Source organism: Ziziphus jujuba, chromosome 12, assembly GCF_031755915.1.
Source record: "Ziziphus jujuba cultivar Dongzao chromosome 12, ASM3175591v1".
NCBI classification, from domain to species: Eukaryota; Viridiplantae; Streptophyta; class Magnoliopsida; order Rosales; family Rhamnaceae; genus Ziziphus; species Ziziphus jujuba.
In genome coordinates, this window is record NC_083390.1 from 8,548,487 (window position 1) to 8,620,575 (window position 72,089).

Here is a 72,089-nt window from a genome sequence, read left to right on the forward strand (position 1 = left end):
ATAATAAATAACACTTTGCCCCTCAAATTTTCACGTATTTGACTTTTTTTTTTTCCCCATACAAACAAATAAAATGCTTACATTTGTCTTCAACTTCTCCTACTTTTTTTAAATGTTTATTATTGACTGGACCAAAATGATACAGAAACGATATTTGATGCGGTAATTTTTGAAAGGGCAAAATAGAAAAGTACCTAATGATTTAAAGCAACAAAATATATTTTACCTTATTTTTATATTTAGTGCTGTAACTCTGCTAAATGAAATTGAAGGTAGGTTATTTACATTGGAAGTCCAAAGTCAAAAAGGCACACAAGAAGAAGCTTCTTGCAAATGGTAAAACTTATTTATTTATTTATTTATTTAAAAATGGAAAAACACCAAATGAAGCAGAGGACGCCACGGTAAAGAGAAAAAGAGAAGGGCAAGGAAGCAAATATGGCTTCTGATTCACTTCGTATGCTCCTTCTCTTGCTCTTCATCGTCATCTTAGGCTCAGGGCCTTCCCTTTACGCCCTAGCTCAAGAAACGTAAGCCCCCAATCTCCAATCTCTCTTTTTCTCTGTTTATATCTACATGTGTATATATATATATATATATATGTATATATGTATATGCAAATTATGGAGATGTATTGATTGATGTTGATTAATAATCTGATTCATGGAGATTAAAGTTATTAAGAACTGGGTAATTGGATTTAGCAGGAATGATGAAGGAGAAGGGATTAGACAAAGAGTTCTGCTGAGTTTCAAAGAAACTCCTCGTGGAACTAACGCTACATATGAATGCTCTCCTTCTGGTCCATGCGTTCCCTGCATATACTCCGAAAAGGTATTTTCTTCAACTTGGAATTCTACTTTTCTGTTACTGAAGCATTATGCCTTGTGATTCTGAGCTTGGCAATTATTTCAAATTGGATCTAGGAGCTAGATATGTAACACTGTATTAGGATGTGGGGTTATTTGTTGCTCATGAGTTTTGGATCCTAGTTAATTCTTTAGATTTATGCTCGATTAGAATAAATGCTTGTTTTTTCTTTAGTTAAGATTGCGCATTTTACTAATGAATAATACCCATGAAAAGAATTCCATTTAATTTCGTTAATTGTTCATTAATTTTTATTTTTGAGGAAATTTCATTGCATAATTGAGAAGAGGGTTCTGGCTGGGGTAGGTATTGCTGATTGTTCTATGGGGTTCTAACATATGGAGGGTGTCTGTAAAAGGCTTCATCTTTCTGGTTGGTCTAGTGGGTTTGGCTACACAGCAAGTGTTAGTCGTACCCATCATCTTGTATTTAGATTTAAATCTAGGACTAGTGCCTTTATGCATCTGGCAAGGTGTCTGGCACATAGGCTTTTTGTAAACGAAATTGGGAGGAGATCTAAAATAGTTTGGAATATCTGCTAATGTGTTCGATTTTAGAATTGAAGTCAGATTTGTTACTTAAAATATTTGACCTCTTTTTCCAGAAATTCCATCTTGAATTTGGCTCAAATGAGCTCGGGGAGAGCTCTAAACATAAGATCACAAACTACTGCACAAGTTAGATAGTAGTTCATTTGCGTCAGTAGCCTTTCTATCAATTTGTCATTTACTATGATTCTTCATGATGTAACACTTTTTATTTCAGTAGTAAAATGTTGTATAATTCATGCTTCTGTTCTGTTTTGCTTACTAAGTACCATGCTTGGCCTCATAATTTGGATGCCATTCCTTTTTGGGTAGAATGATGAAAAGTACCGCTGCAGTGAGACTGGGTATCGTATCCCTCTGAAATGCATAGAAATCAAAAATGGTTTGAAAGGTGGCCATGAGAAAACTTCTCAAAAGGGACGGTCCACTCTGGAGATCTCTGCCAATAATATGAAACTGCATCCAGTCTTGCACAACTTAGAAGAATTATATACTTTCATCAAACATAGAAGATTGTTAACTGAACCATCCGATCAAGATAATGAAGGACAGGCTTACACTACTTATCGAAGCTGTATACCAGCAGTTAATGAAGAGAAGTTGTCAGTACTTGGATTTGAGGTACGCGCGTGTAATTTATGATTATTTGAAGCCTGATTGGCTTTTATGCATAAGTTTTTCATAAAACCACATCGTATTAGAATTGCTATATGTTCTCTTGATATTAGAAATAGAGGTAAATTTATTTCTTGCTAGGATCTTAGGAATAGATTCTTGTGCAAATGCTGAACTCTCTTGTCGTAGCCTTGGACTTATGTGGCAATAACTTGGCTTGAATGACCAATGCATGTCAAACACTTAAACATATATAGAGGGCATGAAGGACAAATCTCTCTTATGATCTCTTGATTTGTTAGTTGAGATCGTACATTTATTTCTTCCAAGATAATTAACATAACCTTTTTGAATACTACAACATCCATATAAAAAGAAGTGTAAATAACTTATATGAATCAAGTGAAAAATCCAATAGTTGGATTTTTGTGATCATAATCTAAGATGGAGAGCATGATCACATGTTTGCGCAAATGCATTATTAGCTCAGCTTAATTTAGATTGTTAATGGAAAATTTTTTAACTATCCTGGACAGGGAATTATTTTGTGCTTATTATTCATCAGTGGTTCAGCTGTATACTACAAAAGAAAGCGGGCTAATGCCACGTCAGGATTTGGGCCAGGAAGGATTCAAACCTATGCTAGGATCTGACTTGAAAGCCCTTGCGAAGATGAGATTCCTAAATGTGAAGCCTAGTTTCAAGTATATGTTTTTGTTCAGTTTTAGCACAGAATTGGAAGTCATGTAAAAGGATTCTTTTATTTTAATGTTACTATAAATTTTCTTTGCATTCTTGCCTTTCAAAAAGCACTCATACCTTATGCTCAAATTGTAGAAATATTTGTTTTCAAATGGTGAAATATTTCCATAGATCGGCCATTCTTCTCCAATAGTTAATGTATAAGAGTTGCTCATTTCTTTCTCGGCGTAAATCTTTCTGCCCAAGAAAAAGGTGAATTTTAATTCAGCAACTCATTTTCAGGACTAAGTTTGAATATTAAATAGCCACATTGATTGCTGCAGCTCGTTCCGTAGCAGCTCGTAATGCTTCGAATTTATATATTAAAAACTTGAACCAAAATACTTGGCCTTGGAATGAAGCGCATTCACTTTCAAACTGTCGCATTGAGTAGAATATTTACAAGTATACTAGAAAGAGCAGCCTATGATTGGACAATGAAAAAGATGCAAACAGAAACTGACCTGATGATTCAAAAAAAAAGATGATAAAGATCCACATGGGATCTCACCTAACGTCCAAAAAGAAAGTTCATGACAACCACCTAATCATACAAATCACATTGGCAACCAGATTGGCTATTTAATCTATGTGATCTGAACAAAATTTCCAATAGCTTAAACATCTTAACCACTATCAACATGGATGTATCAAAACAATGAAACCGCATATGAAACGAAGAACTTCTAATAATAATAATAATTATTATTATTATTTTAAAAAAATAAAATAAAATAAAAAAATAAAAAAATAAATTAAACACCTGAAGGTAATTGTGAAGAGAAGAATTAAGTAGATAGACAATCAATTAGCAACCCCCTACGTCAAAACTGCCACAGGAGCGCAATGCCTGGTAAACATTTGCCATCTGTACCATGATTTCTTCAACTTTCCTCAACCATTTCAACAAGTTGAGCAACAAAAAGTTCCAAAAAATCTGCTTTCCATGTTGATATTGCAAATTACAGAACAAGATACACCATGTTATTGCCCCTTCTCAAAAATATACAAGACAACATGCCATTGCTGGCCACTGTCAGTTCTCCTATTGAGTTTCCAGAGCAAATCAACAAAGCAGCAGCAGGACAAAAACTCCAAACAAAAGAATGATGTTGATGATAAACCCTCAACTTAAACAACCGAACTCCTCTTTTAAAGACACATCTACAGTATTACAGCAGAAAACAAGGTTTACAAACAGCTGGCAGATATATGGAAATTACAAAAAATAATCGGGCGTCTTGCGTGTATTGTCAGGTTCTATTTGCCGTGGGGCTGGATCAAATTGCAGAAAGTTCTGGTCCATATTCTCTCCAATTTCCAGTATTGCAGCCATATTCCCACACCGATAACAATAGTTCGGAGCACTAAATACAGTCACTACATTCTTTTCCTACAAAAGATGTTGGAATAGAAGTTAATATATTATTGAAGTTAGTAATAAAAATTGCAGACGTAAAAAAGTGGGAAGAAAACAACTTCAATTCCTTCTACAAAGGTTCACACACCTGACACCAATTATATCCTTCCATGACAAGCTGGTGAGCTCTTGAAATCAGAGAAAGTCCATTGGTATGGTTAAACTGAGCAGCTATATCCTGTCCAAAAGTATAACCAGCACCACGTGGGGATATTCCCCACCCGCAGCGATCATCTGGATCGGACCACAAAAGATCGCACATTGGTCCTTCATGTGGAACCTGCTCACGCAGCAAACTTGTCATACACACAATCAGGACAACAAATACTAGAATCATTCGTTCAGCAATTAACATCAGCCTTTATGCAGTTATTACTTGAGCAGACCATAGAGAAACCAAAAAAAAATAAAAAAATTGACCACCCACAATCTCAGATATCAATGAAGAAATGAAACCACTTAAAAAAGAAAATTAAGAAATTGAAGATAATTTAACATACCTCCTGTATTCGATCCAAAGCTCGGATGTTATCCAAAGTATCCAAAGAAGGTGAAAGGCCTCCATGCAAACAGAAGATCTATGATTTATACAGAAGTTAGAAGCTGTCAAGAAAAAGCCAAAATATTTTGTCTACAAGAAACCAATTGAATTGGCTGTAACTCAAACCTGACTCTCAATAAGGGCGGTGAGGGGTAGATAATCAAATAAGTCGGTGAAATACTTCCAAACATTAGCATTTCCATATTTTCGTAAGCATTCATCATAAAAACCATACCTGAAAATGAGAGGACAAATGGAATGAATACAAATTGAGAGCCAACCGCAGGGAAACAAATGTTTGATCATCCTGTTTAAACTAGTAGCCATGCAGTTCCCTGCGTTACATTTTGCCAATTCATAAGCCACTTGGATACCTCCAAGGATATTAGCTTCTATACATTCCTTAATCCTATCCATGTAACAAATGTCAAGGCATAAATTTTCTGATCCTATAATATTATAATCTATTCCACTTGATACCTTAAAAACTCTCCCATAAAGGGTTGCATGAATTCCCCATCAAAATTCAAAACCATTAGATGCTTTGCATAAAGTGGGTTGTGAACATTTATCAGATCTCTCTCCCTCTTTCACACCAGAAAAAGTATAACCAAAAAGACAAGGACCGAAAAAGAAACATAATAATTATTTTTGGTAAAAAGCCATTTTTCACATTCTAATTACTTTAAAAAGATAAGGACCGAAAAAGAAACATAATAATTATTTTCGTTAAAAAGTCATTTTTCACATCCTGATTACTTTTTCCTAATCTGTGTGCAAGATAATCATGGTAGACAACTAAATTCACTTAAATATGGAAAGCAAGACACTTGCAATTTCTTGCACATAGCTTACCCTGTTAGGCTAGGCTTCAGATACACCCAATATGCTTATTTAAAGTATTGCAACACCAATAGAATAATATCCTTACAGGATAACGATATTCCAGCTTTGGAGAGCATTTGAATACCATCAGAGACAGAAAGTTAAGGATATGGACAGGCAACATATTTTACAGTCCTATAATGCCATTTTCAGAAAGTTTAACCACAACTAGACAAAGAATGTAAAAGACTATCTAATAAGAAAAATAGTGGCCCAGGGTAAAGAAGGGACAAAAAGTATAGTTCAAACTCCCAATTCTTTTCTTAGATTTTATTTTCAAGTAAATAAAGCCCAAAACTAGCATACTGTTTTTAATTATTAACTACATCAATCGCTAAGGCAACTTTAAGGTCCATCAACTAAACAAGATACATAAGGAACACCATCTTGAGTTCACAACAAAATTAAAATACTCCTTCTAGCTCTTTGACTGGTATCATAACTTTTTCAAAATAGAGGAAGGTTTTAAAAGGAAACCTACACTTGAGTAATTTGTCGACTTTCATGATTTCCTCTAAGGATTGTAATTCTATCCCTATAACGGACTTTCAACGCCACCAGAAGTGTGACAGTCTCCACTGAATAGTATCCGCGATCTGCAATTTGTCAACCAAGAATATATACATAAAACTTCCAATAATGACACAAACTTGTAGCAATGGTCACATTCTAATAATTATAATGAACACATAGAATGAAAAATAACCAAGTGAATAGGGAGAAAATAAAGATAAACCAATGAAAAAAAGTCCTATAACATATTTCATACAAAAGCATGTGCGAAAACGAGACCTTTCTGAAACATAGAACCAATATAAGAGGGATAGATTCTTTTATTTGCTAGTGCGGATCAACCAAAAGACTTCATTTTCCTAACTCTTTGCCTCAAAAAAAAAAAAAGAAAAAAAAAAAAAGATGTAGCTACACTCGATACGGATGGGACGCTACGAAATGCGCTCTCGGATGTATATCAGATTTCTCATACAAAACAAACACGTGAAACAAACAATCTTTGATCCATATGCCAAATCATCCTTTATAACATGCTAAATATGACCCAAGGTAAAGGAAGATATAATATTAATCATCAAAACAAGGAATGTGAACAGAGAAAGTCGGGCTCTTATAGACCCAAATAATTTAGGGCCTTTTGTTTGCATAACAATTATTGGCGAAACAATTTTCACTAAGTACCACTAATTTGCCAAAGCAGATATTTATTGGTCCAAAAAATTTTTAGCAAAATCAATAACTTCCCTGCCACACTATAAACTAGCAACTTCAACCCAAAATTCTTCAGCAGCCGTATAGATCACGAAAATAGAAAAACGCATAGCCAGGTAACTATACTGTACACCCGAGTCACAAATAACGATCAAAATCACATAACCCCAGTTTCCAATTCAGCATAATAAAAGAGATAAACGACCCAGCATATAAAAAACCGGCCTTCATAATCCAAAGAAATCATATAAAAGTATACAAAGGAGGAAAATAGTATCAGCAGCCAAACAAGGTATGCCTTTTTTCCAAAAAGAAAATAAAAGTAAAGGGAAAAAAAAAAGGAATATATCAAAAAAAGAATAAAATTCAAAATCAACAATAAAAGGAAACTAAAGAAAGTAAGAATTAGAAACTCACCTACATAATCACCCATGAAAAGGTAATTGGTATCAGGAGCATTCCCTCCTATCCGAAACAGCTCAATGAGATCGTAGAACTGGCCATGAATATCACCGCACACCGTCACGGGGCATTTCACCGGCTGTACATTCCACTCCTCCACCAGAATCGCCCTGGCTTGCTCGCATAGCGTCTTAACCTCTCCCTCCGGCAACGGCTTGCACTCCATCAGATGTTCGATCTGACGGTCCAGATCCGCGTGAGACGGCATCGTTTTATTCAATCCTCAAATCAATCTCAGATCCGCCAAAACTCCAAAAAGATCTCCGATTCCAAACAGATCGATCAAATCGAGGAAAAAAAAAAAAAAAAAGAAACTCACCGCCGACCGACTAACTCCGACAGGTAAATTAATCCTTCCGATAACGTTACTGTTAGGGTTTGAGATCGAAACCCAAAGAGCGAGACGAAAGGTTTAGGAGATCGGTGTAGCATCGACCTCTCGATCATTCCTCGCCGTCCCCTCTCTCTCTCTCTCTCTCTCTCTCTTTTTCTCGGTAAAATTTAAAAAGAAAAAGAAAATATAGAAATCGAATAAAAAAAATATACTGAGAGAAAAATTAAATAAAAATTGTATTTATGCAAAAGCTTTTAGAAAAGAAGAGGGAAATGAAAACACGAACAAAAAGAAAGAACGGAAAAAAACATGAAGATGTAATTGTAAGGAAGGCGAAAAGAAAGTATGGCCCAGACGGCCAAATGAAACGGAAATGAAACCCAAATGCAAATGCAAATGCAAATGAATGCGAAATTGCGAATTGAGTTTCGTGTATATTATTATTGTAAGAAACGAAGAAAATAAAAAATAATTAATAATTTATAAAATAATTAAAAATAAATATTTTTTTTTCTCTCTCCGGTGGCTCCGCCGAGTCAAAATCAAAGGGGGACCGACACGTGTCGAACCAGCTGCTCTTTTTGGACGGTTCTACATCTTTGCTCCCGTGGAAGGTTATAGACAAAACGTTTCCGTTGCCTCCCCCACCATTGAAATATTTTTTTTTTCTTTTAGTTTTTAATTTTAATTTTTCTTCCATGTGTGAGTCAATGGCTCAATGGATATGGATGTGATTCAAAAAATAAAATAAAATAATATTAAATTCAAATATATATATATATATATGATATTATTTGAAAGGCTAAAAGTTTCTTGAATTTTATTTTGGTCCAACAAATCATACATTCCACTTTTTTGAATGTAGACTAGAGAATTATTGACTGCATCTTGTGGGCTGGTTCAATGGTGGAGTGCCTATGTTAGTTTATTTTGGAATCTTAGCAAAGAAACGATATATATATATATATATATATATTATAATTTAATATCAAATTATTTAGTCTATTTTTATTTTTATTTTTATTTTTTGGTAGAGTTTGATAAAATTCATTATCTAATATAATCATTTATATAAATAATGTATGCTTGACTTATAACATGATTTGAAATAAAATTGAAAAATAACACCAAAAGAGACTATTTTAATTCATTTTATTTTCTTACACTTTTTAAATATATAATATTTTGATATGTATATATTTCTATTTATGTGAATAATCTATCTAATATTAGGTTTAATTTAAGATTACTGTAGGTTATAAAAACAGCAAAAATTCTTCTAAGGTTGGTAAATTGTTATTTTAAAATTGCTAAAAATTACAAAATTAAAATTTGAATGTTTGATAACTAACATACTTTACAATTAAATTTGTATATAATGATTAAAATGGACATTAATTATTATTTTTTTATATATTTTATTATTTCCAATAATACTCTGTTAGTATATTTGTCTTTTTAATAATAAAATTCATATAATTAGAATTAATAACATATTTACATTTTTTTCTCTTCCCAACTACATTCGAATTAAGAAAAAATATATAAAATAATTATTTAATTGATCAATATAAAAAATTTATAAATTGACTCTTGAGCGGGTGATTATTTTAAAAGTTACATATGAATACAAAGGAATTTTATTACTAGTTGAAGGTAATAATAATAATAATTATTATAATTGTTGAATGCAAAAATCTACCTCGATCAAAGCTTCCATCTCCTCGATCTCCAAGCTACAAAAAATGTCAAAAAAATCTTGGGATATCTATATGGTATTGGTTAAAGGTACTACGATGTTCAAGTTGTATCGGTATATTTGAATAAAAGTAGAGAATTCATGGAAAGATTTCAAATGCCATACCACTGATGTTGATGTAGTCTGTATTTATAGTACCTTTGGGATACTTGATAAGCCTCATAGATGAGATTTGATTATATTGTTTATTTTTTAAAATTTATTGAATAACTACTGAGCAAGCCTTGAGATCACGCAATCTTTAAAATTTAACAATTGCTATGTCTATCAAGAGGTTAGATCAAATTATTCTCTCACTTTTAATTAGATTTTAGAGATTATATCTTAGGATATCTTATTATTTGTAATAGTAAACTGTTTCAGTAGTAATCCAATATTTGATTGCTAATGTCACATAGGATTATGATGCCTAGTAGGATGACTACGTAGGATAATAATGTCGCACAAGCAAATAGTACCATATAGGATTGACACATAAGCATGAACAAAATTCAACAACAATTTCAATCCCCCAGCTATGTTGCACAATCCAAAAATGGCATAAGTAGCTTTTGAAATATCCTGAAGCATTAGTTGTATATTGAATGTTGCTCAATGTAAGTCAATGTCATATAATCACGATTCCGTGTTGTGTAATTCTGACTTCATGTCATATATCAAAATATTTATGTTGAGTAACGTCGACTTCACTTCAAGTAATGCATATCTCATTCAATAATCACCAATCTATACCAAGCAATGAGGACTTCAATCCTCACCAAAGGTATAACCTACTTTTACTATTCTCTTTGTACTTTTTCATATTTTGGTTGTTCACTTTTAGTTGTCGTCCACAATTTCATTGACTCTTAAAGCTTAAGGGAACATTTGTGCACTTGAGTATGAGGTCACCCTTGAAATAGAGATGATTCCTAAGAATGAGATAATTCCTAAAAATAAGATTATCCTAAAAAATCCTATAGTATCGAGAACAAATATGATTCCCACTTTGTTCCTAAGGGCAATGCAATACTTAAGAATGTTCAAACTTTTGAGATTAAGCCAAATTCTGACAAAGTGTCTCTTGAAAATAATTTAGCTCTAAAGAGTAACTCAATACTCCCAAAGATCATGTATCCTCTTAACAAAATCATTAAACAAATGACCTGTGAAGTAAAAAGAAAACACAAAGAAGAAAGTTCAAATAAAATTTTCAATTCATCACTCAGAAAGAAAGGCAAGGTTGTTTGTGATCCTTTCAAGAAATCATAAAAGGTTGGCAACATGGATACTGATCTTAAGGGTGTTCCACTAGTGGAGCCATTGCTTGGCCGCTCTAATGCTTAAGCTAACCCTCTAGATTCTTTCAATCGATGAGTTAAACAAGCCATTATACCACATGTAGCCAAAGTTGAAATAGTCATCTTAACAAAGACTACATGATTGAAAATCGTAGTGACAAATCGAACTATTAGTGAGCTTTCTATCATGTACCTTGACATTTTTGTCATTTTTCCTAGCATTTTATGACATGTTTCCTTTTCTTATGTCATGTTACATACACCATATTCGACTGCTGAACTCATTACGGTTCATTGTTATTTGATTCTCATGATAGATTGATTCAACTTAAGAATGTGAAGCTTCACTTATTAGAGTGCCAGAAAGAACTAACTCTTAAAAAAAGAAAATTTACTTATCTTCAAGAAAAAATACTTCACCTTGAAAAAAAAATGCTTTGATTTTGTAAATCTCAAGGAGATTGAAAAAGTTAAGGTAGCCTAGAAAGCAGTAGAAAAATTTAAACATTCTACCTAGATGGTAAAATTAATGAACAAGAAGGTGCCTTAAGGATATTTAGATAGCCAACATGAAGTAGCTAATAGAAACCTTGGTGTCAACATCAAATGAGATTGGATGAAAGATTTAGACCTTCGGGATGGTGATGACACTCTTTAAAAATGATGCACCATCACTAACCCCTTCAAAGTAGTTTGAGTATTAGAGAATAGATTTGTTGCAGCTTGTTTGTAGGACAATATATTTGATGGTGTCATATTTATTTACTAATGATGTAGGACAACATTTTCTATAACCTCATATTTATTTTTGTCGTTTCAGTACTTTTAAGGACACATCTTTTTAGCATCTTGCAAAATATTTAAGTTATTAGCAAATTAATTTTGTATGCTTAAGTGAGTTCTGATGAAGCTTTAGATGTGTGATGATCATCATATCTTTAGCACTTTCTTGACCTTAAGTCATACATTGCTTTTCCATATAATTTTTATTCATGCAATGGGTCAACATTATATCATGCACTGCATAATCCATGATGTTCTATGTAAAGTGATGTCAATTTTATGTTGTGTGTTGTTTAATATCATCCAATGTCGCCTCTACATAGTACATTGCATTTTCCATGACATTCATGTCATGGTGTTTATTTAATATTCATTAAATGTTGATTTTATGTCGAACATTGCATTATTCATGGCATTGAAGTCGTCATGTTGCATTATTCTTCATCCAATGTCAACTTTATATCATACATTTCTTTGTCCATGACATTTATGTCATGCATTTTATTTATTTTCAGCCAATGCCAACTTTATATGGTACACTATATTGTCCATGATATTTATGTCTTGCATTTTTATGTCGCTTGCTTTTCTATCCAAGCTTCTTTGTTTTGATTTGTATATTGTATTAAGGTATCTATTGTCCCCCATTCCATTTAGCTAATTGATAAAATCCAAACTAGGTGAATGGAATTTAAGTCATGATCATCGTTCTCCTTAAGTGAAAATGTGATCCTTTTGAGATTAACATTCCTACCTCAATTGGTGTCATAGCCTCAACCTCAAAGTTGAGAATGAATAGTATTTCACTAGTTTAAGTTCTTGCTGTGGTTTTGTAAGCCCAAAAAATATCAAGCAACTCATCAATCTAAGCTTCTTTTAATTTTTCTAACTTTTCTAACTTTGTCTTAAAGTTAATTTTGATTACCTTGTTAGTTACTTCAACCTGTGCATTTATTTATAGGTGAGTTTGGGGAGGAAAATGAGTTCATTATTCTCAACTCCTCACACATATTTCTAAATTTAATATTGTCAAACTATTTTCCCTTATCAATAATGATAGCATGTGGAATACTAAATCTACTAATAACGTTGTTCCTAATGAAATTTGAGGTCTTGCTCTTAGTGATTGATGCCAAAAGTTCTGCTTCAACCTACTTCGTGAAATCGTCGATTGTCACGATAACAATACTTACACTGCCTTTTTCCAATAGGAAGTGGTCCAATGATGTCAATTCCCCATTGAGCAAAAGGCCATGCATTTATTGCAGAGATCAACTGTTGAGTCAGAAGGCGTGGGATCATCGCATGATGTTGACATTTATCACATTTTTTGGAAAATTGCTTGGAATGCTCAAACATTGTCAACCAAAAATATATCTGCCTTAGAGGTTTATATGCTAAAGCTCTTCTTCCAAAATGGTTTCCATATATCATCTTGGAGATCTCACGTAAGACATACCCAACTTTATCAGGCCCCAAGCAACGTAAATATGAAAAAGAGAATCCTATCTTGTATAAGACTCCATCGATGAGTGTGTATTGGGCTAACCTGTATCTATGTTGACATGCCTCCATCTTTTCATAACTCACCACTTTCTAGATATTGCTTGATTGGTTTGATCTAACATGGTGCTATTCCTGAGGCAAGTCTTATAAGAGCATTTGCATATGCATTTTCAGATCTAGGAATTTACAATATTGTCTACTCATGAAATTTCACAAGCAACGCTTTAGACTTTGTTAGATATGCCACCATGTTGTCTCCTTTTGCTTAGTACTCATTTTATATTTAATTCACAAACAATTGAAAGTCACTATAGCTTTGTAATTTTTTGACTCTCATTGCTGCAACAAATCTAAACACGGCTAACAGAGTCTCATTTTCAACTTCATTATTCAAGGCTTTAAAATTGAAGTGCAAAAAATACTCAAATTTTTCAGCCAGCTCCACTTCCTTGATCATTTGACTATCCGTTTACATACAAGATCTAAACATAAGATAGCAAATTTGGTTTACCTTCAAGAGATGAATCCTCAAGAACATAAGAGAACTTGACAATAAAATTAGTGATAGCTTGTCCTTAGATGCTGTTCGAGGTTTGTATCAAATGTTGAGCTCTCTAAGCTTAACTGAGCATTTCATGAGATGATTTGATGCTTTAAGTATATACAAAATCTATTTCAGGGGCTGGTTTATTGGTACCATGATTGTATGTGCTTGGAAATATGGATGAAGCTTTTCTGCTAACATAACAAGGGCCAATACCAACTTCTCTATCTCTGGATTTCCAGTTTCCGCCAAAGCCAACAACTTGCTCACATAATAAATTGGATGCTGGGTTATCCCATCTTTTCTGACTAATGTTGAACTCACAATATTACATGATACTATGAGGTATAGCAACAAAGTTTCTCATGGAAAAGGTTCTGAGAGGAATGGAAGGGAACTGAGGTACTGTTTCAGTTGTTGAATGTTTGTTCACATTACTCATTCCACTTAAACTTTTTATTACCTTATAATGCTTTAAAAAAGTGCTAAGCATCTATCAATGCTTTAACAAACCTATTTAATCTGTAATTCTTTTAATCAGGCGTTTTATTTTCTTAATAGTTTAAGGTGATTGCATGCCAAGTAGAACTTTAATCTTGTTAGGATTTACTTCGTACCACGTTGGGTTCGTTAAAAAACCAAGAAACTTTCCAAATCCAACTCCAAATGTGCATTTCTTTGGATGCAATCTTATCTTGTACTTTATCAGAATATTGAAAGTTTCCCATAGGTTTGCAACATGATCAATCGACTTTATGCTTTTGACTAACATATTGTTGACATACACCTCCAAAATTTATCAATTTGTTTCTAAAACATCTTGTTGACTAATCGTTGATAGGTAGCACTAGTGTTTTTTAGTTCGAAACGCATGACTATATAGCAATTAACTCTCAATCAGTGATGAATGCAGTTTTTTGTTAGTTAGGCTCCTACAAATAGAAAGCGTTCATGAATGACAGCATCTCATTCTCAGCTGTTGTATCCACCAATTGATCAATTCTCAAAATGGAAAAGCTGGTTTTTGGAGATACTTTATTAAGATCTATAAAGTCGACACAGACCTTCCATTCACTATTTACTTTCTTGACAAGGACAATGTTAGCTAACCAATCAGGATATTCAACCTCTAAATGAATCCGACTTTTAGTAGTTTTTTGGTCTTCTTCAACGATTACAGTAGACTTCTTAGCATTAAATGTTCTTCTTTTCTGTCTTATATGTTTGAAATTTAGATCGTTCAACCTATTCTTGATGATCTTGTGGTCAATTTTGAGCATGTCATTGTGTGACCATGCAAAGATGTCACGATATTCCATCAGTAACTCGATCAAATGAGCTTGGAGTTCTGGATCTAGATTTTTTTATGCATATGGATTTGGTGTGATATCGTGGGGTTATCTCTATGACCTCTAACTCCTCTGCTGGTTTTGTTATGTGAACATTATCATTCCTCAAAGTTTATCCCTTTACAATTTGGCAAGCCATTTCAAAATTCTTGGCATGTGAATTCTTTTGTTTCAATACTGTAGTATAACATTATCTAGATTCATATTGTTGAACTTGTAGAAGTTTAACCATATCCTTGGTAGAAAATTTCATCATAAAGTGATATGTCATGGCTACAGCTTTTATAGAATTCAGTTTTGGATGTCCTATGATGACATTATAGACCAATGGACAGTTTACGACCAAAAAGTCCCCCAAAAGTCCACCATGAAGGTGACTTGATTAGAGGGCTCACTAATTGTCATCATGAGTTCAATAATTCCTGTTGGGGTTATACTCTCGCTTGCAAATCCTAGCAAAAATGTAGGCAAACCATCAATTATCCACTAAGATATGGTAAACATTGTAGTTAACTATTATCATAATGATGACCAATGCATCATTATGAGGATGGATGATGCCTTATGCTTCCTTATCAGAAAAAATGATCACGCTCTGAACTAAATAAACGTTAAGTATAGGCTTCTCATGTTTTGTTTAAATCTCCACAGAGATATAGACTCCAAAAATGGTATGAATTTCTTTAGTAGTCTCATGATGTCCATTTTGATTATTACGATCATTAGCTTGTCTATCTCCTTTATTATTTCTCTAGTCATCATTATTTATTACAAATTCTTCCAAATGTCTTTTTTGGATCAGATTTTGGATCTCATCCTTTAGGTTTATGCAATCCTCTGTGTGATGTCCATGATTGTTATGGAAATGATAGAACTTGCTTTTGTTTTTTGTTTGCGGATCAAACACAAGGTTATTCAGCCAATATAGCAAATTTTGGTCCTTGATCTACATCAATACCTATTCACATATGAGGTTGTTAAAGGGGTATACTTGTGGAAGCGAGTCACAGGTAGACGTGGAGGACGAGTCTAGCTTGACTAATCTATTTGTCGACCTCCATTCTTCTCACAATCCATATTTTTATCTTCCGATGACTTTCTTTTCCTTTTTCTACCCAGACTTGTTATTTTCTTTCCTTTATATTCTTCTACACTTAACAAGCTCTTCACCATTAATGAATTTTTAAGCCTTGTTAAATAGGTTAGAGAAAATTTCTCGATGGCTCTTCTATAATCTTCCATAGAAATTTTTCTGTGATGATGTGTCCCATGATAGCCATCAACTCTACTTCATCATTTTATGATTTTACTTATATATCCTCAGAATTAAATCTGATAATGTAATCTTTGAGAGACTCACCTTCCTTTTTTTTTATTAAGAGAAAATGATATGTAGGCTTCCGCATGACCTTGGCTCCTATGAACTGACTGACAAAAATGTGTCCAAGTTAAGTGAATGACTCAATAGATCTTGGTGCGAGTTTTAGAAACCACATCATAGCTAATCCAGTTAGTATGAAAGGGAATGCTCAACATATAGCAAGGTTGGAAATTTTCTGAATGTCCATTTAGATACAATACAAATGTAAATGCTCAACCATATCTTTGTCTTCTGTTTCTTTAAGGTGAGAAGTCACTGAACCACTAGGTTGACCTCTTAGCTTAATGAAAAGATGAAAGCGTAGGTTAATTTGTCTCGCTTTTCTTTGAGATGAGAAGTCACTGAATTCTCTGGTCTGCCCTAACGTCTTATGTCAAGGTTAAGTTGGATTTATCTTACCTTTCCTTGAGTCGAGAGGTCACTAAATCTCTAGGTTCATTTTGATGTCTAGCATCAAAATGATGATGTAAGTCAGACTTGTCTAATATCTTACATTCTTTCTCAGGCTCATTAGGCTTTTGTCATTTCTCCCAAGCATTGGTCTCTCTTTCATTGCTTCTTATCTTCTCATGAGGCTTACTTCCTTTAGGAGGTTGCTATAGGCTTATTTGAGTAATCATTTGTTTCAAACATACAAAGCCATTCTCCATCATCTTTTTAAAATTTGTGTAGAGCAATGACACATTCTTCTTTCTTTGGATTTTTTTTTTGGTAATTGACGAGGGATGAGCAATGTTTTTTACTTTTATTGGTCTACCTCTGCTTCTTCATTAAGCAAGAAGTAAAGATTGATGCTCATAATTTGTATCAGAAGAATGCTGCTTCGGGACTCTCTTAGATGCTCATTGCTACCATTGTTTCAGCAATATTGGAGGTTCATGCCTTCCCTCTAGTGTCAAATGTTGATGCAGAAATCTGGCACGACCAAAACTCCCACCTCCTTGATCTTTAACCTACGAAAGATGTCATAAAAACATTGAGGTACTAGTGTGATACCGGCCAAAGACATTTCAACACTCAAGTTAGTGTCAATATATTTTAATAGAAGTAGACAATTAGTCAAGAGATTTCGAATGTCACACTAGTGATGTTGGTGTAGTCTATATTTATAGTGCCTTTGGAATACTTGATAAGTCTTGTAGATGAGAATTTATTATATCGTTTATCTTTTAAGATTTATTGAATAACTGCTAATCGAGACTTGATATCACCCTATCTTTGAGATTTACCTCATGACATGTCTATCAGTAGGTTAGTTAAGATTATTCTCTCATTTTAATTAGATATCAAAGATTATACCTCCGGATATCTCATTATCTGTAATAATAGACTGTTTCCAATAGTAATCCAATATTTGATTGATTATGCCACTTAGAATTGTGGTGCCAAGTAGGATGACCACGTAGCATAATAATGTCACACAAGCAAAACGTGCCAAATATGACTGCCATATAAACATAAGCCAAATTCACTCATGGCAATAATAGTAAAACCTTAATTGTTTTAGAAGTAAGATGTGAGAACCTATTGATAGTATCTTTTTATGTTATAGCCTTTGAAAGGAGCTGATTATTGAGGAATTTTAATTTTTCAAATTTATCAAATACTTTGCTTGATAAAAATTCTTCTACAATCTAATTTAGAGGGTCTCAACACAACCCTAACCATAGCAAAGACTAGATAAATATCAATTGCATTATTATGGAATAGTTCGATGGTGGAGTGCCCATATATTAAATTATTCTATCTATTTTTTATTTTTTGCTAGAGTATGATAAATTCATTATCTAATATAATTACTTATAAAAATAATATATGTTTGAACTATAACATGATATGAAATAAAATTGAAAACTAACGCCATTTATAACTTTTATTTCAATTTATTTTTCTTATAGATTTTTTTAAATATATATATATATATATATTTAATTTTGATATGTATATATTTCTATTTATATGAATACTCTATTTACTATTATTATTTAGTTTAGGATTTCTGGAGATTATAAAAAAATCAAAAATCAACAAAAAGTACTATTAAGGCAACAACCAGCTTTTTTATCAAACTGATAACTCTTTGATAAATTGTTATTCAAAATTAGAATAATCTACTTAAATATTGTATTGTATATAATGGTCAAAATAGACATTAATTATTATTTTCTTATTTATATTATTACTAATAATACTATAATATATTTGTCTTTTTAATAATAAATAATTGCATGTTTTCGCTCATCCCAACTCTAGTAAAATTAGATAATATATAAAAATGTATTTAATTGATCAATATATAAAATTTTATAAATTGACTTTTGGGAGGGGTGATTTATAAAATAAGCATATAGATATAAAGGAATTTTATTATCATTTGAAGGTGATAATAGTAATTTTAATATTAAAATTATAATTGTTCCAAGGGTGAATATATATTCCTACTACAAAGATTAATAACCAGATAGGTATAATTAATTGGTGTAAGTAGTAAAAATTGAATTAAAATTGAGTATATGTAAAATGCAGTGTGGTTATTGAATTTTCTAGTGTAAATATAATCACCCTTATAAGAAAAATATGCGATTCTAGTCTGTTAGGTTGTGGCTTTTCCTGGTTTTGCTCTGATAGTGTTAGAACCATAACACCACTAAGCAGTCAAACCTCCAAAGAAAACTGGATCCAATTCCAAGAATTCAGTTTAACCCCTCAACCTTGAAAACTGGAACTCCACTTCCCCTTCTTAAATCACTAAATTCCTATCATAGCTTGTAAGAACTAAGTAAGGAGGTGAGGTGAGTATGAATATTCAACAAATAAGTTAAACAAAATATCAATAATCTAGTATAACAAAATAATATAGTATTGATAACATAAGATACAGTGATTCAATACAATGCAATTTACCAAAGTCTTATAAATCCAAGAAAAGCTATAACGATACATAATAAAAACCAAAATAGTATGCCATTAATACATATCAATAACACATCAGGATATGTTGACGGGGAGAATCATTATTATACTAATGCATGCTAAGAATAGATTAGGGCATGTAAGTAGAGAAAATCATTGTGCCACTAACAATTGCAAAAAACACATTAGAGTATGTAGAGTGTGTAAAATAACTAGAGACCATTGTCTCAACTACTTAACAAAAATACTTAACACCAAGTAGAATGCAAATATTATAATCATCATCAACAATCTTCATAATCAACATTATCATCATAAAATGACCATAATCAAAATAATCATCATCACCATAACCCTCTTATAATCTGGAAAAACACTATCTTATCAGCTAGGTGGCAGGATATTTTAACTGCTTCTAATACTCATAGAAGATAGCCAAAGCCATATCCATAAACATAAACTAGGATCTTATAGGTCAAATCTAGAATTTCAAAACTAATAAATCAAGTTACAAAATCATTTGTAAATCCATAGTTTAAAAATCCAACTTTTTAAAATGATTTCCATAAAATATTTTATTATAATATTGCTCAAACGTATGCTATGCATGATATATATTATACACGTACTGTATAGAGATAAGAAAATGTTCAAATTACAGTTCCAAACTCAAATAAAGAATTCAAAATAGGCTTATGTTTGCATGAATGTAGATATACATATATATATATATATATATACATTTAGGGGTGGATTTACCTAACTTGCCCCATGCTCCTGGCAATTTTTTTCTAAATAGATTTTACAAATTTTTTTCCCTAATCGGTTGATTATCATTTAAATTCTAGGCATGTGCCTCCTTTTAATTTATGGTTTCCTATCCAGTATTCCCATATTCCTTTTTAGTTTTTTATTTTTTGCTTACAGGGTGTTTGGGAAGTGTCAAAATTGAGAAGAAAATTGATTTTCTCGATTTAGTTTCCTAAGAATTATTTTTTCTTTTGATTTGTTTGGTGAGTAATGGGAAAGTTATGATTAATAAGTAATTAAATTTAATATTGTATAATAAATTAAGGGTAAATATGTATTTTAAAAAAAATTTAAAACTATTTTCTCTGGGATTCTCAAAATGACACTTATATAGATGGGAACAACTTTTCCACATATTTTCCTACATTGGTGGGAATCTAATTCCCTGAGTCTATATTTTTCCATTTCACAGTAAGTATCCAAACAAAAAAAAAAAAATTATCACTTTCCCAAAAGATTTAGATTTCCACTAACTTTACCTTTATCCAAACATGCTGTTAATGAATTTGTCTAATCCAACCCTAAATACTCTATTAATTAAATATTGCAAAAATACTTTTTGAATTTACATGTAAATCTACAAATTTCTTTATTTGAGGAAAAAAAAAAAGTATCTTTCACCACTTTTTTTTATGAATATCTTTCATCATTAAAACTAGTTTTTTATATAACAAAAGAGGGGGGGGGGGGGGGAAATCAATTACTATATAGTTTTCGAGTTTATTATATGTAAAATATATCTTTTTAAATATTTTTTCAGTTATAACTATTTCGTTATTTTATAGTATTACACAATAATAGTTAAATAGAAAATATAAATTATTAATTACATATTTGTTTATGAATAAGTAATTTTTGGATTTATTATAAATAACTTTCATTATTTTATAGTACTACGCCGTAACAGTTAAATAGAGAATATAAATTGTCAATTATGTACTTGTTCATGAAGAAGTAATTTTTGGATTTATTATCAGTAATTATAATTTAATTTCTAAAAAAATTATTTTTAATTGTGCCCCTCCAACCCAATTTTCTGAATCCGCCACTGCATAGGTATTAAAAAAATAAAAAAATAAAAAATAAAAAGTTTAAGAAAAATCTTCCTCACCAACTGCCTCTAGCAACTCTTGCCCAAGGAAAGACTTCCTTGCCAATCCCATTCAGATGCTCCTTAGTCCTTTTTTAAAACCATGACTTAAAATCAACCAATTCCTGTCAACAATCCAATCACCATCATATCACCATCATATTCAAACCATATTCCATATTAATAATTTCATTCCTCAATTTTATAAACCAAGTCCAATAATTCCATCATTTCTAACTTACCAACAAAATAGAAAATAAACTTCATAAAATCAGCCAATAATTTCAACACATTCATCAAACCACTTAATATTCCCCAATTAAGCTGAAAATCTAAAATAAATCTCAATCTCAAGAATTAAATCCAAGTCTAAAACAAAATCAAACCGAGAAAAATTTACAAATCCAATGGTCTTCCAAAATTCCAGAAAATAAATTCTTAACCTCATAATTCATTAAATAAATTTCCAAGAGTCTTTCAAATTTCAATTAAAAATCAAACTTAACCTTAAAGAAATTTAAATTGAAATTTCCAAAAAGTCTCCCAATTATTTAGAAATTTAACATAACCTCAAACACAAAAGAAAATTAAATTCCTTTATAAATCAAGCAAACCTGAAACAAAGCAAAAACAAAAATCCTTTTTAATAAATCAAAACCATTCAGTCAATCTTAACCCCAAAAATCAAATCTATTTCCAACAAATTCAAAGAACACATAAATTCCAAAACTCCAAGATTATAATCTTAACATCAAAATATAAAATTAATCCTAAACAAATACAAATGTTTGATTACCAATTACCATACAACTTAAATTCTCAACTTCATCCTTGTATCCAAATTAACATGCAATCTTATGATCAACACATCAAACCAAACACCTCATACTTTCGACATTTAACAAAATCATCAATAATAACTATAATCCAAGTTCCAAACTTCCATTAAATTTAACAAGCAACTCCAAAACCGATTTCCATCATTTCCAACAACAAATAACCAAAAATTCAACTCCAAAAGCATCATTAGTCCAAAAATTAATTTCCATTAATCCAAGAATTCCACTATATATATCTAACAATTTTTCAAAGAAAATAAATTCAAAATTCAATTCCATTAGATCACATGGCCACAGCCAATACATACAACATCTAACCAATCCACTTCAAAGATACAAAGAATCCATGCTTAAGATTAATTTGCAAAGCCAAATCTTCCAAAACTCAAAGCACAAATCCAACATGCAACTATGAAATCCAAAGACAAGCTTGTGAAAATTTTGATTTCACAAAATTCATGGACCACATGGCATGCATGTAAAAATCAACCAACAATCTTCTATTAATACCAAAGTTTAGTAAAAAAATCAACATGCAAACCTAAATCTTCCAAGATCATGATTCAAACTCCACATGCATCATCATTTATGTTAGATTTGATGATCCGAATTCTTACTGACGACCCGAAAAGCTAACGGTGCGACCCGTTAGGTGAAATTAATTTTGTGAAAAAATTTGGAGCTCTATGGTGATAGCGAAGGTTGAGGGCCGATGCTTTTGGGGGGTTCTTAAGATATATTGAGTTTTTAACCGCTTTATTTGCTCATTTCTTGTATCAATATTGATCAATAAAAGTTTTGCCTCTCTTTGCCTATGGTTTTTTTCCGTCAAGGGTTTTCTACGTAAATCTATGTGTTTTGCTTTTATTCTTCTATTGCTATCGTTTTGTTCTATTTTCGTAACAAGTGGTATCAGAGACTGGTTCAATTTCGTTAATGGCAACCATGAAGTATGATATTTCGTTATTGGATCGCAACACTAGATTTGCATTATGGAAGGTCGAGATGTGGGTTGTTCTTGTGCAGATGAATTTGGAAGATATGCTATTAGGGTTTGATAAGATGCCCTCGTCTTGGACTACGGAGGAGAAACAATGTAAGGATCATAAAGCCCTAACTCAAATTCAACTTCATCTCTTTAATAAGATTCTGCAAGACATTTTGAAAGAGAAATGGGGTTGGGGAGTGCTTTAAAGTAGTGGTGGTACTTTCAGTAGGAAGAGAAGAAATGGAAAACAAGAGGTACCGATGGTGCTGGGGAGTGCTTATACTGGTCAAGATTAATGGGGCAACATGGAAATTTCCAATGGTTTAATAATTTAAGGACTCAAATACCATTGCAAGCAAATTAAATCTTGCATGTATCCCTCTAGCAAATAATTTTCCAGAAATTAATTTTAATAGAAACATATTTTTCAATTCCTATTATATGCAAAGCATGAGTAGACATACATACATATATATATATATATATATATATAAATAGAATTAAATTCCCAAGGTCTAAATTAAAATACCTTTCTTACCAAACATGACAAATAGATTTGTACATATACACATAAAATTTAGTATAAGAAAAGCATTTTTCTCAAGTAAAATTAGCTATCCAAAATAACCTGTCAAGTCCCCAAAAAGAATAATTTTTTTTAAAAAAAAAAATCCTACCATTTTTCTATTAAGAAATTATAAGAAAATAAAAAATGCACACACAAGTACCATGATAATTTCTTGGAAATTAAATAACAGTAAGTTTAAAATTTTTGAACTTACATAGTTCTTGAAAGGGGGTGATTATAACGGAATTTTGGGCATGTTTGGTATCGTTTTGCAAAATAGTTTTTAATTTCATAAATTAAAAAATGACAAAAAATTCATTCATTTCCTATTTTCAAAATGTAAAATCTCAAAAAATTTGAAATTATTCTCTATAATATAGATAAATTTAGGCACGTTTGATATATAGAATGGTCATTTATGATAAAATAGAAATACCTATTCATAAGAATTAAAAAAAAAAAAAAAGAATAGATATTTGTCAGGACCCTCTTAGGATCATTTACCAGAATCCTAGGATATCTTCGATTAGGGGAAACTTTACCAGAATTTATATGGAAAATCTGGCAGCATCTTCCCTATAAATTGGATTTTCCCAAAATTCTTCGCACCAAAAAACATACTCTTAACATGCATCCACCTTATTCCTCCTCCTTACTACAAAGTTTTTATAAGATTGCAGCACTCCAAAAATAAAAGAATACAACATATAAATAATCTTATACAGATGTCTAGGCCCTCAATTTGATATTAGAACATTCTAGGAGTATTTAAAAATGTAAATATTGCAGATACAGAAGAAAAAGTAATAACAAAGCAAAGAAATAGAGAAAATTTCTACCTGGTACGGTAATGGAAGAATGCAGTTAAAAGGGATGTGCAGCTCGGATAGTTGGTTCGCTATCTACCTAGACTAGAATAATGTGTTTGGAAAATAAAGAAAACTAATGAGATGCTAATCATTTAATTGAGTGGTATCCATCTAATATAATAATAATAATTAATAAAAAATAAAAGAATTAATAATAGTAACAATATTGATAATAATAATAATGATAATTTAAGAAAATAAAATAAATATTTAGGAAAATGATTTGTATCTCAAAACTTTCACTAATCCACTAATTTGAAAAGTTCCCCTATTTAAATTTATTTTTTCAAAATCCATAATTTTGTAGTCCCTAATATTAAAATATCATTGTGGAAAATAATATAAAATAAAATAAAATAGAATGAGGCAAAATATTATTTAATTAAATATCATAAAAAATATTCTTGAAAATAATTATGAAAAATTAAAATGAAAAATAATATAATGTAATAAATATTATACCTAAAACAATTTAATGAATTAATAAATGATTAATTAATCAATTAAAAACCATAAATTAATTATATCATTAAGAACATTTAAAAACATGTAAAATATAAGGTGTATGCCTAATGTACCATACTATATACTGAGTAATGTCAAATGGCATTTTGCATCCTAAACATTCCTGATAAAAAAAATGAAGGGGGGGGGGGGGGGGGGGTGTGTGGGGTAAGAAGGGGCAAATAGAGATACCTACAGTTGGACACTTTGACATCCAAAGGAATTGATACTAATAACTTGTTATCCTATAGCCAAGGGGAGGATGGCTAATGCCACCTTACAAAATATCTGCCTACGCCCTCTCACCTTAATTTTTATAGAATATCTAAATAATACCTACATGCAAATTAATGATAACAATAATACATAATACTAGTACTATATAGTACATCTAAAACACTTAAATATACAAACCTTGTCACAAAATCATTTTATAAATCATACCCGAATACTACAGCATGTCAAAACCAAATTTGAATACCCATATAAAAATATTTAAACGATTTAAATAATTATAATAAACCTCAATCATTAATTTTACAAAGGCACATGTAAAAGTATATTTATTAAACATTCATATATTAATAATCTCTTTTAAATCAAATAGCACAATATTATTTCTAATTGGTAACATCTATTTATTTATTTAACCCCAAAAATATATTTTAGAAAATATATCACTCATATAAAAAAATATTATGTTACTCCAAATCTTCTATGGGATTTGCTCCACTGTTCACGTAACTAAAATATCATAAAAAATATAATATATATTAAAATATTAATTTTTACTTGGTATTTTACATACAGTTCACCTGAGGGGTCAAACACAAACCTTATCTAAAATTAACAACCTATATACCAAAATAAAACCTAAAGGATAAGGATCATGAATCCGATCGTACCTCTCCAAAATTCGGATGGTGGTGATTGGAATTTTACTAGGAAAGTTCAACCAACTTCAAACTCTTGGATCTTTTAATCTAGCTTGAATTGAGCTAAAAGAAGCTTGAATTTGGATCCAGGAAGGTCAAAAATGGTAAAAAAAATGTGGTGGTATGGCTTAAAACTCGTTGGAAAATGGAGAATTGGTGGGCCATCACTATTGCAAAAAAAACATGTCGATCTTGGAGCATTGTCGGTGATCCAGGCATGAAATTTCATAGCTTGGCTGACCTTTGAGTGGGTGAGGTTATGGTAAGGGCGATGAGGCTGAACGGTTGCATAAAAAGTAGGTCAATTTGGCTATAAAAGTAGGTAATAATTCACCCAATTCAAGCGTGTTGTTAGCAATCTCACCATGAATTTTGGCAAGTTGGCCGGGTTTGGGCAGGTTTCACAGTGGTGGTAGCGATGGGAGTGGTGGTTGCCATAAGATGGAGTTTTTCCAGCCCTCTCTCTTGGTTCTCTCTCCTTTTGCTTGCTCTTCCAAATGGTCCTAGTGGACCAATAAAAAAAAACACCATTTTGCCGTTGTTCACCCACGTGAACCATTTAGGTGCTAACATGTAGCACGTGTTAGCTGGTATTTTTAATTCTCTATTTTACGCATCTTCAAAAATATTCGATAAAATCAGTCACAGAAAAATAATTATATCTTTGCATAGTCATAATTTTTCAACTGTAACTCTAAAATAAGCACGCTACTAGTTTATGGACTTGTATTGATGAACATTATATGATAGTATACAAGTTAATGTCATAACTTGTACAAATAAAAAGTCAACCTTGGGTCTTGCGTAATTTGTTTGGACCACACCTTATTATGATCGTATCTTTCCAATTTTGACTATGAATAAGCCATTAATCTATGAACTCGTGATGAACTCGTGATGATGTGTATTTCACAATAGTGCCCTAGTCAAAATAAAATTCTAATTGTACCAAAAAGTCAACTATTATATTAAATGTTTAGTCTTAATAAAAGTTCTTTTTTTTCTTCTGAAAATACAAAATTTAGTAAAAATTAATTAAAAGTCAAATTTTGTAGTTGTTTATGTATTTTTAATTAAGGATAATCAATCTAGATTTGAATACATTTTAAATGTAGTAAGAATATTTATCATTCAAATGAATAAATAACAATTTTAAGCTTTTTGAAAGGAATAATTATTTCTAGTAGAGAATAATGATACATTTGGTATATAGAATAAATATAGGAATAAAATGGGAATAAAATGGTTATTCTGTTGGATTATCTGTTCTTGTTTTCGGTATATTTTCAAATTTAGGAATTTATATTCCATATAAATACATATTCTCCCATTTTAAAGAATATTCATTCGATTTACAAAATTCAGAAATGTTATTATTTCATTTTGATGATAAACATAGTTACCATACTTAAAATATCTAGATTGATCATCCTATACTAAAAACACATAAATAACTATGAAATTTAACTTTTAATTAATTTTACCAAATTTGATAATTTTGAAAAAAAAAATTTATGGAAAAAATAATTATGAAGGCTAAATATCCATTCAATATAATAACCAGATATATTAATAAAAATAACTATTCCATTTTCCTTTTTTTAGCTATTTCTATTTTACAAGAATAATTATTTTATATACCAAACACATATTCTAAGTATTCCGGCGGAACATGTATTACTAAAATTTGAAATGTACCAAACGTAAAAATAGTTTATCTCATAGAATAACTATTCTATTCTTGCATCTATTTACATATCAAACATGCTTTTAGAATACGTTCCAAAGACATTTTATATGCATCTGAAAAAATTTGGAAATAAAAATATTAAAGGAAATAAATGATATTTATTATTTTAAATTAAAAAGATATTTATTTTATATAGATATATACCATATTTAATGTATATCATATACATACACGGATAATGTGTACCATTTTTTAATAACAAAGATTTATTTTTAATTTTTTATATAAATATGTAACATATTTAACATTTGATTTACTATTTCATTTTCATAAAATATTTTTAAATACATCACTAGACATATTTCTTATTTTTAGAAACATCACCAGACATATTTCTTATAATAAAAAAGGCAAATTTGATTTTTTATTTTTAAAATTTATATGTCTGGTATGATTTTAGAAAATATTATTCAACAGACACTAAAATTTACAAGTTTACCAAACATTTTACTTGATAAAAATTCTTCCACAGTCTAATTTGGAAAAATATATACGAGTTTACCAAAAAGTTTACCGAAACTATTTAGATAACTTTTGCTCAAAATAAACGTGGGTTGCACTTAAAATTACTTATTATGTGGATAAAAAAAACAAAAATTGGAAAATGAATAAAATTCCCTCAAAATAATATCTCATATATATATATATATATATATATTTTGAATATATATGTATTTAGTGTTAAAAATGATTTATTTTCATTAATTTTAACATACAGGAATTACATTTCAATTGTCAGTCCACATGGTCATAGATATTCTGTAAGATGCAAGAAGCACTTGTTGAAAGTTCTCTAATGTCAATAATTCTGACTGTCATATCAAGTAGTAACATTTTTGGTTTCTATCTAATCAAGTCAACTTATTCACTATATGGCAACCTGATTTTTCAAAATTTGATTTCTTTTGTTGAAGCAGCTTATTCATTCAACATGATTTTTCCTTTTCAACTGAAAAATACAAAAAGGAGATTCTTTGAACATTTCGAAAATCTGTGTTTCCTTTATTATTATTTTTACGTTTTTTTATTATCATCATCATCATCATCATTTTTTATCTTCTGGGGCGGCTAAGGAAGGAATGAGAACTGCTTTATACTCAAAGGCAACATTATCCTATATATTACATATAGAAGCAAGGTCGCCAGTCTCATTCACGGGTTTACAAGAAAATCCATTTCACAGTGTCAAAAACTTTATGCTACCGTATGGTCAATAAAAACGGCAATTCTGCTTACCTTTTTTTTTTTGTTGCTTTTTTTCCTTTTTAGTGGTTATATTTTGATGGTGTAAAATTTAAAATTTTAATCTTTAATAAAATTAAATAAAATATAGGGTTAATTACACTTTATTATTTTTTAGTTTGGAAAAATTACATTTTTTACTTTTAAATTAAACATATTTGCAATTTAAATTTATAAATTTCAATTTGTTGCATTTGATCCAATTGGATTTTTTGAAAAACAGTGACTAACAGTTTTGTCCCATGTAACTAATATTAAAAATTTGTTACCATTTAATAGCTAGTTTCAAAATTTTACATTTTTTATATTTTTAAATAGTTAATTGTCATTTACCCAAAAAAATAAAAATTAATTCGACCAAATGCAACAAATTGAAATTTAAAGGGTAAATTACAATATTTAAAACTTCAAAATCCAAAGTGCAAATTCTTCATACTAAGGGATGCTAAAGGGATTAATTGTATTTTTGCATCTTGTATTTTGATCATAGTGCAAATTGAATCCTCAAATTTAAAATTTTTTCAATATTCAATTTACAAATTGTTTTATATAGTTTAATTCCTAAACTAATAACTAAATTGGCTAATGAAAAGTTGACAACATTAGTTGACCCATTTTTCTAGAATTAAAAAAAAGAAAAAGAAAAAAAGCAACAAGGAAGAAGGAAGAGAGAATAAAAAAACAGCCTGTTAGTACCAGGGTTTTAAATATTAATATTATAATATCTGTCAAAATATCTACATCAAATACTTAACAATTTGGTTAAAAATTTATAATATCTATTGAAATTTTTAAAATTTTCATATAAATTTTTGAAAATATTTATGAAAATTTGTTTAAATTTTTTTTAAAGAAATTTATAAATATTATTGATGTTTAGTAAATTATTTTACTAAATTAACTTTAGTGATAGTTTTTTTTTTTTTTTAGTTATCTTTCAAATATTTAATAATATATATAAAACACAGTGAATTAAATTGAATAACTTTAATAGATTCTATTTATTGATAAAGTATAAATATACTTACTATACATTTTATATAAGATAAATTCATTACAATCCTATAATTACAAGTTAATAGTTGATTATATAAAAATAGAAAATAATAACATGAAAATACAATATTATGTAGAATTGGTATTAATAGTTATTAAATTAATAATGTTAAGCAAATAAAAAAAAACGATGATAGAATATATTATACTAAACATTAAAAGTAACTACATTTAATACAAGATCCTTATAGTTGATATACTAATAATTATATGAAAAATTATCAAAGAGATATATATTTTAATAATTACTTTTTACATTTCACATCTCAAAATGAGAATGAGAAAAATACCAATAATTTTCAACGACCTAAAAATTCTATGAGTATTGAAATGACATTTATAATATATAATATAATTGTATAATTGTTTTATCTTAATTAATAAACAATTTTATCAAATATATAAATTTTATTGCAAATTTTTATTAATAATAATTTGTTTATAAGCATTATTGCTTACTATAAATTAAATTAATCAAGAGAATTATAATATCTATTCAATATTTTTGCAATTTTTATATCAATTTGATATTTAATTGATTAAATAAGCTAATTTTAAAATTTCAACAAAAATTTTTATTTTTTAAAATAAACTTTTATAATTTTTTATGGATTTTTATCAATATTCGATATTTTCCAATATTTTTATGAAAATTTTTATTTTTTAAACTTTTGATATTTTCATTGATATCAAAATTTTGAACTTTGGTTATTACCTTCATTTTCAACCTTATCAAACATTATTATTAAACATTTATAAGAGACCTTCTTTAAAATAATATCAAGTCTTTATACAAAAACTAAAATAAGAAAAAGAAAAGTAAGTCTTCGATATTGAGTTCTTATGAATTCGATTTTCATTACTTCTCTCCTGATTTTCCTTCACTTCTTTTTGGTTGAATCTTTTTTTTTTTGGGTCACAATAGAGAATTTATTATTATTATTTTTTTTGGGTATGTGCAATATAGATGACTGATGTTTGTCAATTTTCTATTAATTAACTGGAAAATTAGATTAATTTAAAATAATTACTAAGTTGAGAGTTTAAATGAGAGTATTTTAAATTCGAAAAGGACAATATGCAGTCTAACTTCGAATAAAATGCAATTAATCCTAAAATATATACCTAGAATAGAAATATGCTTTCCGTTTGTATCAAAAGAGAAAATTTGAGGCCGAAAAAGGTTTAATATATGGCTGCTAAACTTAGCCTCATGCCTTGCCTATTAATTGTTGTGGACCGGCTCGGGCCAGGAGAGGCTCAACTCGCACAGACCATAATCAAAAGAACCAAAAATTAGCCCATAGATGCTGGATTCTGGGTTTTGATGGTTTTGCCTGATTGAGCTCATCTATCAAATTCATGTGCTTGAAAAACCAAAAGCACCAACTTTGAAACTCTTTCGATTTGTTTTGTTTTGTTTTTAAATTCTTTTCTCTTTTTCCCTTTTTGGGTAATTGCCCCAATTTGGACCTCACTTTACTTTAGACTCGGTCTTTGTTTCTCTAAATCCAATAAAAAAAAAAAAATTTTTTTTTGAAGAAGAAAAAGAGAAAAAAGGAGCATAAAAAGCTAGAGTAGGGGACCGAAGACCAAAACAGTTGGGCACCCCAACCCAAAGAATCCAGGCAAAAAGACTAACCCAAGATGCAAGCATCATTATTTTCCAGAAGCATACAACTTTAATTAGTGGAAGGTGTACTTTAGTTGGAACTCATCCCGTATATTTAAAAATCACTTAGTAGCTCTACACATATATAATTAAACTATATCATATTATATATATAAATAAAAACAAAAGCAATTATCAAAAAAATAAAATAATAACAAAAGAATCTTCAACAGCCCAAAGCCAAAAAGATGATTCTTCCCTATTTCTGAGAAGACTGCTACATGTTCTATACATAAACTTTTTTTGCTGAGTTTGGTAGCCCAATTTAATTGTATATATAATAATATTGATTACATATAATTTATTATATAAATTATGTGTAAAATATAAACTAGGCATCGATGCCCACTTAATAAAAATTAATATGTATAAATATTTATATATATAAAATTTTTATATGGTGTAACATATTCCTATTTACTGTTAAAAACCATATTTATATAATAACTGTTAAAAATGACATCTCAATTACTTAATGATTTAATTAATCAACAAATTTAGTCGGACAAATAACAAAATCAAATTGTTATCTATATAAGTTGAAGAATATGTTTGCAACAAATCAAAACTATATCAATATATATGCGTGGCTCCTTAATTTTTTAACATGATCAACTTTTGCTTTATATAATTTACTCTCTCTCAAATGACCAGAATGGTAATTAAAGTTGAGTTTTGTGGTGCAGATTAACTTATGCCCTCTGGAAAAGTACTTTATGCAAGACAAACGTCCTTTTCCTCTCTCTATATATAGCCCCAAGCACCTCCCAAAGCAATATTTGTGCAGGAGAAAAGAATTTTTTTGCATGCACTCCCAGTTGGGGTTTCCATCATCATATTGTTCAAAGAGATATTTATATATATTTTTGTTTTATAGTCCCATTTACTAAAACATACAAAAGAGAGATTGCAGAGACATCTTCTGCACTGTTGCTGAAGCTTCTCCAACAGCTCTATCGGCTAAGCTTGACCAGGAGGTCGTCCAGAGTTCCCAGCTCTCCTGTACATATATAAAAAATAATAAAAAAATTTTTTCAGGTGATTTTGCTTTTTGAGAACAAAAAACTATAACATAATTACGAGAACTAGTTCCAGTTGCATATATATATATATATATATATATATATATATATGTATGTATGTATGGGTAGCTATCTGAAAAGAAAAAAACTATTTACTACTGTTGATGATTATCACTGACAGAATCTATATACTTTGATAATTTAAATAACTATCTAAAAAGTTTATTTTTTCAAATTAAAATTTTTGAAAAAATTAATACATAATTACATACTATCAATTAACAATTATTATATTAATAATAATTCCAATTGTGGTAATTTATATTGGTGAAAAATTAAAATAATCCAAAAATAAATATTATTATTTTTTATTTTTTATAAGGAAATTAATTTTCTTATTCTAAAGTGAAACTCTCAGTGCTTAATGAGGTAAAATTTGCTAATATTCATAAGTAACCTTGTAGGGTGAAAAAAAGGGAAAAGAAAGGGCAGCATATAAAGGTTAACGGACATAAAAAAAATTTTGGCCAACAAGATGAAATATTGTTAATTAACTTTGAAGAAACATGATTATGGAATGGAATAAAGTGGAGACATGCATACTTTATATAACTTTTTGTGGAGGGTAAATGGGGCTTTAAGACATACTTATAATACTGTTCCCAATATATTAATTAAAGCACCTAATCAAGTCCTTAACTATGACAAACAAATCAATATAACAGTTAGATTATGAATTATTATGTAAACATTTTTTTGGTACATAACCTGCTATCTTATGGAATATAGAATAATTGATATGTACCATGATTTTTATTGACCTTAGAATATCACACTCCATATTTTATTAAATTTGTCGCCTCTTCATTTAAATTTTTTTCATGAGCCAATAGTACGTAAAACACGATTTTTTAATTAACTTGTATATTATTTTTAATTTTTAATTTTCATGTCATGGAAACAAGGATAGACCAAAGAAAACATGAGTCTGACAGAGGATTTAATTTTGTTTTATCTACTATATATTTAATTTTACATGCAAAAAAAAAGAAAAAAAAAGAAAAAAAAGCAAAAAAAAAGAAAGCTTAGTAGTATATATATATATATGTATGCAAGACTATGTATTAGCTAGTTGCTACCCTTCTCCCGAAAAAGAGTTAAAAAAACATGCATGCTCTCCAAAATCTTTAGCTATAAAGGAATTAAAGTAACATAGTGAGTCGTGTTCAAAACACTCGAAAAAGTTATTGCTTGGATACAAAGGCTAACGATAAAGCCATCCTATCATTTATTAATTTACTAACTACATTTGTGCTTCACTTTTCCTCTGTTTTTTTTTTTTTCCCCTCTGTTTTTCTTTTGATTTTGTTTTCTTTTTAATGACAAAATGACATGCATATATATATAAAATTTTTTTCTAATATGCAACATAATTTGCACTTCTAATATCAAACAATATGTTGTCCAACAAAAATCATAGATGATATGTTATCTCGTTAAACACGCAAATTATGATGTATATATGGTTTGCAATATAGCAAAACTATATATATATATATATATGCACAATAACAGAACGAAGCATAATTATAATGTTTAAAGCAGGGAAAAACAAAGTTGGTGGATAAATATCTAGTTCCAATTCCGATAACTCAAAGAACTACGAAGAATAAGCAAACCAACATGCATTTCTTAGCCATATAACTAAAAACAGAAAAAACAGAAAAACATACCTGTTGTGAATTGGATCTGGTCCATTAGGAACTCTTCTCTTGCTCATATAATTGATATCAAGCTGTGGACGAACAAGCTTTTCTCTTCCTACCACGTCGGAGTCTTTGATATTTCCGGCTGATTCCGCTACGAAGCTTGCCGACTTCGTATCTCCCGTTCCAACTAACAAAATCCAGATAAACCCTACCACTGCTAGAGCTCGAAACAACAACTTCGAAAAGCAGGATATAGTAGTTTTGCTACTACCACTATTACTATCACTTCCCATATTTTTTTTTTCAAACCCTTTTATTCCCAATACTAGCTAGAGAAGATGCCCTTATACCTCTAGGACATAGATCAGAGGGAATTTTTAAGATGAGAAGCAGATGAGGTTTGGATGGTGAATATGGTTAAGACTTAAGAGAAAGTATAAGGCAAAGAAGAAAGGGAGAGAGAAGGGAAGGGATGGTTAAGATAGGAATTATTTTTGGGGGGCATTCTTTTTTTTTTTTTTTTTTTTTTTTAACTTCAATTGATTTAGGGTGTGTTGGTGTTTTCTTTATAGCTAGGTTGAAGGATTCTGTTCTACTTTCTCGAACCTTGAGAGAGAGAGAGAGAGAGAGAGAGAGAGAGAGAGAGCTTAGCTGGTTTCGAACGTGACATGGAGGGAACCAAATTTTGCTTTATACTGAGAAGCTCCCTATATGGCACTCTTTCTTTTGCTTTGATTTGTGTATTTTCATGCAGTCCTATACATATATACCAAAAGACGTCCCTTACATACAAATGAATGAAGGAAAAAAAAATCATTGGATTTCATTGACTAGTATCTTCTGTTTCTATTTTTCTGAATATTTTTATGCTGGGCCAGTAATATAATGATAAATTATTTTAAAAAAAAATAGTCAAGAAAAATAAAATAACACACTGAAAAAGTAATTGTTTATTCTAAAAAAAATAATTGTTTTTTTAATTGAGACAAAATTATTGAACAGGAATTAAAAAAATATATATATATATATAGAGAGAGAGAGAGAGAGAGAGAGAGCACAGGAAGAAAACAAAAAGAAAAATAGAGTAGAAGATTTTGATGCGTATTTAGTCAGACTGGGATAAAATATTCCTATTAGGATTCTCTACTAATTTAAGAGTTTAAATTCTACCTTATTAAAAATAAAGAAAAGGGGTTTCGAGTTAAAACAAATAATATTTCTTTAAATATATCTAGATTGGGAGTTTTGGCAGTGTCGAATTGGAGCAATTTGGTTCACTATTTGAACCAAATATGACGCAGTCACCAAGATCCGTTCCTCGATCACTGTTGGATTGGAACAAATCTTAGCCAGTTGCCAACGACACTCGGTACCAATTTCCAAGGAAGTGAAAAGGGAGCATGCATGAGAGAGCCTATACCTTTTCAAAGTTGCACATTAAAGTACGCAGAAAACCAATTGATGACCAAGGATGAAAAAGAAAAACTACAAAAAAAAAAAAAAAAAAAAGACGAAGAAGAAGAAGGAAGAACCAGATTGGCTAGAGGGGAAAAAATATGTATATTCAGTTGGAGATTGATATCTAGCTAACTTTTCCATCGTTCAATATAACTTAGATACTTGATTAGTGAGATTGATTCAATGATATGTCTCTTACATTTTTAAGCTGATATGTTGAAATCCCATGTCTTTTCATTTTACATTAAAATATTATCATATATATATATATATATATATGTATATAACGTCAATATTCAGCAATGAAAGAATGGTATAAATTTTTGAAACAATTCAGTAACAAAGTTAATACACTCTTCCTTAAACTATTTTGAGTTTGAAAAAGGAAAACAAAACTAAAGAGTAATTAACTCCTTTAATTAATTATTAATAAATGACGGTTAACTATAATTACAAATAAAACGTGGCAAAAATATACTATTCGTTTGGCGGCTGTCTTTTTTAAGAATAGCATTAGGTTATACACTAATTAGAACTTTACTAATTTCAGTATATAAATACCTTGTCATCAATCTTATTAAAGGAAGCTAGACCCATGTATATATAAATTAAATATGGGAAATTCAATTCGCGTTAAGCTAGATGAGGGTAGAAAGAATCTTATACTTTTAAAAATCTAGGCACACACAAACAGTAACGATTAGAACATGAAAGATTTATATGTACTTTACGGTTTCAGAGTAGCAGCCATGGCCCACAAATTTTATGCCTTTATCACTTGAACCACTCTTTTGTTGTTGGGAAATGGACTGCTAATTTAATACGTTTCTTTGTACTCGTCTTAATTGGATTCATATATCAGGAGATGATCATGGAGAATATATATATATATATGTATATAGATAGTTGATTTTGTTGAAGTGGACGAAGTTGCAGATTGAGTAGTGGGCAACACAGGTTACAGATATGCAACAATAAATTTTTTTAGTGTTTCATGTCTTACAACACCCCCATGTAGTGGGTTTCTTCTTCCATTTTAGTATTTTTATATAGATAATGGTTTTTATTTATTTATTTATATACATACATATTTAGTAAAGGATTTTTTTTTTATAAGAGATTTATTATATATATATATATATATAAAAGGAATTCTTACATTGTAGTAGTCCTTCTGAAAATTATTAGAACCTTTTTTTTTTTTTAAGATTATTTTAACAACTGAAGTTTAAAAATCCATTGGGATTTATAAGGACGCATATAGTATTCATTTTGTTCTCCTAAAATTTTAATATTTTATTAAATTTATAAATTTTAAATATATTTTTAAATTTCAATAATTGCGAAAGTAATTAAATCTAAAGACTAATAATAAAAGTCTTTATATTTTTTCATTGCAATGGTAGAACGACTCTCTCTCTCTCTATTTAATTTAAATTTTAGGACTTGAAGTAATTCAAGTATTTACAAAGGAAGTATTGATCGAAAACTATTGTGATGGTCATTATTTGAAAATTTCTATATATATATATATATATAACTAGTCTTTGATTGGTTGATCTGATGACAATAGTTGGGTTTTCTTTGATTGGATTTATATTTTAAAATCAGATTTCAAAACTTAATATGATAAATCCTTAGAATAATAATATCAGATTGACCAAAAAATAAAACTAACTTATATATATATATATATATATATATATAGATTTACTATGGTGTTCCTTTCATCCTCACTATATTTTACATGCCTCATATCAGTAACATGTTGCAAGATGAAAGCGTTAGGCAGCATGCATGCAGAATATGATGGCGATAAAATAAGTTGTTCAACAAAATTATATAAATATACAATCAAATTCATATCAGATATTTAATATTATTATTGATATTAAACTTTATTTTTCAACTTTTAAATTATATTAAAGATTGAGATTTGAAATTATATTTATTAATTATCAGATCTTAATAAGATTCATTTTTTTTCTATATAAAGGTTTATTTTGTTACTAAATTTATTATTTTTTAATTTTAAATTCTAACCCTTAATGCAATTAATGACTGATAAAAGAAAATTTAATATTAAAATTATTAGGTTATTCTTGATATGAACCTGACTATATATATATATATATATATTTAGTTTTAATATGATAAAGGACACAATAAAGATCTTATGATAAGGATAATATATGTTACAAGTATACCATCTAAATAATACCATATTAAATATATTTTGATTTTTTTTAAATAAAACATAAAAAGGGAAATAACAAGACCATAAATTTACATGCGATCTACAATAATTGTTATAAAAAAGTTAATTGGATATTTTTAAATTTGATAAATAATTTATTTTTTCTATGTGGAAATTAACAAGATGATAAGATTTGCTACATAGAATATTTTTACTGTAAAGTCCTTATGCATTGTTAACATATCAAAATCCTATAATGCAAAATGATATAAAATAGATAATAAATAGACCGAGGATAGAAGCTGGTTCTTTGCATGAGGACATTGATTAGGGGGAATATTAAACTCTTACCCCGGAAGAGGACAGCATTTTCGCACAATTTGTCTTATCCATTCTATGTGAATCTCACAGTAGAAAATTTAAAGTTGTTGGAAGAATCAAATGCGGCCTTCACTGTATTAGCTTCTTCTTCAAGGTAGAAAAAGGTAGCTATATAAATATAAATCCATCACTACCATATATTACCTTAGTTTACTTCCATCTCTTTTATATGTGTGTGTGTGTGTGTGTGTGTGTGTGTGTGTGTGTGTGTGTGTATCTATATATGCATAAATATGTGCAGGTTTTAAATATGGATTCATGCCCTTCATGCTTCCACATGCTAATGGTTATAGTGACGTGGGAATACTATAGTTTATGATGCAAAATGTGAGAGAAACTTTCGGATTCTCCCCAATAATCGCTGGATTTTTAATCCTTAAAATTATGATGTGATTTTGTAAATAATAATAATAATAATAATAATAATAATAATAATTAAACAACAATCCAGCATTTGAGGAGTTCCATATGATCAACGAAACATAAGGAAAGCGGATAACAACCGTATAGTTGCTGCACAAGAATATAGATATGAAATTAGTATAACCATTCGTTTGTCTGTCACTGTTGGAATCCTATGTCAAAACGAAGATAGCAAACAAATCATCCTAGCCGTTAATGAAGTATAATCTATCAGCACATAGCTGTTTTAATTTGAGCGAGATGTAACTTTTTTCAATTAAGCCTAATTTTACTAATTTCCTAGTTATGGATAAAGGTTTTTATGGTGGTTGTAGGGGAAAAAAAAAAAAAAAAAATTAACGACAAAGATGGTTTATCAAATATCTTGGAATATAGTTATTAAATATCATATACATATATAGATATCTTTGTATATGAATCACTTAAACTATATATGCATATTTGTCGAACATTTATAAAAGGTGAAAAAAAAGAAAAAGAAAAAGAAAGTCAGATACTCAGATCCTCTATCAAATTCCTGTTTTTATCATTTTGCAGTTATTAATTAAGGGCATGGTTAATTTATTGAGTAATTTTACTCTTGAGCCAGCTGGTTAATTTATTGAGTCCTGACTACCTGTTCCCTTTTTTTATTTCGCTCTAATAATTACAATCAATTCACGGCATGAATATGTTAATCTTTAAGTTATTTCATAAAAGGTTTGTTTGGATGCCAGGAATTCATTCTTCAATTTGCTTCCAATCTATTTTCTTTTGAAAAAAAAAAAAAAAACAAAGTCCTCCAGTTGGCATCCATTATAGGCAGTGCAATTAGAAGGGTCTTGTCCCTGTAGATGGATTTCCATATCTATTTTTGAGGATTTGTTTTTTATTTGTTTTGTTTGGTTTGTTTATTTATTTATTTATTTTTTGTTTTTGTTTTTGTTTTTGTTTTTTTGTTTTTTGTTTTTTGTTTTTTGTTTCAAAAGCTTCCCTTTCAAATTGTAGATATACAGGGCATTTTAATTATGGCTGCAGAGTATTCAGCAAAATGAGAATAGCTTTTTATAACATATGTTGGATATGAGAATGAGGAAATTAAAACAAAGGCAAATTAACTAGTGTACTTGCCCATCTTTTATGCAGGAATCTCTCTTTATTGATAAGTGTTCAGTCATATTGTGGGGTTTTGCCTACTCTTAAAGGTTCGGAGTTTGAAGACTGTCCTATCTTTCTGCTTTATCTCTCTGTTTTATTGTTCCTTCTTTGTCACATAGGACCAAAGGTGGGGAACTATTGGACAGTGGAGACATTGAAGATTCTTATATATAATCAAATTTGGATTAGGATACATTATACTTGCTTCTATACCACGTGACAAGTTTTTATTTTTATTTGTCAATGTATTATGTCGTAGTTGGGTCCTATAACTTTTCTTTTTTCTTCTTTTTCTTCTGAAACAGAACGTCATATAAAATTTAATAACTAATAATTATATTGTTATTTCAAAAATATCAATAATAATAATAATAATGATAATAATATTGTAATTTTTTTAAAAAAATATTAATTAATAGATCTGAGCTAAATCAAATAAAGAATTGTGAATGGGTTACAAAATTTAAATGGAAAAATTAAAACTTAGACAATGCAAAAAAAAGATGTCCTAAATTGCAAATCTCTTAAACTTGTAAAATCTAAAAATCTTACTATTTATCATCATTGTTAATAATTACCGGTTTATATACTAAATTTATAATTAAATTTTAATTAGAATATTTAATTATATCATACAATCTTATTTTAAATTTATAATTTTATCTCTATTTAAAATTGCCACTAAGGATATTCAATGATTGAACTTTTTTAAATAACTTCTTTATACATTCTAATTTTTTTTCCTCAAATTTCTTCGCTATTGATACTTTACCATAAACTAGGGTTGTATATAAAATAATTATATAAATTATGCAGTCTTAAAAACATAAAAAAGTAAGATGCATTTATTTTTCTTTTTCTTTTTGCAATTATTTGCTTTGTTTTGTAATTTTTATATTTTTTGGGTCATTTACCAACAACGTGCGACTAGAACAACATTCTCCTTGGTTATTCATGTCCATGTTTTGTTAGGCTGCGATTTGTTGAACTTTATTATTTATTTCTTATCTTAGAATTAAACACTTTGTAATTGTTAAAAATAATAAACTGAACATCTTCAACGTTGTCCAAAACTTTATGACCAAACAAACTAAAAAAATTATTAAAAAATATTTGAAAGTATAGAACTAAACAAATTTGAATATGTTCCGAATTACACAGTTGAACAATTAAAGAATATTCAGAATCTCACAACTGAATAATTTGGTGGAGTTTTCATGGCTATATGTTTCGTATAAAAGCATTTTGATCAAAAAGAAAATTCTATGGAGTTTTGACTATAAATTTCACCTAAAACCCCTTTGATTTGCTTCGAAATCCAATAATTGGTTTCCTTAGAATGGTATTTGAGCAGTAAAGGATTTGTTAAAAAAAGAAAAGAAAGTGTTTTTGCTTAGCTAGGGAGTGTATAAATCTAGAATCTTTTTGATATTAAAAATATTGTATAAAGTAATTTTATATTTTCTAATGATTTAAATGGTTGTGTATAAAAAATGTGAGTGTGTAGAGTTTTTTTGGAACTGTGGAAAGAAATTCTCAACTCTAAAAATGAATCCTTTAACGATAATCATTTAAATTGTTATTTGACATATAGGTTCATTGGTAAACATTTACCAATAGTGACAAATAATGTTTTTCAAAATCCAAGTAAATCAAAATAAAATAAATTTAAATATGAAAGTCTATGATTGCTAAAAATTATTATTTTCTATATCCTAGTTTGAATCTCTTTACTCCCACTATTAAAAAGTATGAAACCTTCAAAATTTTAAATTTTGAAAGCCAAAAATGTGATTTTTACAAAATTAAAAGTATTAAACTGCAATTAATTTTATTACTTAATGGTCTCACAAATTAGGTTAGAGAAGTTTGAATTAGTTACAAAATTTAAGAGGATGCTTAACACATCTGGCAAGGAGTGCTTCGATACAGATTAATACGACAACATTAGTGATGTTACCACCCAAAAAAGAAAAAAAGAAAAAAAAGAAAAGGAAAATGAAAGACCAATATTACAAGAATTCATATGGGCTTCTTCTAGAAATTACTTGGAAAATGACTTTCGTTTCGTGAATCATGCAAATATTTGCAAGAAACAAAAGAAAATTACATGGTTGATGTGTAGTCAGTTCCACATCAAAAGCACTTTAAAAAAATAAAAACTAAAAATTGTAGAATGATTACTATATAAGATATCATGTTGTGCATATTAAAGTTACACTGCTTGCATAGCCATATTAATAAATTTGGCAATTAAATTAAGAGAGAGTTTAAAGACAAAATATTTTTCGACTTCGCCACCAAATTTATCAAAACCCCTCTCTCCAATTTATAGAAAAATAAATATTTTTTTTTTATTATAAATGAAAAGTAAGAAAGTTGGTTCTAATATGATTTGGTCTAGCTTAGATTAAGATCTTCTATTCTATTTTTCTATTTTTAATCATATCTGATCAGTTTTCTAAGAAGTATAATTGTATCACTAATCGGAAGTGAATGGTCTCCATCCGTCTAGATTAATTAATTCAAGGTTTACACGTGAAGGTTGTTCTAAAAAAATTATGAGATCCCGTAGCTGTTTTGTTATAAACTTCATTTCATTAGGCAATCCCCAAAAGGGTATGGAGAAGTGGGGCAGCCTAGTCTGCAAAGTATATATTATATAAATCTCATATTCTTTTTGGATTCTTAAGACACGAGAACATTGTGATAGTGTTACCGCAAATTCGATATGTTTTTGCATCCAGGGTTGGAATAACTCTTAACATGTAATGTAAACAAAAGAGTCTCCAAGGCCATGATTTTATACCCAAGACACCAATAGATTTTATAGTGCAAAAGCATTAACTTTTATACTTTTTTTTTTTTGGTAAATAGCATTAACTTTTATACTTAAATCATTCTTTCTGGCTCTTACTAAATAAAATGCACACTTATTGAGTGCGAGGGTGGGTCATTGGCAGACATTTTATCGTACAAGCTTCCTTTATGTGGTTGGGATATCAACAACTAAATTATATATTGAAAAGAACAAAATCTTGTGTTAATATATTTTAAAATAAAAAAGGAATATTGGCGTACCAATGCACTCTAAATTATACAGGATTTGACACTTTACATTCTAATTTTTTTTTTTTTTTGGGCGTTATGCCTTCGAAACTTCACTTTTTGTTATACCCTTACAAAGTCCTTTTTTTATTTTTTATTTTTATTTATTTTTTTTAATAATTGAGTTGACACATGAGTGATACATAGGGCAACAAATAAGAGTCCAAAGTGACAGGACTTACCTAAAGAATCTCTCCAAGATTCCCATATGGCTAGAGAAAATCCTACTGAATAGTCCTAAGACATAATCTCCCCTAAAGGGTGGACATCTCTAAAATTTTTTCAAATAAAACATGCTCCAAATATATATGTGCTCCAAATATATATGTATCCATAACGGCAACTCAACCTATAAACTACATTTCATCAATCGACATCCACCACCATATCCATAACCAACTCTAAACTACATTTCATCAATCAACATTCACCACAATACCCATAACCAACTCTAAACTACATTTCATCAATTAACATCCACTACCATATCCATAACCAAACATAAAGCTAATATGACTAGTGTTCAAATATAACTGTAGCCATTATCAATGTATATCAGAGCATACTTTAGATTTTAAATTGATACAAGCAAGAGTAGTACAAATAAGATAAAAGAATTAAGAGAAATATGAGTTCCACTGATGTGGGCAGCCACAAGAGATGTGATGTATAAGGGAAGCTGCCAAATACTAGTCAAGACTCAGGGAACGAATTAAAACAATAAAATATAAAATAAGTATATCTCAGTAAGTGAATTATTTAATACAAGAAAATATTTATTCATCTTTGGAGATTCTTTTGTCTCATACCTTATACTTTCACTTTTTAAAAAGTTCTCCATTTGAAAATTCTTTCACTCCTTTATTTATAATCCAAAAATTTTTATTGAATAAAATTTAATATCTGATAAGTAGATTAGCATTTAAAAACACCTAAATATAATCAGTTTTATAAATCAAGTCATAATTTACCATCTTCATATAGTATCAAAACCAGGTATAAAGCAATATGTTTAACATTAAGGAAATAATCGAATAACATAACTAAACCAATGAAATTAAATTTTCAAAATCATAAAAAATTTCACAATTAAATCATCATTATAAATATGAAATCCATTTTTTAAAACTTTTAAACCTTTATATACTATATATCAAGTACTGCTAAATGGTCTTTGGCATTCCAAGGCACCATAAGATAGTAGAGGAGGGGGAAAACTCAATATGACCTTTGGTGTCCGAAGGTGTTATGGCAGATCTCATCATCACTGCAGTAGAGGATGGGCAAAATGCGTGCACAATAATCGTATATCAATCTCATATGAAACTAACTGAATTGTATTGTACACTAATCTAGTCAAATCTAGTATCATCTTCCAACCATATGATTCACACCACACCTTAATTTTCAATTTCATCAAACCATCTAAATAAAGTAACATTTCATAATTTCCATTTTCTCACTTACAATATTTACCAAACAATAGTTCCCAATTTCACTTTCTCAAGACCAATGATTTCTAAGTAACATTTCATAATTTCCATTTTCTCACTTACAATATTTACCAAACAATAGTTCCCAATTTCACTTTCTCAAGACCAATGATTTCCCATTAATAAAACGGAGTTAATAACAAATGGGACTAAAGCATATGCCTAAATACTAAAACATTTAAATACCATGATTCATAATTTCATCATAAGCATATTAAAATCTAAAAATATTTAAAACCTTATAAAAAATCACATAAAATAATATATATATATATATATATATATATATATATTCATTCTGTCTATGGTGCGGACGGTCCTCATGCGGACCACAGTATTGGTGACGGTTTTTCATACTATTGGTGACGATTTTCTAAGAAACCGTCGTCAATACTATAAAAAACCGTCACTAATACTGCGGTTCTCATACAGACTGTCCTCACCATAGAATTTATATATATATATATATATATATATATATATATATATATATATATATATATATATATATATATATATATATATATATTTATATATGTCTATATGTATATGTTTATATGTATGTATATACACGTAACAAGTAATATCGTAATGAATATGAGTATCATTCCCATGAGGATTGTGCTTATAAACCACTGAAATTAATCTAACTTCAATTTTTTTTTGAACGATATAAAACAAAGGTATGATTGAATCAAATTTAATTAGGGAAACTTTGAATTTGAAAGTATTGGAATATCCATATTTTAGAAGCTCTAGGGTTTCTGATTTTACCAAATCAATCCAACTTGAATCTCCTAGTTTAATTAATGGATATCTATTCCCTAAGATGACAATGGATTTCTTTAATGTAATTATCACTCTTTTTCAAGCATTAATAATATATTCTAATAAACAAGTAATTCATATCTTTATGATACTATGAATTCATTAAGCAAAAGAAATTAACAAAGTTGTACAAGATCTCGTAAATATCTTTATCTTATGATAATCTTATAGTATTTTATCAAGATCTAATTTGATTATCACTCTTCAATCTGAAATCAAACCATAATCATCCAAATGATGGCCAAAACATTCACAAGCATTAAATAAAATAAAATACTCAATATAGATGCAGAATAAAACATCAATAATTAAAGGTAGAATAATTTAAGTATTCAAAATCCATCTACATATTAGCACTACAAAAGGCATTTAAAACATCATGGAATTAAATAAAATCCTAAATATATTATAAGACATAAAGAAAGAAGAAGAAGAAGAAACTAGAAATTTAGGAGAATGGTGATTGAATTCCATCTCTGGATTATGTCTCCTCCTTGTTCCTTACTTACTTGTATGTTCTCTTTCAACCTTCAATTGTCCAAAAGTTTGTTCTAATGCCCTAAAAGTGAGGATGGCAAAATGACCCAATTTGCTTCATCTTGCGGTGCCCCACCTCTAATGGGGTAGGAATTCCCCGATTAATTGGGTTGGTAGGGCAGGAATGGGGCAAAATTCTTTGCCTCGGGTCAAGGTCGTGGCAGGGATAGGGAATATTAATCCCTCGCTCAAACCCATCCTGTTTACATATATTTTATTTAAAAAAATATTATTATTTTATTATTATTAGTTTTTTAGGCCTTTTTTTTTAATATTTTTTGTTTATTTTGAAAAAGGAAATAACAGTATTATGAAGTTTTAAAATATAGTTTTCTAAATATATATATATATATATATTAAAAAAATTTAAATATTAAAAACTTAAATGGGGAAATGGGGTGGGGAACAGGATCATTGCCTCAATGCGGGCAATCCTTGCCACGCCCCACCCCTCCACCAAGTGTGGAATGCAATAGGGACAACGATGGGTATCCCCGCGGGGCAGGAATGGGAGAGGCCACCTTCACTCCATTGTGATGACCAGTGTGGGTGGGTACAGGGCACTGGCAGGCTATCTAGTGTCTAATCCTACATTGTCTTGGTATAGATCAAGGGATGATTTAAATGTAATAAAAATCACTTTCATAACACTAAGACCTTTTCAAAGCGGTTGATTTCAGGGTTCAAAAGAACTCTAAAATTAAGCTAGCTTAGGCGAGAGCAATCCTAGAATGAGTGACCTCCTAGGAAGCTCTAAATATAAAATCCCATATCGAGTGCGGTGCCTAAACTGGGGATAATATTGGTAGAGAGTGACAAGTATGCCAGTATAGGTGGGGTCTTACACCACTTTGCCTCGTTGTCATCCCTAGCTAATAACCTCTATTTATACCTCCTCTCAATTAAGCTTAACATTTTGAAACTGAATGAAAATCATGTCTAAAAGCCTCATCACAACATTGCAGCACCATACTTGATACTTGTTGCTTATCAACAAAAGGATTGGTCCTGGGGCCCTTTTTGGGCACCAAAGATGGCCTTGTCTAGGGAAACCTCACTAAACCAATACCAAGAATTCAATAGGACTTCCTTACAAATTGGATATAACCTAATAGCATAAAAGGGAAAAATAATCAATTCTAATAGGAATTCCAAAATAATTGTCATACCCATTAAGGGCTCCAATTCAAGAAAAAGAAAAATAGAAATAATCATACACATTAAGTCAATGCACCAGAGTCTACTAAAGCAAATAAATGAGTCTAAAGATAAATAAAACAAATTATAATAGCCTCATAAAAAATAAGGAAAAAAACAATACATTAGTAGCAAAAAATTATTGAATGTGAAGATGCAATAATGATGAAATATAGGAAGGTGATGATAATGAAACAGTGGCCAAATGTAGCATGCACCAACTATTTACTGAGGCTTAAGGGAAACAGTTTAAAAATACAAAACTATGAGACAAGCTCAGTGAGTGAATAAGTACGATATTACAAAAATAAATATTATTCTTAAAAATTATTTCTCTCAATAAGATAAAAACTTAGGTCAACTTGCTCTTAAATCCATATTATACTAGCCTGGATCAAAAATTGAGTTTAGATTTTGAGTGGTCACCTTAATCCCTAATCAACTTGTGATTCGAAATCTTTGGTATATGATGAAGATGCCCCAATAGGTGATGGATGTCCTATTGATAAGTCAAACTAAAACACTCGATTTCTATTCGATGTTTTAGGCGTTCAAAGAGAACAAAGAGAATTCTTTTCTCACAAGTAATTTTCTATTTGAATAATGTTTTAAGCTCCTTCTCATTGAAAAATAAGCCCTTAAAAAGGCTATGGTTTACAAAACAAAAACTCTAAATCACATTAGGAAAATCGGCCATAGGTTTAGGAAACACGATGTGGTAGAATTTCAATCTAAATGGGATTAATTAATTCCTTAATTTTTGAATAGGAATTAATTAACTTACATGCAAAATAATAAAGTATCAACCTTCCTAAAGTAATTTTTCCAGCAAATAAATAAATAAAAATCAAAATAAAAGGCTAATTTCCCAAAACAAAAGTCAAATTTTAGATTAGGAAACTAGTTGACTAGTTTTACAACTAAGTTGTTTTTGTCCAATCACCAGCTAGTTTAGGCTCCAAATCAGCTCCAATATGCTATGTAGGATGCCAAATTGGATTAATATTGCTTCCCATACATTGCCTTTGATTGTAATAAGAAAAACTTGCTTGAACAACAAGAAAGATTAAAATCAACACCAAAATGAAGCAATTAGGCCAACATGAAGTCTTGTGCACCAACATGGTTAATGAACAGATTTGATTCTACCTTGGCATGATTTCATGGTCCCTTGAATACTAAATCACATTCATAAGTCAAAAAATTCATTTTTTACTTTCCGGGGTCCAAAAATGTACCAAAACAGCTTTCTGGATCTATTTCGGCCTTCATAATTTGAATGCATAGAATGGACTTTGGATCTTCGAGTATTGTCATGTCCTCTTGAGATTTAATAACACCTTGTATGAAGCTAACTAGGTTGTTCTTAAATCTCTCAGCTTATGCCCTTGTGATTAACCCTGTTTTTAATTGCACAGGATCAGCACCCTAGCGGGTAGTCGGTTGTATGGGTATAAGCAGATTCTCAACATTCTTCTCCTCTTGAAAATGATTTGTTCTCAAATCAAAATCATGACCTGCAGCAAATGGAGATAAATTAACAACATTAAATGTAGCACTCACATTATACTCACCTCGTAAGTCAAGCTTGTAGTTGTTTTCATTAACCCTTTCTAAAACTTGAAATGGCCCACCCTTTGAAACATAAGCTTTGACTTTCGTTGCTCTGGAAATTTCTCCTTTCTTAAGTGCAGCCAAACCCAATCTACTGGTTCAATTACTATCACAACAAATCCTAGAAATATAAGCTCAGCTTGGCAAAACTAGGTTTGTAATTCCTTTGTTTCCTTGGGATTACTTCTATATGCCGGTCTATTAGGAATTGCAACTCCAGGAATAAAATCAATTTGATGTTCAATCTCTCGAATAGGTGGTAAATGATGTGATTCCACCCGAGCCCGCTCAACCGATAACCCGTTGGGGTGCTGACTCGACACGGATGAAGACTAGGCTAATCACAAGAGCTCAAATTAAGAGATTTAAGGACAAACTGGGAGTATTTATACAGGGGGTAATCAATCTCAATAGAGCTTGTCCATACTTGAAGATACAAAGCCTATTTTAAGCATCCAAGTGGTGGAAGCCGATACGGACCCGGGTGACGGTTTTGGTACATTTTGGAGTCCGGGAAGCATGAAATGGTTCCAATGATTTATGGGTTCAATACATATGCCTAAGAGATCATGGAATCAAGTTAAAGCAGCCTCAAATGCAATCAATAAGGGCTTGTACGAACAGCATCAACAATTTGGCCGAATTTACTGTATTGCTTGTTGGCTTTACTGTATTTTACTGTATTAGCCTTTTCTTATTTTTCCAAGCATGGGCAACGTGTGGGACTTCATATTCAGTTTATTTGGCATCCTAAAAAGCATCTAGAAGCTGATTTGAAGCTCAAAGAGGTCAAAGATTGATCAAAGTCAACTTGATCAAAAAGCTAGCATTTTTAGTTTCCTAATTTGTTTTTACTTTTTGTTTTAGGAAACTACCATTACTTTTTGGCTTTTATTTATTTATTTTCTGGAAAAATAACTTTAGGAAGGTTTTTATTTTATTCTTTCCATTGTAAATTAATTAATTCCTAATTTAATATAAAGGAATTAATTAATCAAACTTAGACTAGGAAAGGAAGTATAGTTTCGGCCAACTAGGTTTCTTTATGTGTGGTGGCTGGTTTTCTTTATGTTCGAGGGTTTTATTTCGTGGCTTTGTAGCCTATTTAAAGGCTTAGTTATCAATAATAATACAACTTTGATTTGATTGAGAAAATACTTGTGAGATTAATTATCTCTTTGTTCTTTGAGAACACCTAAAACACCATTAGAGAATTGGTTGTTTTAGCTTGACTTATCAATAGGTTTTCCATCCCCTATTGTGGTGTCTACATTATACCAAGGTTTCTAACCACAGGTTGGTTAGGGGTTGAGGTCCATTCCATTAGAACTTGAACTTAATTGAGATCCGGGCTAATATAATACGGGTTTAGGAGCAGGTCGTCCTAGGTTCGTATCATTTGGTATCAGAGCCTAATTTTGTTCAGGTTTGATCTATCTTTATTTGCTTTATTTGTTTTTGTATTATTCTGCAATTTTAGCATTAGGTTAAGGTTGCATCCATCCTATACACGTTCAGCATCTTAAAAAAATTTTTTTTTTTTTTTTCATTCCTAGTTGAAGTAGGATTTCCTAGTTTTACCGTATTTTTTGTTTCCTAGTTTGTTGGTTGTCTTTCATCATTGTTCTTGTAATTTTGGTTTTTGTTGATTTTTCTATGCTGTTTTAGTCTTAAATATTTGCATTCATATTATTCAAAAAAAAAAAAAAAAAGAGTTTGCAGCAACATTTAAAAAAAAAAAAAAAAAACTGCACATTTGTGATTATTTGGAGGTCAAGGGTTTGGTGTTTGTTTTGGAGTTGGAATTGAAATTTTGGTAATTATTCTTGCTACTGCTGTTTTTTATGTTCTGTGAGTGAAAAAACAAAAAAAGAAAAAAAGAAGAAGAAGAAAGCCGAATATTAAAAAAAAAAAAATATATATATATATATATATCGGTTTGTTGAAAATTGGTGTTGAAGTTTGTTGCTGGAAATTTCTTGTAACTGCTGCTGTGTTGTTTATTTATTCGATATTTGAATTTCTGGGAAATTATTTTTGCTGCTGGATATTTGGATTTTGGGTGCTTAAATTATTTGGATTAAAATCAGTTAAAGGATTTGATACAAAACTTGAATTACAAAGAACAACAACCAACAACTATTCTATATTTTTGTTCAATTTGATTCTTGTTCGTATTTGAATTTCTTTTCCTGGAATTTTATTCTTGAACTCATAATCTACTACCATCTGGTGCAGTTTTCAAAAATTCCAAAGTTTTCCCATTATTTTGTGTTTTCTTGTCTAGAAAGCCGAAAAATTAGGATTTGTTGGATTCTTTCGGTATTGCCTACTTTTTGCTACTGTTTTGTTGATAGGTTTAATTAAAACATACTTGTGATCTAATTGCTGTATTTAAGTGTGTTTAACTAGAACTTTGAGATAATTCTTGGAGTGGAAAAAGGCAAGAGAGTGCGAGCTTAAAAGAGGGTAAAAGCCGAAACAAGTGTGCAAACACGAGTGTCGAGTCCTTATTTGAGTGAAACACGTAAGGGAGTGAAATTGGTAAGGTCCTATTTTGTTTTTATTGCATTATTATACTAACATGACAGAATCAAGAATGAGGAGAGGAGATCCACCTTTGAGGATCAGTGAGGAGGAGTCCGTAGCATTCCATGGCGATGCCCGAGCTACCGGGAGTGGAGACCAAGTGGACATGAGAGCTGTTTTGGAGTCAATACAGCGGGTTAGTGCTTAAGTTGAGCATGTGAATCAAAGGATGGGAAGGCTAGAAGTTTCCTAAGGAATTCCGAACACAAGAAATAGGCAAGAATTCCATGGAGGACGAGGAGGTCACGAGAGACCGAGAGAAGAATTTGATGAGGAACCATTCGGTGGAGACTTTAGGAAAGGCATGGACGAAACCTTTGCTGTCCAAGAGAGAGCTAGCCGTGGAAGGTATATGAGGGAAGGAACAGATGACAACCTTAGCAATATCAAGATCAACATCCCACCATTCATGGGAAAAAGTGACCCCGAAGCATATTTGGAGTGGGAAGAAAAGATGGAGATGATATTTGACCGCCATAATTATTCGGAGGCTAAGAAGGTGAAATTGGCAGCAATGGAGTTTGGCCATTATGCACTCCAATGGTGGACCAATAAGCAAAACACCCGAAGGAGAGTTGGTGATGACTTGATTACTACATGGTGACAAATGAAAGGAGCCATGAGGAAGCGATTCGTACCATCACACTATCATAGGTTGCTGCATCAAAGACTTCAATCTTTATCTCAAGGACATGGATCCGTGGAGGATTATTACAAGGAGATGGAGATGCTTATGATGAGATTGAACTTGAATGAAGATAGGGAAGCAACCATGGTAAGGTTTCTTGGTGGTTTGAATCGTGAAATAGCCAATCAACTAGAATTGCAACAATATGTGGAATTGGAGGAGATGTTGCATGTGGCTATTAAATTAGAGCATCAATTCAAGAGGAGGGGTGTAAGATCATGGTTTGGAGGTGTTTCCAACAGTGGAAGGTCCAATTCAAGTGGCTGGAGGAACAACCCCATCTATGAAAGCAAGCCAAAGCCGAAAGTCAAAGAAGAAAGTTCAAACTGGCCAAGGAAGGAGAGTAGAACCAAATCTGTCCAAGCACCAAAGAATGAGGTAAAATTAGATACTAAACCTTCTAGAACTCATGATGTTGTGTGTTTTAAGTGCCAGGGAGGAGGACACATTGCTAGCCAATGCCCGAATAGAAGAACCATGGTGTTAAAGGGCAATGATGAGTTAGAATCGGAAAGTGAAGAAAGTGAGGATGAAGCCAAGCAAGAGGAGGAGGGCTTAGAGGATGAACCCGAAACCTTGCAAGCATCCAATGCTGAATTAAACTTGCTTTCTAGGAGAATAGTGGCTGCATACAAAGATGAGGATGAAATTCAAAGAGAGAACATCTTCCACACCCGATGTGAAATTCAAGGTAAGATTTGTAGTATGATTATTGATAGTAGAAGTTGTACTAATGTAATAAGTAACCTTGTAGTTGATAAATTGGGCTTAAAAACAATAAAACATCCTAAACCATATAGATTACAATGGCTTAATGATAGTGGTGAGATGAAAGTAAACAAACAAGCCAAAGTAAAATTTAGTATAGGTAGATATGAGGATGTAGTCTTATGTGATATTGTACCCATGATTGCTGGACATATACTATTAGGTAGGCCATGGCAATTTGATAAAGATGCTATTCATTTTGGTCGAGAAAATAGTATTGTTTTCAGGTTCAAAGGGAAGAAGGTCAAGCTAGAACCATTATCTCCTAAAGAGGTTTCCAAAGACCAATTACAAATGCAACAAAGGAGAGAAGCCGAAAAGCTCAAGGAAAAAGCAAGTATGGCACCAACGGCTTCACCATCCTTTCAAGAAGGTAAGAATGAGGTTGCTGGTCAAGGTAAGGTTTCTAAGGCTCATATTGAGTGGAAAGATCAAGGAAAAGCTGAAATAGAGGGGAAAGAAAGTGGCAAACCCGAGAGCTTAGAGAAGGAAGAAAAATCCGAAGGTTTGCGCCAATCTAAGGGGGGAAATGGAAAAGAAAGAAAAGAAAGGTCAAGTAGCAACTTTTATTTGAGTTTAGGGGATATTAATAAGGTTATTGAGTGTAAGAAACCTTTGCTGGTCATGATTTATAAAGAAAATTATTTTAATGGTCAAACTAACTTTGAAGAACTTGAATTGCCAAGTTCAATGATTTCTCTTTTGAAGGAATTTGGAGGTGTCTACCCAAATGAAATTCCAAGTGGAGTACCATCCAATCAAGAGGGAAAAGGTGAGCTTGCTGTCCAAGGTAAGTCTTCTCATACTCAGGTTGTGTGGAAAAATTTTAATAAAACCAAGAGTGAGAAATTTGGTGCAAAAGCCGAGAGTGAGGAAGGTAAGATGGCCGTGAGTGAGAAAGGAAAAGGAAGACAAGAAAGGAAAAATATAAATTTTTATCTTAGCTTTGGTGATGTTAATAAAGTAATTATGAGTAAGAAATCATTGCTGACCATGAATTTTAAAGATACTTATTTAAAGATGTCTTTATTGCATAGAACTTTATCTGCATTATTGAGAACTTTACTTAGTGGTAATTTGAAAATTTGGGAAATATTGTTTGCTAACTTTAAAAAGTGTAATTTTTACCATAATGAGCATGTATTTCTAGATTTTGTTGTAATAGTGTTTGATCCAGGAGAATTGGTTTGGTTGCACTTACGAAAGGAAAGGTTTCCTAAACAAAGACAGTCAAAGCTCATGCCGCCTATGGATGGACTTTTTCAAGTTTTGGAGCCGAATAACAAGAATGCCTACAAGCTTGATTTACCGAGTGAGTATAACATGAGTGTTGCATTTAATGTTGCTGATTTAACTCCTTTTTCTGCAGGTGATGATCTTGATTTGAGGACAAATCCTTTTCAAGAGGAGGGGAATGATGTGATTCCACCCGAGCCCGCTTAACCGATAACCCGCTGGGGTGCTGACTCGACACGGATGAAGACTAGGCCAATCACAAGAGCTCAAATTAAGAGATTTAAGGACAAACTGGGAGTATTTATACAGATGGTAATCAATCTCAATAGAGCTTGTCCATACTTGAAGATACAAAGCCTATTCTAAGCATCCAAGTGGTGGAAGCCGATACGGACCCGGGTGACGATTTTGGTACATTTTGGAGTTCGGGAAGCATGAAATGGTTCCAATGCTTTATGGGTTCAATACATATGCCTAAGAGGTCATGGAATCAAGTTAAATCAGCCTCAAATGCAATCAAAAAGGGCTTGTACGGACAGCATCAACAATTTGGCCGAATTTGCTGTATTGCTTGTTGGCTTTACTGTATTTTACTGTATTAGCCTTTTCTTATTTTTCCAAGATGGGCAACGTGTGGGACTTCATATTCAGTTTATTTGGCATCCTAAAAAGCATCTAGAAGCTTATTTGAAGCTCAAAGAGGTCAAAGATTGATCAAAGTCAACTTGATCAAAAGGCTAGCATTTTTAGTTTCCTAATTTGTTTTTACTTTTTGTTTTAGGAAACTACCATTACTTTTTGGCTTTTATTTATTTATTTTCTGGACAAATAACTTTAGGAAGGTTTTTATTTTATTCTTTCCATTGTAAATTAATTAATTCCTAATTTAATATAAAGGAATTAATTAATCAAACTTAGATTAGGAAATGAAGTATAGTTTCAGCCAACTAGGTTTCTTTATGTGTGGTGGCTGGTTTTCTTTATGTTCAAGGATTTTATTTCGTGGCTTTGTAGCCTATTTAAAGGCTTACTTATCAATAATAATACAACTTTGATTTGATTGAGAAAATACTTGTGAGATTAATTATCTTTTTGTTCTTTGAGAACACCTAAAACACCATTAGAGAATTGGTTGTTTTAGCTTGACTTATCAATAGGTTTTCCATCCCCTATTGTGGCGTCTACATTATACCAAGGTTTCTAACCACAGGTTGGTTAGGGGTTGAGGTCCATTCCATTAGAACTTGAACTTAATTGAGATCCGGGCTAATATAATACGGGTTTAGGAGTAGGTCGTTCTAGGTTCGTATCAGTAAACTACTAGGAATCTCCTCCGGAAAGACATAATCAAATTCCTATAAAAGAAAAGATATAGAACTTGACAATTCAAGCTCTTCAAAGTTAGTTAGATGGTTTAAATTAGTATCTTTATAAATTATGACCAGCATAGGTTTCTTACTAAAAAATGGTTTATTAATATCACCTAAACTAAGATAATTTTTTTTCTTCTCTTTCCTTTCTTTTTCCCTCTTTCAGCTTTCTCACCCTTTTTCTCTCTCTCTCAAGTTTCTCACCACACTTCCCTTGAATTTTGGTTTTAGTGGTCTTACTTTGGTGGGATGGGTTGGCCTTACATTCTGTTGTACTTGGTGAGGTCGTTGGTGCCATGCTTTCATTTTCCTTTAGCCATTCGGCCTTCCTCCTTTGTTGCATTTGTAGTTGGTCCCTTAACATCTCTTTTGGAGTCAACGGCTTAAGCTTAATCTTTTTTCCCTTAAATTTAAAAACAATAGCATTTTATTGACCATAATGTATAGTATCTTTATTAAATTGCCATGATCTTTCTAATAAAATATGTCCGGCATGTATAGGTACAGTATCACATAAAACAATATCCACATATTTATCAATGCTTAACTTTACCTTGGCTTGTTTGTTCACTTTCATCTCACCATTATCATTAAGCCATTGAAGTCTATATGGTTCGGGGTGTTTGATTGTTGTTAGTCTTAATTTTTTAACTACCACATTACTAATTACATTAGCACAACTTCCACTATTAATTATAATACTACAAATATTACCTTGAATCTCACATCGGGTATGGAAGATGTTTTCTCTTTGGATTTGATCTTCATTTTTGTACACGGTCAAAACCCGCCTTACCACCAAACTTAATTCGGCCTTTGAAACTTTGTGAGTCTCGGCTTCTTCATGTTCTTCATCTACAAATTTAGCTCCAGCTTCAGATTCCTCACTTTAGGATTCCAACTCTCTATTGCCTTTTAGCACCATGATTTTCTTATTCAGGCATTGGTTGGCAATGTGTCCTCATCTTTGGTACTTAAAACAAATAATATCTCAAGTTCTTAAGGATTTAGGATCAGATTTAGCTTCCAACTGGGGTGCTTGATTGGAATCCGGCCTTGTATGCCTCCTTGGCCGATTGGAGTTGTACCCCTCTAGCTTCGATTTTGGTCTTGAATCAAAGGTGGGATTGCTTCTCCACTCATTTGAATTTGACATCCCGCTGTTTGAGACCCATCTAAATCATGAGCTTGTACCCCTCTTTTTGAATTGGTTCCTAATTTTAATGGCCACATGAAGCATCTTTTTTAATTCTACATATTGTTGTAACTCCACTTGGTTGGCTATCTCTCGATTCAAACCACCCAAAAACCTTGCCATGGTTGCCTCATGCTTAACCTCATCATTAGCATCTCCATCTTTTTGTAGTAGTCCTTCACAGTCCTACTTCCTTGTGATAATGATTGAAGTTTTTGATGTAGCAACCTATATTAATGTGACGGTACTAATCTCTTCCTCATGGCTCCCTTCATTTGTCGCCAAGTGGTAATTAATTCATCACCAACTCTCCTTCGGGTAACTTGCTCATTGTTCCACCATTGGAGTGCATAATTACCAAATTTCAAAGTGGCCAATTTAACTTTCTTTGCCTTGGAGTAATTATGGCAATAAAATATCATCTCTATACGCTTCTCCTACTCTAGGTAAGCCTCTGGATCACTCTTTCCCATAAAAGGTGGTATATTGACCTTCATGTTACCAAGGTCATCATCTTCCTCTCGGGGTTGCCTCCCATAGGTTTGCCTTCCTTGGAGTGCAACAATATCTTCAAACTCCTCCTCGAGGTTATCTCCAAAATTACTTCTTTCAAATTCCTCCCTAAAACATCTGCGGCCTCCTCGATCTCGACCTCGACCTCCTTGGGGTTCATGTCTTAGATTTGGCCCACCTTGGGAATTCTCAATTCTGTTTATTCTTTGATCTAGGTGATCAAAGCCAGCATTCATCCTTTGAAGTTGTTCCAAAACCACCATCATGTCGGTAGGTTCACCTCCATTTTCCGTAGCTCTAGAATCCCCTTTGAATCCCATAGATTCCTCTTCAATATTTCTTAATGAATCACCTCGTTTCCTTAACCTTGAATCTGTCATGTTAGTAAAAATAATGCAAAAATCCTTACCAAATTCACTTGCTCACATGGTTCACTCAAACAAGGTCTCGGCATTCATGTTTGCACACTAGTTTCGGCTTTTGACCCTCTTTTAAGCTCACACTCTCTTGCCTTTTTCCACTCAAAGAATTATCTCAAAGTTCTATTAAAACACACTCAAAATAAAAATTAGATCACAAATATGTCCTAATTAAATTTATCAATAAAATAGCCTAAAAAAAAAAAAGCAAATACTGAGCAGATTGATAAAAACTAGTCTCGACCTAACTAACCAAAACAAAGGTAAAATTAACAAAGTAAATTTTTGGATTTAATAAGGGATAAATCAGAATATTAAGGACCAATAATTCAAGGATAAAATTTGGAAAAGAGATTCAAACAACGAACAAGAAACAATTCGAATAAAATATAGAATGGTTGTTGGTTGTAGTTCTTGTAATTCAAGTCTTTGTCTCAATTTCTTTAACCAAATTTAATCCAAACAATTTTAGCACTCAAAATTCAAATATCCAGATATAATATAGAATTAACCAATAGCAACTCCAACACTCCTCAATTGAAATTTCACACCAAACAACTCAATTTTTTTCAAACTCCCATAGCTAGCCATTTTTTTTCACTATATATATATATATATATATATATATATTTATCTCTCTCAAAATATTATCTACACAATCTCCATATCAAGAATCAACACTAAAAATTACAACTTCAATGTCAAAATTTCACCAAATCTGATCCATACTTCAAATAAAAACAAATTGCACAATTTTTAGGTTTTTATGCAATATGCTTTCAAATCTCTTCCTTTTATTATTATTATAAGAATGAAACTAATTAAGATTAAAACAACAAAGAAAAATAAAAAATAAACCAAATTACTAAGAACAATTATGCAAACAACCAACAAACTGGAAAGCAAAAATTTGGCTAAACAAAAAACCTAATTTCGGATATGATGGAGTTTTTATTTTATTTTTTATATATGCAGAATGTGAATGGGATAGAAACAATCTTAACCTAATGCTAAAATTGTAGAATAACACAAAAATAAATAAAGCAAATAAGATAGATCAAACTTGAACAAAATTCGGCTATAATACCAAATGATACGAACCTAGGTCGACTTGCTCTTAAACCTGTATTATACCAGCCCAGATTGAAAATTAAGTTCAGATATTAGTGGTCACCTTAACCACTAATCAACTTGTGATTAGAAGCCTTGGTATATGATGAAGACGCCAAAATAGGTGATGGATGTTCTATTGATAAGTCAAACTAAAACACTCGATTTCTTTTTGATGTTTTAGGTGTTCAAAGAGAACAAAGAAAATTCTTTTCTCACAAATAATTTTCTGTATGAATAATGTTTAAAGCTCCTTCTCATTGAAAAATAAGCCCTTAAATAGGCTAAGGTTTACAAAATAAAAACCCTAAATCACATTAGGAAAACCGGCCATACATTTAGGAAACATGATGTGGCCGAATTTCCTTTACTTACTTTCCTAATCTAAATAAGATCAATTAATTCCTTACTTTTGGAATAGGAATTAATTAATTTATAAGAAAAATAATAAACTATCAACCTTCCTAAATTAATTTTTCTAGCAAGTAAATAAATAAAAATAAAAAGCAAAGGTTAATTTCCTAAAACAAAAGTCAAATTTCAGATTAGGAAACTAGTTGACTAGTTTTACAACTAATCTGTCTTTGTCCAGTCACCTACTAGTTTAGGCTCCAAATAAGCTCCAATACGCCATTTAGGATGCCAAATATGATTAATATTGCTTCCCATACGTTGGCTTTGATTGAAATAAGAAAAACTTGCTTGAACAACAAGAAAGATTAAAGCCAGCGCCAAAATGAAGCAATTCGGCCAACATGAAGTCTTGTGTGGCAACATGGTTAATGAACAGATTTTCTTCTACCTTGACATGATTTTATGGTCCCTTGGAGTGCTCAATCATGTTCATAAGTCAACAAATCTGTTCCTTTCTACCTGGGATCCAAAAATGTATCAAAACAGCTTTTCGGATCCATTTCGACCTTCATAACTTGGATGCGTAGAATAAGATTTGAATCTTCGGGTATTGTCATGCCCTTTTGAGATTTAATAAAACCTTGTATGAAGCTAATCAGGTTGCCCTTAAATCTCTTAGCTTGTGCCCTTGTGATTGGTCCCGTCTTCAATTGCACAGGATCAGCACCCTAGTGGGTAGTCGGTTGTATGGGTACAGGCAGATTCTCATCACAATACTTCACTTTTACTCTTTAAAAGTTTTCCTATTTTAACAAACATTTTTCATAAAACCCTTAATTTTTTCCTAGTATAACAATTTCATAAATGGTAGGATAAGGTAATTTAAAACTAAATAATATCCTCCACCTTATAATAAAATAATAGTTTTTTACAAGTTATGAATCGTAACTATCGATAATAAAAAAATATAAATAATCATATACTATAACATAGTGTAACAACAATAATCCTGTGTACCATATCCATTACCCTAACCTGTCACTTGACGACACTAGTAACTTAGTGTGTCGTTGACTACTGTAGGAGGGTGAAACTATCAATGCAATCTTTGGCATATCGACGCGTCATGGATTGGGACCTCCAATCCAACATTAAAAAACATGTAATCAAGTAAGGGATAACCAAATAAGCATGTGTTACCATAGTCCAACAAATCAATATCCGCGGTACTGTATGGTGCACAATAATTCACAACCCAATATATTTATATAACTATTTAAATAATACTCATAATCATCATATTAAAACATTCCCACATATACCAATAAAATATATATATATATATACACACAAGTAGACACCTTTTTATTAGCATTAAATTTGTATTTAGTGCTCGATTCCAACAATCTTTGATGGGTTTACTAGAGAATCTCCTATAAGTGTTAAACAAAATCCGTTGGTTTGATATGGACTTTAGAATTTGCCGGAATTTGTGCTAAATGAGAGGACAACAAGGGATGAACCTATAAATAATCTGAAAAAAGCTTTAACTAGTACTCTAGTTCATTGCATAGTTATGTGCAAATTTAACTTGCTGAGCTTTTGGTCACACGACTTCATATTGCTATTAACCAAACAATGAAAAAGAGTTCCCAAATAATGATTGGCAACATTTGTTTGCCAATCCTTTTGTGGATGATAAGCATTGCTAAAATCCAACATTATATTCACTTTCATCCATAAACTACTTAAAAATGCTAAGGAAGTGGGTATCCTTATCAGACACAATAGCAAAAGGAAGACTGTGGAGATAGTAAAATTTACAAAAGTATAATTATGCCACATAGACAGCACCAATGGCTCTTTTTTAAGGGACAAAATCAACCATATTTGAAGATTGATCTACCACTATAACGAATCGAATCCTCTTTGAGTCTGAGTTATACCAAAACAAAATCCATGGTAAAATGCACCCATGGTTGTAGCAGTATAAGCAAAGATATATATAATCTGGGATTAATGGTGAAATCTAGGCACAAAAAAAGAAAAAGAAAAAAGAAAATAAAAAACAAACATTGCTTAATATATTGCCCAACTTCCTTGCACATCAAAGGCCAAAAATAAGAAGTAGCAATTAATTGTAAGGTTTAGAACAACCCACATGTCTTTCATTATGTACCTAATTAATTATCTATAAATTTTAAACTTTAAAGAGAACATAAATTATGAAATTGAGAAGAAAGCTTGCTAGATACCTCAAAAATAGGAAAACACCAACCATGCAATAAATTTTATATGTTATCATTGTCTTAGATATTTTAGCATTCAATGGTATTTTATGGTACAATAATCTAGCCATACCTAATATCACCTTTCAACCATATGGTCTATATTCATGTATAAATGTACATATATTCCATAACCTCAATTCTCAATTTCTTTAAAGTGTTTTTGCTAAACCAAAAATTTCACAAACCATGCTTTTCCGTGTCCAAAATGATTTACATTACATAAACCATAATTTATACCAATGAATCCAAAACATATGTTTAAATATTCCACCATATAAATTTAATAAATCACGTATGTCCTGTAAACATAATGTAAAGTTTCTAAAACATTTAGCTCATGCAAAAACCATATATGTGTATATATATATATATATATATATATATATTTATATGTAACTATATAGGCAATAATAAACAAAATATTTCATAAAAATTGAAAACCAAATAATTTGTTTATCAACATTGCCCAAAATAACTTTATAAAATATTTATAGTCATAGTACATACAATGCTCATTCCTACTCAGCTATAAGATTGCCTTTAGGCTGCATATGGGTGCTAAAATATACAAAAATATTATTTAGCTTCTAAAAATTTATCTAAAGATATTGGTACATATAGAAAATTCTAAAATTAACTTTTCCATTTCAGGATTACAGAAATTGGATGTCAAGGGATTCAATTACACTTTGAACTTGTTGGACCTAGAATCCAAAGCTGGAGTTTTTCATTAGGGTTTTTTCGAAAACTAGTCACCCAAAAAATGCAAACTTGAAAAATAGCAAAAATTTTTTTTTTTATAAAATCTAACCAACTGTGGACTGAAATATCCTTAGATAAACAGAAAATTACAAAATAGCTTTTCTCTTACCTTTTTTCTTTTTCCTCCTTTGTCAAAACACCCGTGCACCCCAAAATTTTTTTTTTCTTGCATCTCATCTTCTCTTACTCCTTTTTCTTGTATTTTCTGGAATCTTACAACCCAAGAGAGTCCAAATAGTCAGAGTTGAGAAGACTTCAATATGACAGCAGCTTGCTTGCACTAGCCTATGGATTGAAGGTCTCTTACAAAATTTTGATTTGCCCAAAAATTCATTGGAACTGGATATTTTGTACACTAAACTTAGGTAAAAAGTTTCTTTTTTTTTTGTTATTAGATGAAATATTGGTGCTAAATGATGTAAAATAGTGTGAAAATGGGAGAAAAATGATGTAAAATTGAAAAATCACGAAAACCAGTAAAATGGAGGAAGATTGGCGAAAAAGATGAACTTCCGCTATTTTCCGCCAATTTGTCAGTTTTCCGCTAATTTTCCTCCAGTTTTCCGCTAATTTTCCGCCAATAGAAAAATGTTATATTTGGCAGAAATAAAAATAGAAGCGATTTTTTAGGACAAATAATATGTTTATTAAGTATTATTCATATTTTTATATATTTATTAATTTATTTTAATGTTATTAATTTAATTTTGTAGTAAAATGGAAAACGATAATATTGTAATTGCCATTTTATACAATTGAACATTAGTACAAAGTGATGGTGGCCATTGGGGATGTCAAAATAGTAAAACTATAATGGTTTCTGTAGGCAAAAGATGCACAAAATTAGAGTTAGAGAATGAGATTTTCAATTTTATTGAGATAGACCGAAATGAATACTTGCTAAATCTAAAATGTATATAAGGACGATGTGCAAAAAAGTTGGATTCTCTAGAAATATGCAAGGATAGGGTTGTGAAATGCTTTCTTCAAGAAGTGAGGAATGGAGGGATGACAATGGAGGTAATTTTGAAAGTTGAACATGTATCTAGAAATATTCATCAAACAGCCTTTGCTTCAGATAATGGGAGTAATCAGCATTCTTTTACTCGTCCTTCAATTGTTGTTCTTCTACCATAAGTCCCCGATCCTGAACCCATTGAGGCTACATTTCATGACATTGTAGCTCATGAAACTCAGGTTAGAGATCACGATGAAGTTAATGTCCGTAGATTTTGGACATCATTTAACATCCATGAAGGAGTTGATGTTAGAGGTGACTGTGCAAAACGGTTTTCTAACCAAGAGGAGTATGAGAAGTTGAATAATATTAATCAATATGAGAATTACAATGCAGCAAGGGATGATGCTAGCATTCAGTCAGATGATGTTGATCATAATGATGTAGATTTCGAACATGAGTTACCCGACAATAATAATTATATGCATCCTGAAATGAACAATGAACGAGCTGATGATATTAGGGTTCATCGTGCTACAAGTGACCACTTATCATCGAGCAACAAAAGTGGTTCTATGGCCATATGTTTATCAAAGTTCACTAACTGTGAGAGCATTGTAGTTGGACAGATATTTCGCAGCAAATGTGACTTACAGAATAAAATGTCCAAATGAGTTTGAAAAGAAAAACAAATATATATCATTTTTTTCTTTTCTTTTAATTGGTTACTAATTTTAAAAAGCAATACATTTTTTGTTAAATTCATCTTCATCTTATATAATATTTGTCTCCACTCTTAAATTTTTTACCCCAATATTAATTTAAATAATCTATTAAAAACAAATATTTGTCTCCGTCGCGACAACGGCAAGATGGGTTTTCCGGCAATCCGGCCACTACCCCGCCAAATTGATACTCCTTTCCACTAATTTTGGACCTCCTGAGCTTAATTTTGAGGTCCATTCAGCTTGATTCCCTATCGTTTGAGAGATATGAGGAGTTGAACTTTGGCCAAAAACTTCCCGTCATTTCTGTCAGTCACCGCCAGTCAAGTTGAGTCCAAAAAAAGTTGGTAAAATATTTCTCGTCTCCTTAGCTTTCTATAAATACTTCATTTGTGAATTATGGTGTAGTATTCTGAAAGATGCCATTTTTACATAAAATATTATTATTTTATTGCGGTAGTTTGAAAAATGTATATGTTTGTTATTTTAATAATTATTTATATTGAAAATGTCGAATTCATGTTGATTGGAATAAGCATGGCTTTAAAATAATCTTGGATATTATATTTTCTACTAGACGGTGGAAGATTTATTAGCAATTTTTTTTTTAAAATTTAATCCCAAATGAAAAGAGGCTTTCTGGAGTTGATTTTAAATCTTTAGTTTACATCTCATTTTATGAAATGTCCAAATGATTTTGAAAAGAAAAACAAATATATGTCATTTTTTCTTTTCTTTAAAATGGTTATTGATTTTAAACATCAATACATTTTTTGTTAAATCCATCTTCATCTTATATAATATTTGGCTCCACTCTCAATTTTTTTTTATCCCACTATTAACTTAAATAATCTATTAGAAATTGATTTACCAAGTGGAATAAATATTATTCAACAATTTCCGCTTAGAGAAAATTTTTTCCAACAGAAGGAAAACGATTTTCGCTTGGAGGAAAAATTTTTCAACAAGAGGAAAACGATTTCTGCTTGGAGGAAAAATTTTCCGCCTGGCGGAAAATTATCCAGAAGCTTCAATTGGTTCCATATGGGATTTCCGACTAGAGGAAAAGTTTTCTTCCAGGAGGAAAATTTTTCCGCCTGGAGGAAAATTTTTCAGAATTTGCAATTGAGCTCGTAATATGTTTGTGCATAATGGAATTCTAATAACTAAACATGGCACATTTTCTTTAAGGTCAATTAGTTATCCTTACATCAATAACACATCATTATCTTCGTTAAATGAACATTATAAGCCACCATTATCTTTACAATTAAAAATCTAATATAATAAAGAATATGCATCTATAAACATGACAAAAGTAAAAAAAAAAAAAAGCATCACCACCCAGCTCATATGCTTAATTTTTTGTTATAAGTTTTACTCTTTTTCTTTAGGATATCCACATTCAACCATAGGAAATTTCCTTTTTCAGTTTGAAATAAGTTTCTAAAGTAGGAACCAAATTTATCATGAGGAACCAAATTTATCAATAGCATGATTATGAGTCAAATATCTAGTTTACAGAACTCACTTTCCAGATCACTCATGGAAGAAGAAAAAGAAGTACATACGAAAAAACCTAAAGGGAAAAAGGAAATCATTTGGAGCAATGAAGAAGAAGAATCTAAATGTATACTTTTATATATCTTTTTCCCTTTTAAATGAAAGTTTTTTGCATAATAGATTTATTCCACTTCGCTTTATTATTTAGCCACACAAAGCCTCCATTGAAGTAAAACAACATGAGGATTTTTAGATTTGCAAAGAGTACCTTGGAGCAAATAAGCATTGACAATAATAGCTTTCAAAACACTACTCAAAGATAAGAAATTTTTTTCATAAATGGAGTCAATCATAACGGTGTTTGGAAGCTTTGCTCTTCTATATTTCTTCCTCAACTGGTTGATACATTCAGGCCTCTTCTTAGTAGTCCCATCTCTATGTTGCTCACTCCACGCCTACAACATTCCACACATCCCCAATTCCCCGTTAGTAGAAATAAAACTTGGTTAATCTAAAATCTTTACCTTTACCCATTTCCATAACCAAAAACCCAAAACAAAGGTTCAAACTTTGGATTTTTTTTTCTTTTCCCTCAATTTTCTCATTAACCAAACACCAGAGAATACATTGAAAAAATATGAAATTAAGTGTAAAAAAAAAAAAAGAAAAAAAAAAGCTCTGTACCTCGTGAGTGATATCAAAGAGAAGAATTGCTGGGTTAGCATCACTGGAATAAGCAGTTCAAGTCTTGAGGATTCGAGAAGCAATCCAATTTCAACTGGGTTGTTTGGTCTCTTTTCCATTTCCAATTTTGGGATCTATATCTTGGTCTTCTTCTTCTTTTTCTTCAGGGGATATTATGGATCTGGCATATTCAATGAATCTAAGAAATGGGTCCTCCTTTTCTACTTCCAAATCTTCAATGGCCATGTCTAAATCCCTTGTTTTTTTTTTTTATCACCAAATTTTGTATATAAAATTTTCTTGGATTAATTACCCTGCTAAAGCAAAATTCCAATATTACAACAGTTCATAAATAATCAGCCACTAGCCACCAAAAAAAAAAAAAAAAAAAGTAGAGAAAGAAGGAATAGGTGGTTGTGGCGGCATCAACACATACGCAACCTGCGGCTGTGGCGACAACTAGCTTTTGGTGGTGATAGCAATGGTGCAGATGCGGCGATGGCAATGGTGTTGGTGCTGCGACGACTGGCTCTTGGTGGCAACGATAATGGTGCAGCTGCAGTGATGACTAGCTCTTGATGGCTATGGCAATGACGTGGCTGCGATAATGACTGGCTCTTGGTGGTGACTGCAATGGTGTTTTTTGAAAGGGAAATTAGAAAGAGAAAGCCCAAGCTAAGTTTTTGAAAGGGAAAGGGAAAGGGAAACCAAGAAAAAAATTTTAAAAAATATAATAAAGGATATTTTGGTCCAAATATGTTAAAAGTTGGTTATTTTTAAAAAAAAAAATTTTTTTTGCTATTTTTCAATTTTGAATCAGACAGGTGGCTACTTTTCAAAAAAACCCTTTTCATTATATGGTCAGTTTTATGAAACAAAACTTTCTATTTACTTCTAGGAGTTACTAGGAACTTATTAGCACCAATAATTTAGCCATAGGTTGTTCAATTTTAGTTCAATTTCACTAGGTAACTGCACAACTTAACCTAGATTGAGTAATTATTCAAAACTCAATTACAATTGGCAAATCATAAACTGATGGAAAGCCCATAAAATAGGTAACATGATGGTATACTTAGCTCACCAAAATAAGCTTTAGGATGACTAGAAAATGAACTCAAAGTTTCAAACAAATTTCCTGTTGATAGATATCTCAAAACAACAATAACGGATGCAAATGGAGGCAAGAAACGGACATATGAGATCCAAAATAAAGGGATTGTTTGGTCCATTGGACTTAAACTGGATAAACTCCAATGACTGGAGCAAATGTGTCAGGACCCGTCCAGAATTCCTTCCCCGGAACCCTAGACAGCCCTGATCCCAGGGAAACCCTACCGGACCCTCCAAAGGAAAATCCGACAGAGCCTCCCCTAAGGGATTTACTTACCACAAATTACCTGCACTGAAAACACACTTCTAAAAACATCCTCTTATTCCTCCCACAAACTACAAACTGATTCCACAAATTCCAGCTCTTCTCAAAGCAACAACAGTCCAGTGCATAAATAAAACAGAAGTATTCCAATAGTATACAGAGCTTTAAGAAGTGCTAAACAACAGAAATACAACAAGGCTGAAAAGAAATAATACACTGAAATGAAAGAGTACAAAGAAACTTCTCGAAACACAACAGCAGCGGAAAACTTGGTTCGCTCCGAAAGAACGTCTACCACCACTTGCACCTAAGGGAACGGAATTTAAGAGTGTGAGATGCTAATCATCTCCGTGAGTAACCCGAACTACTGAACACCTTTTGATAATAATAATAAAATAATAATAATTAAGGAGTGGAACAAATACCAACAATTAATAATAAATAATAATAACCTTTGGAAAATAATGATTTCCCTCACAACTCTCACCAATCGCTCCGTTTGAAATGTTCCCTTTTTAAAACCTTTTCGCAAAACCCAATGTGCATACCTCCCAAAAACCAAGGGATTAAATAATTTAACAACAACAATTAAATAAATACATACCCCAAATATATAATAAAAATATAATAAATTATAATAAATAAATTTTGAACACCTTTGGGGTTTAAACCATTATTTGCAATTACACCGACAATTACACCTGACGCACCACACCATATACCGGTGATGCCCTCCGATACCCAGCGTCCCGAGCACCGACTGGCGGGAGGTTAAAGAGAGAAACCTGCAGTGGTCACTTCGGCGTCCCGACAGTACCGACTGCTAAAAACCATCACCCGGCCAAGGAGGGGGGCGGCTGTGCGCAACAATAACCTTGCCTGCCCACGGTCCAATGGCAACTCACGGGTGAAGTAATAACCGCACGCTAAACCATATAATAACCGCGTGCTAAACCACGTGTCCATACACCATACACCAGAACACCAATACTGTATGAGTGCGTCTAAAAATAAACATAAACAACCAACCGTACCGTTTTTCCAAAAACCACCGTGGGAAGTATACCAAAATTTCACAAAACACCATCCCACATATTTTATCCAATCACCCGGTACGAAACAGCGATAACAACAAACCACAATTTCTCGAAATACGAAATGCAACCATAAAAATACCGCGGGCATAAATTATAAAATTTAACCAAATATTTTCACAAAATATTTAACCCAATTATGCCCGAGAAATCACATTTGAAACCACGTGAAATTAATACCGAAACATACCTTGCTCATGCATAACAAATAATTTAAATTAAACCGCATTAAAATCATACTTAAACCACACCACATGAGCATAATTAAATACTAAATTAAATACCAATTAAATTTAATTAATTGCCCAAAATAATTTTTGAAGGTGGGTCACTCACCTGGAGAGCGCAAATCAACTAAGATCCTCCTCGGGATCCACTCCACTACTCGCGCGTGCACCTAAACAACCACAGTGCACAAACCAAAAATATTAATATTTTATTCGGGTAATTCCCAAATAGATACCCGGGGAGCGAACACCAAGAGACATCTAAGGGTTACGAGTTATATACCGAATCGAAGCTCGCGTGATGAGGATCACGGATTCGGTCTTACTTTCCGATGATCGTACCCGACGGGGTCAGAATCTCGCCGGAAAGCTTTTCGAGTTTCGGCTCCGCAATTCTCCCAAACCGTCGCGAATTGGCGGAAACGAAAGTCGGATTTGGGTTCAGGAGGTCGAACACTGCGGACTGGAGCTGGCCGGAATTTTCGGGTACTCGCCGGAACAGTATTTTCCGACGGGCCGCCACGTCACCGGCAACGGTCACCGGAACAGTATTTTCCGACGGTGGCCGTTTGCTGTGAAATTTTGCAGATTTGTAGATCGTGAGGAGAGCAATCCAACGGGACCGACGGTGAGCAAAACGGAGGTCGGACGGCGGAGAAATCACCGTTTGAAGATTTTCGATCCCTCGCCGGAAAACGCTCCGATCCCGGCGCGTCGGTGGTCCGATGGCCGTGATTTTTGGTGGGTAGGCCGGACTTGAGGAGAGGATCAAGGCTGTCAGGCGCGTGTGGCCGGAAAATGGCCGGAACAGTGCCGATTCGCGGTGGCCGGCGGTGGAGGGGAAAAATCGCCGCCAAACTTCGGACGTCCGATCCGGGCGCGTCCGGCGGCCGTTCACCGTGAAATTTGGAGGTTTTGCCGGAAATGAGGTGGGCAAGCTTTCTGTCCGGCGCGTGTACAGTAACTCGGCCGGAACAGTGGCAAAATCCGGTGGCCGGCGGTGGCTCTCTCTCTCTCTTTCTCTCTCCTCTCTCTCTTTCTCTCTCTTCTCTCTCTTTCTCTCTCTTCCCCGAGAGTTTTTCAAAATTAAAACCCTGCGTGACACTGTTCATGCCACGTGGACCAATCAGAAGCTGACACGTGACATTTCACTATTCACTGACCCAAAAAAAAATATTAAAATAATACGGTATCCGGTAAACTTCAAACGTCCATAACTTTTTAACCGGATGTCCGTTTTGAGCGTGCCGCTAGTCTGTGAACTCATGGCATCGTGCACTTCGCCACGGTACCCTAGTCATCTCGAAATTCCCACCGAGTCAAAAAGTCAACTTTTGACCCCTTTGGTCAACGGTCAACAGTCAACCTCGGTCAACGTGCACGGATTCCGGTGCGATTTGGGACGGGGTGTTACAAAATGGATCCTAATAATAAAAATATAATTTATTTAAGTTAATTAATTTAAAATATACTAATAATAAAAATATTTTAAAAATTAATCATATTTGTATAATCTATTTGGTTTGGTTTTATTTGGACTCAAAATTCCCAAAACTGAGTTAAATCAATTAAAGAGCTAAAATTAAACCAAATAGAATTAAATTGGATCGGTTAGGTCTGTCCTGTGAAATTGAACTAAAATTGGGAAAAAAGTTTGTGGGACAAATCTATATAAACGTGAGTTGTGTAGTTCTCTCTTTGAATGTTTAGTTGTATTTTAGAAAAAACCAATCAAGTGTTTGGTAAATTTTATTGACAAAATTATTGCAAAGTGCAAAATACAACCATACGATTGGGAACATATAGAGTTTTTTTTTTTTTTTTTTTTTTTGAGTAAATGGAAACATATGGAGTTGAATTGTTGTTTTTATTTTAATTACTAAAATGGGTATAACGTGTACAAGTTTATATGTATAATTTTAAAAAAATAATTTACACTAAAATTAAATTCAAATATATAGTCAAGGATATAAAAAACTATAATCAGAATTTTATTAAAATTACTCTAAAAATATTTATTTTTATTAATATCATAATAGTGGAACAAAAAAATAATTTGTTATTTTTCTATTAAATTTATTTGGATATTTTTATACTAATTTATTTGGATGTTCAATTTATACGAGAGTTAAAATTTGAGTAGTCAGTGTTTTATAGCCCAAAAAAATAAAAATAAATTAAATTATGATAAATAATTAAGAATATTTTGGTAATTTTAGAACAACCACCATAAATTTGATTTTACCGAACGCCAAAAGCCTCATCAATTAATAGACAATTTATTCTAGGAAGTTTAAAATCAAAACCTAAACTAGCTAGCCCCAGCTGTCATAAAAAAGAGAACTTTTTTTTGATTGTAGATGTCTTCAATTTTATTATTATTGTTATTATTTTATCTCATCTGTGTTCACTCATTTTATAATGCCATTTTATTTAAAAACATACAATAAATAAAATAATCGAAAAGAAAAAAAATATAATTATTATTTTTTAACTAAAAGTGAGATTTTAACACTGGGTGGATAAAAATAGGAATAGAAGAATCCCATTATTTATATTGTATATGGAAAGCAGCTAGAGATGATATCCCTAATACCAATAAAAGAAAAAATAAAAAATAAAAAAATAAAGAAACAAAAAATTAATTATTTGGTTGTAAAACCAAATTCCCAACTTGAACTTCCAAAAAGTCTAAAGACATTGAAATTAAGTAATCAAAATCAAGACCGTTGACCATGTTATAAATGCATACCTTTTTCTTGCACGCTTTTCAATATGTCCATTAGAATCATATTTCTTTAGCACTGTAAAACCACAGCAAAAAGAAATGCCAAGTGACGACGTCGTTTCAGCAGCTCCGGGGGCTTTCAGGCTTCGGTGGGATGTGTTCCTGAGCTTCAGAGGCGAGGACACCCGTGGAACCATCACTAAGAATATCTATGAGTCTCTTCTGAAACATGGCGTACGAGTCTTTCTAGACAACGATGGCTTGAACCGCGGAGACGAGATCGCCCCAAGTTTACTCGAGGCGATCGAGGATTCGGCCGCTTGTATCGTTGTTTTTTCGCCGAGATATGCTGACTCCAGGTGGTGCCTGGAGGAGCTTGCAAAGATATCGGAGTGCCGGAGACTTATCCTTCCGGTGTTCTACGGAGTTGATCCGTCTGATGTCCGACGACAGAGGGGACCTTTCGAAGAGCACTTTAGGATTCATGAAGAAAGGTTTGGAGTGGAGAGGGTTTTGAGGTGGAGGAAAGCCATGGATAAAGTTGGTGGAATAGCTGGTTTTCACTTGTGGGTTTTCAGGAACAGGTATTGCCCCTAGCTCTTTCTTTCTTCATGATTTCAACCTTACCGATGAAATCTTTATTGTGATATATTATGATTATTGTTTTGACGGAAATAACTACAAGAATTTTACTCCCATCATAAAAATAGATTAAAGGAAAATTCGATCGAAATAAAACCCTTCTGGAAATGTTGTTTTCTTAAATTTCAGATTATTTTCTCTGTCAGTTTTTACACAAATATTTCTTCATAAAATATAATATATTAAACATAAATTGGGCGTCTATGCTTATCAGAAAAAAAAAATCTATGTACCATTACTCAGACTTGAAGGATTATTAATTTTGTGAACCTT

General features: G+C 31.3%; 4 protein-coding genes across 5 annotated transcripts in view; 2 read left to right on the forward strand and 2 right to left on the reverse strand.

Moving 5' to 3' along the window:
* The first annotated feature begins 370 nt into the window (after positions 1 to 370).
* Positions 371 to 2,825, forward strand: LOC107428746 (uncharacterized). Of its 2 annotated transcripts, none has more exons than XM_048462339.2 (4): positions 371 to 530; positions 705 to 834; positions 1,731 to 2,039; positions 2,570 to 2,825. In XM_048462339.2, the coding sequence occupies exons 1-4, from the start codon at positions 439 to 441 to the stop codon at positions 2,684 to 2,686; spliced, it is 648 nt and encodes a 215-aa protein (XP_048318296.1). In that variant the 5' UTR covers positions 371 to 438; the 3' UTR covers positions 2,687 to 2,825. The 2 variants fall into 2 exon arrangements, with proteins under 2 accessions (XP_048318296.1, XP_048318297.1); XM_048462340.2 differs by having other exon boundaries at positions 708 to 834.
* Positions 2,826 to 3,700: 875 nt separating this feature from the next.
* On the reverse strand, positions 3,701 to 7,951 carry LOC107428745 (serine/threonine-protein phosphatase PP2A catalytic subunit). The gene is made up of 6 exons (XM_048462338.2): positions 7,262 to 7,951; positions 6,102 to 6,216; positions 4,862 to 4,970; positions 4,695 to 4,772; positions 4,283 to 4,474; positions 3,701 to 4,167 (listed from the first exon to the last, which is right to left on the reverse strand). The coding sequence occupies exons 1-6, from the start codon at positions 7,512 to 7,514 to the stop codon at positions 3,994 to 3,996; spliced, it is 921 nt and encodes a 306-aa protein (XP_048318295.1). The 5' UTR covers positions 7,515 to 7,951; the 3' UTR covers positions 3,701 to 3,993.
* Positions 7,952 to 32,296: 24,345 nt separating this feature from the next.
* On the reverse strand, positions 32,297 to 34,813 carry LOC107428761 (CLAVATA3/ESR (CLE)-related protein 25). The gene is made up of 2 exons (XM_016039345.4): positions 34,234 to 34,813; positions 32,297 to 32,478 (listed from the first exon to the last, which is right to left on the reverse strand). The coding sequence occupies exons 1-2, from the start codon at positions 34,500 to 34,502 to the stop codon at positions 32,439 to 32,441; spliced, it is 309 nt and encodes a 102-aa protein (XP_015894831.1). The 5' UTR covers positions 34,503 to 34,813; the 3' UTR covers positions 32,297 to 32,438.
* A 36,173-nt stretch (positions 34,814 to 70,986) lies between these two features.
* Positions 70,987 to 72,089, forward strand: part of LOC107428780 (disease resistance protein RPV1-like) — a 7,753-nt gene continuing 6,650 nt past the window's right edge. The window contains exon 1 of the mRNA XM_060813755.1: positions 70,987 to 71,758. Within this exon, the coding sequence (XP_060669738.1) occupies positions 71,274 to 71,758 (485 nt within the window). The 5' untranslated portion in view covers positions 70,987 to 71,273. The remainder of the gene's footprint in view (positions 71,759 to 72,089) is intronic.

What these genes read in the sequence shown, in the direction of transcription:
- LOC107428746 (XM_048462339.2), top strand. Translation starts at nt 439, where the DNA reads ATGGCTTCTGATTCACTTCGTATGCTCCTTCTCTTGCTCTTCATCGTC. An exon ending in CCTGCATATACTCCGAAAAG is followed by an intron (nt 835 to 1,730) that starts GTATTTTCTTCA and finishes CTTTTTGGGTAG; the next exon opens with AATGATGAAAAGTACCGCTG. An exon ending in TGTCAGTACTTGGATTTGAG is followed by an intron (nt 2,040 to 2,569) that starts GTACGCGCGTGT and finishes TATCCTGGACAG; the next exon opens with GGAATTATTTTGTGCTTATT.
- LOC107428761 (XM_016039345.4), bottom strand. Translation starts at nt 34,502, where the DNA reads ATGGGAAGTGATAGTAATAGTGGTAGTAGCAAAACTACTATATCCTGC. An exon ending in CCAGATCCAATTCACAACAG is followed by an intron (nt 32,479 to 34,233) that starts GTATGTTTTTCT and finishes ATATATGTACAG; the next exon opens with GAGAGCTGGGAACTCTGGAC.
- LOC107428745 (XM_048462338.2), bottom strand. Translation starts at nt 7,514, where the DNA reads ATGCCGTCTCACGCGGATCTGGACCGTCAGATCGAACATCTGATGGAG. An exon ending in CCGCCCTTATTGAGAGTCAG is followed by an intron (nt 4,773 to 4,861) that starts GTTTGAGTTACA and finishes TATAAATCATAG; the next exon opens with ATCTTCTGTTTGCATGGAGG. An exon ending in CTTTGGATCGAATACAGGAG is followed by an intron (nt 4,475 to 4,694) that starts GTATGTTAAATT and finishes CTGCGTGAGCAG; the next exon opens with GTTCCACATGAAGGACCAAT.